The 72,089-nt window shown below is 41.1% G+C and overlaps 1 protein-coding gene and 3 pseudogenes across 1 annotated transcript; all 4 read right to left on the bottom strand.

Moving 5' to 3' along the window:
• Window positions 1-49,600: 49,600 nt before the first annotated feature.
• LOC147436657 (uncharacterized) lies at window positions 49,601-50,453 on the bottom strand (annotated as a pseudogene).
• A 30-nt stretch (window positions 50,454-50,483) lies between these two features.
• Window positions 50,484-50,955, bottom strand: LOC147436656 (uncharacterized; annotated as a pseudogene).
• Window positions 50,956-59,470: 8,515 nt separating this feature from the next.
• Window positions 59,471-60,323, bottom strand: LOC147436655 (uncharacterized; annotated as a pseudogene).
• Window positions 60,324-60,353: 30 nt separating this feature from the next.
• On the bottom strand, window positions 60,354-61,131 carry LOC147436654 (uncharacterized; the record flags this gene model as incomplete). The annotated part of the gene is made up of 2 exons (XM_086487883.1): window positions 60,633-61,131; window positions 60,354-60,484 (listed from the first exon to the last, which is right to left on the bottom strand). Coding segments are annotated over exons 1-2 (324 nt in total), but the record flags the coding sequence as incomplete, so codon positions are not given.
• Between the last annotated feature and the right edge of the window lie 10,958 nt (window positions 61,132-72,089).

Genomic DNA, 72,089 nt, shown 5'->3' with positions numbered 1-72,089 from the left:
AAAGGTCATGAAAAGCTAAAAATAGAGTGAAAAGCAATCAAAAAGCAGATTTTTATAAAATTGAACCATAGCTTCCCTGGAGCATGTAGATTAAGGATCCGACCTTTCTTTTTGCAATAAAGCACCTAAAAGCATGAAAAAACTAAAAATAGTGGATTTTTCCAAAACTGAACTAAACGTCCCTCTAACCTACTATAACATGAAAACAACCTTGCTTCTTACTCTAGAACCTTCCATTGTTGTCAATCAAGCGTCTTAAGTCAAAAATTTGGCAAAGTAGATATTGAAAGCTTTTTTTTTTTTTTTAGAGACCCAAAAATTGGGGATCTTACAGTGTTTGCCACGACTTTTGTGACAATCTATCTCCTGTTGAGGAGCTTCTTCTTGCAATTCCTCTTGGTTGTAAACATGCTTTGACCTAGCTAAGCCTCTATTGACAATGAACCGCAATGTCCTTTTGTCCATCTGATACCTTCTTTTTTTAGGTCAAAACGCAGAAGATGGAGGTTGTACTGGCCTCGCCATTCTATGTGTTTCTCTCATCTTCTATCGCTTTGAAGGTAAGTACATGCTTTTTTTGTTATTTTGTAGCCGGTACTAGACCTTGTTTATTGGAGGCTTCCATCATTTGCGTGTATCTCATGTCTATAGGTAATCTAGCACCTAGTAGTGGAGGTTGTTGTCCTAGATAAGATGTGGCCTTGAAACTCCTACTAGACTTGGCACATTCTCCATAGTGTATCTATGTGGAGGAGGTTCTACTGGAATAGGTTATATATACCTCTCCTTAGCATATTCCATGCTATAGTAGCACTCTTCTCTCATATGGTTTGTCCATTTTCTCTCAATTTTGCACCACTTAAGCTCCCTTTGATCAGAATTTACAAGAGGACCTAACCTCTTGACCATTTCGTTACCATTTCGTTGAATAGCCTCCTACTTTTGGGAAAACACTCCAGTCTTTTCTAAAAACATGGCACAGCTTTTGGTGGTGAACTCCCCCACTTACCATTCAATTTTTATAGTAAAATTGGCCATATGAGCAGTATCTGGCAAACTAAAACCGTAGCAAGACTATGTTGCACCATATCCCGACATAATTATGACTTTCTCGTACTGCCCCGGCGTATTTACGGTACCACTTTTTATAAAAATATTTCCCGTAAAAATCTCGTATGGTCCCGTTCTTGCTCCGGGTGATCATTTTTAGATCCGACAGAGATAAAAATTAATAATTTTAGGCTTAGGTCATCATGAACAGCACATTGCTTTTCAAAACGCCGAAAAGCACAAAAAGCTAAAAATAGCGTAAAAAGCAAAAAAAATTCTAAAATTGAACCACGGGTTCCCCTCGTCCCCACTGAAATAAGAATGCGGACTCGCTTTTCACTAAAAAGCAGTAAAGGTCATGAAAAGCTAAAAATAGAGTGAAAAGCACTCAAAAAGCAGATTTTTATAAAATTGAACCATAGCTTCCCTGGAGCATGTAGATTAAGGATCCGACCTTTCTTTTTGCAATAAAGCACCTAAAAGCATGAAAAAACTAAAAATAGTGGATTTTTCCAAAACTGAACTAAACGTCCCTCTAACGTACTATAACATGAAAACAACCTTGCTTCTTACTCTAGAACCTTCCATTGTTGTCAATCAAGCGTCTTAAGTCAAAAATTTGGCAAAGTAGATATTGAAAGCTTTTTTTTTTTTTTTAAAAACCCAAAAATTGGGGATCTTACAGTGGTTGCCACGACTTTTGTGACAATCTATCTCCTGTTGAGGAGCTTCTTCTTGCAATTCCTCTTGGTTGTAAACATGCTTTGACCTAGCTAAGCCTCTATTGACAATGAACCGCAATGTCCTTTTGTCTATCTGATACCTTCTTTTTTTAGGTCAAAACGCAGAAGATGGAGGTTGTACTGGCCTCGCCATTCTATGTGTTTCTCTCATCTTCTATCGCTTTGAAGGTAAGTACATGGTTTTTTTGTGATTTTGTAGCCGGTACTAGACTTTGTTTATTGGAGGCTTCCATCATTTGCGTGTATCTCATGTCTATAGGTAATGTAGCACCTAGTAGTGGAGGTTGTTGTCCTAGATAAGATGTGGCCTTGAAACTCCTACTAGACCTGGCACATTCTCCATAGTGTATCTAAGTGGAGGAGGTTCTACTAGAATAGGTTATATATACCTCTCCTTAGCATATTCCATGCTATAGTAGCACTCTTCTCTCATATGGTTTGTCCATTTTCTCTCAATTTAGCACCACTTAAGCTCCCTTGGATCAGAATTTACAAGAGGAGCTAACCTCTTGACCATTTCGTTACCATTTCGTTGAATAGCCTCCTACTTTTGGGAAAACACTCTAGTCTTTTCTAAAAACATGGCACAGCTTTTGGTGGTGAACTCCCCCACTTACCATTCAATTTTTATAGTAAAATTGGCCATATGAGCAGTATCTGGCAAACTAAAACCGTAGCAAGACTATGTTGCACCATATCCCAACATAATTATGACTTTCTCGTACTGCCCCGGCGTATTTACGGTACCACTTTTTATAAAAATATTTCCCGTAAAAATCTCGTATGGTCCCGTTCTTGCTCCGGGTGATCATTTTTAGATCCGACAGAGATAAAAATTAATAATTTTAGGCTTAGGTCATCGTGAACAGCACATTGCTTTTCAAAACGCCGAAAAGCACAAAAAGCTAAAAATAGCGTAAAAAGCAAAAAAAATTCTAAAATTGAACCACGGGTTCCCCTTCGTCCCCACTGAAATCACAATGTGGACTCGCTTTTCACTAAAAAGCACTAAAGGTCATGAAAAGCTAAAAATAGAGTGAAAAGCACTCAAAAAGCAGATTTTTATAAAATTGAACCATAGCTTCCCTGGGGCATGTAGATTAAGGATCTGACCTTTCTTTTTGCAATAAAGCACCTAAAAGCATGAAAAAACTAAACATAGTGGATTTTTCCAAAACTGAACTAAACGTCCGTCTAACCTACTATAACATGAAAACCACCTTGCTTCTTACTCTAGAACCTTCCATTGTTGTCAATCAGGCGTCTTAAGTCAAAAATTTGGCAAAGTAGATATTGAAAGCTTTTTTTTTTTTTTTAGAGACCCAAAAACTGGGGATCTTACAGTGGTTGCCACGACTTTTGTGACAATCTATCTCTTGTTGAGGAGCTTCTTCTTGCAATTCCTCTTGGTTGTAAACATGCTTTGACCTAGCTAAGCCTCTATTGGCAATGAACCGCAATGTCCTTTTGTCCATCTGATACCTTCTTTTTTTAGGTCAAAACGCAGAAGATGGAGGTTGTACTGGCCTCGCCATTCTATGTGTTTCTCTCATCTTCTATCGCTTTGAAGGTAAGTGCATGCTTTTTTTGTTATTTTGTAGCCGGTACTAGACCTTGTTTATTGGAGGCTTCCATCATTTGCGTGTATCTCATGTCTATAGGTAATCTAGCACCTAGTAGTGGAGGTTGTTGTCCTAGATAAGATGTGGCCTTGAAACTCCTACTAGACCTGGCACATTCTCCATAGTGTATCTAAGTGGAGGAGGTTCTACTGGAATAGGTTATATATACCTCTCCTTAGCATATTCCATGCTATAGTAGCACTCTTCTCTCATATGGTTTGTCCATTTTCTCTCAATTTTGCACCACTTAAGCTCCCTTTGATCAGAATTTACAAGAGGAGCTAACCTCTTGACCATTTCGTTGAATAGCCTCCTACTTTTGGGAAAACACTCCAGTCTTTTCTAAAAACATGGCACAGCTTTTGGTGGTGAACTCCCCCACTTACCATTCAATTTTTATAGTAAAATTGGCCATATGAGCAGTATCTGGCAAACTAAAACCGTAGCAAGACTATGTTGCACCATATCCCAACATAATTATGACTTTCTCGTACTGCCCCGGCGTATTTACGGTACCACTTTTTATGAAAATATTTCCCGTAAAAATCTCGTATGGTCCCGTTCTTGCTCCGGGTGATCATTTTTAGATCCGACAGAGATAAAAATTAATAATTTTAGGCTTAGGTCATCATGAACAGCACATTGCTTTTCAAAACGCCGAAAAGCACAAAAAGCTAAAAATAGTGTAAAAAGCAAAAAACATTCTAAAATTGAACCACGGGTTCCCCTCGTCCCCACTGAAATAAGAATGCGGACTCGTTTTTCACTAAAAAGCAGTAAAGGTCATGAAATCCTAAAAATAGAGTGAAAAGCACTCAAAAAGTAGATTTTTATAAAATTGAACCATAGCTTCCCTGGAGCATGTAGATTAAGGATCTGACCTTTCTTTTTGCAATAAAGCACCTAAAAGCATAAAAAAACTAAAAATAGTGGATTTTTTCCAAAACTGAACTAAACGTCCCTCTAACCTACTATAACATGAAAACAACCTTGCTTCTCACTCTAGAACCTTCCATTGTTGTCAATCAAGCGTCTTAAGTCAAAAATTTGGCAAAGTAGATATTGAAAGCTTTTTTTTTTTTTTTAGAGACCCAAAAATTGGGGATCTTACAGTGGTTGCCACGACTTTTGTGACAATCTATCTCCTGTTGAGGAGCTTCTTCTTGCAATTCCTCTTGGTTGTAAACATGCTTTGACCTAGCTAAGCCTCTATTGACAATGAACCGCAATGTCCTTTTGTCCATCTCATACCTTCTTTTTTTAGGTCAAAACACAGAAGATGGAGGTTGTACTGGCCTCGCCATTCTATGTGTTTCTCTCATCTTCTATCGCTTTGAAGGTAAGTATATGCTTTTTTTGTTATTTTGTAGCCGGTACTAGACTTTGTTTTTTGGAGGCTTCCATCATTTGCGTGTATCTCATGTCTATAGGTAATCTAGCACCTAGTAGTGGAGGTTGTTGTCCTAGATAAGATGTGGCCTTGAAACTCCTACTAGACCTGGCACATTCTCCATAGTGTATCTAAGTGGAGGAGGTTCTACTGGAATGGGTTATATATACCTCTCCTTAGCATATTCCATGCTATAGTAGCACTCTTCTCTCATATGGTTTGTCCATTTTCTCTCAATTTTGCACCACTTAAGCTCCCTTGGATCAGAATTTACAAGAGGAGCTAACCTCTTGACCATTTCGTTACCATTTCGTTGAATAGTCTCCTACTTTTGGGAAAACACTCCAGTCTTTTCTAAAAACATGGCACAGCTTTTGGTGGTGAATTCCCCTACTTACCATTCAATTTTTTTAGTAAAATTAGCCATATGAGCAGTATCTGGCAAACTAAAACCGTAGCAAGACTATGTTGCACCATATCCCGACATAATTATGACTTTCTCGTACTGCCCCGGCGTATTTACGGTACCACTTTTTATAAAAATATTTCCCGTAAAAATCTCGTATGGTCCCGTTCTTGCTCCGGGTGATCATTTTTAGATCCGACAGAGATAAAAATTAATAATTTTAGGCTTAGGTCATCATGAACAGCACATTGCTTTTCAAAACGCCGAAAAGCACAAAAAGCTAAAAATAGCGTAAAAAGCAAAAAAAATTCTAAAATTGAACCACGGGTTCCCCTCGTCCCCACTGAAATAAGAATGCGGACTCGCTTTTCACTAAAAAGCACTAAAGGTCATGAAAAGCTAAAAATAGAGTGAAAAGCACTCAAAAAGCAGATTTTTATAAAATTGAACCATAGCTTCCCTGGAGCATGTAGATTAAGGATCCGACCTTTCTTTTTGCAATAAAGCACCTAAAAGCATGAAAAAACTAAAAATAGTGCATTTTTCCAAAACTAAACTAAACGTCCGTCTAACCTACTATAACATGAAAACCACCTTGCTTCTTACTCTAGAACCTTCCATTGTTGTCAATCAAGCGTCTTAAGTCAAAAATTTGGTAATGTAGATATTGAAAGCTTTTTTTTTTTTTTAGAGACCCAAAAATTGGGGATCTTACAGTGTTGCCACGACTTTTGTGACAATCTATCTCCTGTTGAGGAGCTTCTTCTTGCAATTCCTCTTGGTTGTAAACATGCTTTGACCTAGCTAAGCCTCTATTGACAATGAACCGCAATGTCCTTTTGTCTATCTGATACCTTCTTTTTTTAGGTCAAAACGCAGAAGATGGAGGTTGTACTGGCCTCGCCATTCTATGTGTTTCTCTCATCTTCTATCGCTTTGAAGGTAAGTACATGCTTTTTTTGTTATTTTGTAGCCGGTACTAGACTTTGTTTATTGGAGGCTTCCATCATTTGCGTGTATCTCATGTCTATAGGTAATCTAGCACCTAGTAGTGGAGGTTGTTGTCCTAGATAAGATGTGGCCTTGAAACTCCTACTAGACCTGGCACATTCTCCATAGTGTATCTAAGTGGAGGAGGTTCTACTGGAATAGGTTATATATACCTCTCCTTAGCATATTCCATGCTATAGTAGCACTCTTCTCTCATATGGTTTGTCCATTTTCTCTCAATTTTGCACCACTTAAGCTCCCTTTGATCAGAATTTACAAGAGGACCTAACCTCTTGACCATTTCGTTACCATTTCGTTGAATAGCCTCCTACTTTCCGGAAAACACTCCAGTCTTTCCTAAAAACATGGCACAGCTTTTGGTGGTGAACTCCCCCACTTACCATTCAATTTTTATAGTAAAATTGGCCATATGAGCAGTATCTGGCAAACTAAAACCGTAGCAAGACATTGTTGCACCATATCCCGACATAATTATGACTTTCTCGTACTGCCCCGGCGTATTTACGGTACCACTTTTTATGAAAATATTTCCCGTAAAAATCTCGTATGGTCCCGTTCTTGCTCCGGGTGATCATTTTTAGATCCGACAGAGATAAAAATTAATAATTTTAGGCTTAGGTCATCATGAACAGCACATTGCTTTTCAAAACGCCGAAAAGCACAAAAAGCTAAAAATAGTGTAAAAAGCAAAAAACATTCTAAAATTGAACCACGGGTTCCCCTCGTCCCCACTGAAATAAGAATGCGGACTCGCTTTTCACTAAAAAGCAGTAAATGTCATGAAATCCTAAAAATACAGTGAAAAGCACTCAAAAAGTAGATTTTTATAAAATTGAACCATAGCTTCCCTGGAGCATGTAGATTAAGGATCTGACCTTTCTTTTTGCAATAAAGCACCTAAAAGCATGAAAAAACTAAAAATAGTGGATTTTTTCCAAAACTGAACTAAACGTCCCTCTAACCTACTATAACATGAAAACAACCTTGCTTCTTACTCTAGAACCTTCCATTGTTGTCAATCAAGCGTCTTAAGTCAAAAATTTGGCAAAGTAGATATTGAAAGCTTTTTTTTTCTTTTAGAGACCCAAAAATTGGGGATCTTACAGTGGTTGCCACGACTTTTGTGACAATCTATCTCCTGTTGAGGAGCTTCTTCTTGCAATTCCTCTTGGTTGTAAACATGCTTTGACCTAGCTAAGCCTCTATTGACAATGAACCGCAATGTCCTTTTGTCCATCTGATACCTTCTTTTAGGTCAAAGCGCAGAAGATGGAGGTTGTACTGGCCTCGCCATTCTATGTGTTTCTCTCATCTTCTATCGCTTTGAAGGTAAGTATATGCTTTTTTTGTTATTTTGTAGCCGGTACTAGACTTTGTTTATTGGAGGCTTCCATCATTTGCGTGTATCTCATGTCTATAGGTAATCTAGCACCTAGTAGTGGAGGTTGTTGTCCTAGATAAGATGTGGCCTTGAAACTCCTACTAGACCTGGCACATTCTCCATAGTGTATCTAAGTGGAGGAGGTTCTACTGGAATAGGTTATATATACCTCTCCTTAACATATTCCATGCTATAGTAGCACTCTTCTCTCATATGGTTTGTCCATTTTCTCTCAATTTTGCACCACTTAAGCTCCCTTTGATCAGAATTTACAAGAGGAGCTAACCTCTTGACCATTTCGTTACCATTTCGTTGAATAGCCTCCTACTTTTGGGAAAATACTCTAGTCTTTTCTAAAAACATGGCACAGCTTTTGGTGGTGAACTCCCCCACTTACCATTCAATTTTTATAGTAAAATTGTCCATATGAGCAGTATCTGGCAAACTAAAACCGTAGCAAGACTATGTTGCACCATATCCCGACATAATTATGACTTTCTCGTACTGCCCCGACGTATTTACGGTACCACTTTTTATGAAAATATTTCCCGTAAAAATCTCGTATGGTCCCGTTCTTGCTCCGGGTGATCATTTTTAGATCTGACAGAGATAAAAATTAATAATTTTAGGCTTAGGTCATCATGAACAACACATTGCTTTTCAAAACGCCGAAAAGCACAAAAAGCTAAAAATAGCGTAAAAAGCAAAAAAAATTCTAAAATTGAACCACGGGTTCCCCTCGTCCCCACTGAAATAAGAATGCGGACTCGCTTTTCACTAAAAAGCACTAAAGGTCATGAAAAGCTAAAAATAGAGTGAAAAGCACTCAAAAAGCAGATTTTTATAAAATTGAACCATAGCTTCCCTGGAGCATGTAGATTAAGGATCCGACCTTTCTTTTTGCAATAAAGCACCTAAAAGCATGAAAAAACTAAAAATAGTGGATTTTTCCAAAACTGAACTAAACGTCCGTCTAACCTACTATAACATGAAAACAACCTTGCTTCTTACTCTAGAACCTTCCATTGTTGTCAATCAAGCGTCTTAAGTAAAAAATTTGGCAAAGTAGATATTGAAAGCTTTTTTTGTTTTTTTAGAGACCCAAAAATTGGGGATCTTACAATGGTTGCCACGAGTTTTGTGACAATCTATCTCCTGTTGAGGAGCTTCTTCTTGCAATTCCTCTTGGTTGTAAACATGCTTTGACCTAGCTAAGCCTCTATTGACAATGAACCGCAATGTTCTTTTGTCCATCTGATACCTTCTTTTTTTAGGTCAAAACGCAGAAGATGGAGGTTGTACTGGCCTCGCCATTCTATGTGTTTCTCTCATCTTTTATCGCTTTGAAGGTAAGTACATGATTTTTTTGTTATTTTGTAGCCGGTACTAGACTTTGTTTATTAGAGGCTTCCATCATTTGTGTGTATCTCATGTCTATAGGTAATCTAGCACCTAGTAGTGGAGGTTGTTGTCCTAGATAAGATGTGGCCTTGAAACTCCTACTAGACCTGGCACATTCTCCATAGTGTATCTAAGTGGAGGAGGTTCTACTGGAATAGGTTATATATACCTCTCCTTAGCATATTCCATGCTATAGTAGCACTCTTCTCTCATATGGTTTGTCCATTTTCTCTCAATTTTGCACCACTTAAGCTCCCTTGGATCAGAATTTACAAGAGGAGCTAACCTCTTGACCATTTCGTTGATAAAACTTTCTTGATCGATAGGTGTTGTTGGTTTTGCAATGGACTCACTCATTTGTGAATCACTGTATGGAGAGGATGTGTCGTCCTCTTAACTCTTACAATCATTTTCTTTACATTCCTTACAGTTATCCACCAGATTGATCAATTCATTTTGTGCCATGATCCTTATCATGTGCAGATCCTTCTGAAGACCCGCATGTGTCATTCCCTCGATAAAGATCAACATTAACCGTGCTTGCATAGGAAGTTCCTCTCTTGGACAGAACTTGATGTATCTCTTGAGCCGTAATGCTGCTTTGCATATTGACTCACCTTATTTTTGTTTGAATCTGTGACTTTGCAAATTGTATTGTGAGCTATGCCTTTCTATGAGAATTCTTCGATGAATTCCTCAAGCAACTCCTCTGGAGTGTCAAAATCACATCTTTCCATTGAGTTGAACCATTTACCCGCGTCATCTTCCAGAGTTAGTACAAATCTTGCAAACTGTGCCGCAAAATCTGAAACTTCCTCTACTCTAATTACTCTTCTGAGAGCTGCTATGTGATCTCTCGGATCTTTATCTTTGGTGTATTTTCTGTTTACCGATTTCTGGATCTGAGATGGTCTAACTTGCGGATTGTCTATAAGTCTAGCCATAGACTCTCCCAATCCTTCTCTTGCTTCAGGCATTCTACTATGCCTAGGTTCTTCGTCGAAGGGATTAGTCATTCTGTTGATGATTGGTCCTTTAGGCAGTTCGCTTGAGGAGGCATGTCTGTCATTTCTATGATCATTTTATCTCTTGTTACCGCTCTAGAAGGGAATCTAGGTGGCTCCCTTTTAGGAATTCTTATAGGAATCCTCATGTTTGGTGGAGATAACTATTGACTTCCATTGATAGTCGACTCTGTATGTGTAGACATATAAGAGCTTGTAATCTGTCATCTCTTTTGGGTTAGGGCTCTGAGAACCTATAAAGGTTGACCTCACTGTTGTCAATGTATCTATACAGTGCTTCACTCTCATGACTTGTCATCCAAACCCTTTCAACAAGATTGGTCTTTATATATTGCAAGTTTGAAAGATCCGTTGGGCTTAACTTCTCTAGCTTGATGTAAGTAGAATTGGATTGATGTGTTCAAGTGCTTTGGGTAGGGAAATCTTGAAACTATGTCCAAAACCACGATCATTTTCTCACAATTCTCTCAAATTGTCAGTTTTAAACACCCCTAGATTTCGGATGAGTTTTGAGGCCTTAAACAACGTTTTTCAAGCGGCGCTGACCAACAAAGAATAATTTGTGGGGGTCTTTGATAGTTATTCAGGGTGGACATTGAAAGTTGTAAAGCTACTCTACAGCTTCGTTTTGATTTGTGGGGGTCTTTGATAGTTGTTTAGGTTGGACATTGAAAGCTGTTTAGGGTGGACATTGAAAGCTGTAAAGCTACTCTACAACTTCGTTTTGATTTTAAAAAAAATTGAATCCGATACGGGAAGCTCAAGTTATGGCCAAAACTTTTTTTTTTACTCAACCTATGCCTGGAGACTTTATACGCGTAATATGTCTCCTGACTCATAATTGCTCCAAACTTAAATTGTAGACTCTCATTGATGTCCTCTACCTAGTGCAAGTCTCAGTTTGTGATTCTACCCTTTATTTTGACACTTGAGATATTATATGCATATAATGTCTTTTGTAGCAGAATGAGGTGGCTTTTATCCCAGTAATTCCTTATCACTCAAGAAACTCTCATCAAATTTCAGAATTTAATTTGGACATTTTTTGGGCAACTTATGATGAATACAAGCATGAATCTATCCAGATATGTCTTCTGGCCTTTACAAGCTCAAATGAGCTCCAAATGCAATGAAATTTTTGCTAGGGACTTCTTTTATGCTCTAGGACACTGAGGTATACTCAAATATTTGTTTTGACCCAGATCTGGTCACTAAGACATTATACGCATATAATGCCTTTTCGCTCAGGATGACATGAAATTTTGCAAACAGGCTTAAAAAATCATTTCCAACCCTCCTATGTGGTCAAAAGTGAAATTTGACTTTCAGATCTTGGCACGAGACATTATACGCATATAATGTCTATGTGCTCAGATTTGGACAAAATTTGGTTTGTGAGCTTGTCTTGTGGGGCTTAACACTGTGGTATGCTCAAATCTCCATTTTGGTCTCTAAAAGTGCCCTTTAAACATCATATGTGTATGATGTCTAACTAGTCAGAATGAAGTGAATTTCGCTCCAGCGGTTCCTCACTACACTGGCAACTCACAACAAGTTTCATGATTGAATTTTGACACTTTTTGTGCAAGTTATGGCCACTATAAGCAAACAATTTTCCTAGATCTATCTGTGGTCGTTACAAGCCCAAAATTGCTTCAATTTGATGAAATTTGGCCTATATGCTTCTAAATGTTGTAGATCACAAGGGTGCACTCAAATGCACCTTTTGACCCCAGATTTGGCCTCTAAGACATTATACGCATGTAATGTATTTTTGCTCAGATTTTAGTTTTGTTTCTACCAGAGGCGCCCCTTGGTGTGTACAACAAGAATATGTGCTCACAGCAATTTTGGATGTCAAAAATGCACAAAATCATCACTTCTGATGAGGAAATCCCCTGAAAGAGTAAAATCCTCCCAGTTTTCAATCTATAAGCCCAAATGATATGAAATTTGGTGTATGTGCTCAACACAACATGCAGAAGATGGGTATAATGTCAAAAGTTCATAATTATTGCCAAAATCACCCCTCAGACATCATACGCGTATGATGTCTATCGATGACCTTTTGGACAGAATTCATCCACAAGCATCCCCAAGTCTCTAGCACTAGCTTTCAAGAACTCCTACCAATTTTCATGCAGAAATGTGCTCATAATCCCAATTTTGAGTCTAGTTTCCATTTCAAACACTCTGTCTTTTTCCTTTTGGGTGTCAAGAGTTGGTCAAAACTCTAGTCTCAATGTGTACTAAGGGTAAAACCCGCCTTTTGAACACTCTGGAGTAGTCCATTTTTTAGATTTGGTCTCTAGATGCCCCTTGAGACATCATACCTGTATGATGCCCAAGTTTACAAAATTTCAGATTTTCTTCACGGACCCTTGCACATGCCCTTTTATATGCTCATCATCAACCAGTCATGAAAAAACATCCACAGAAGCTTTTTTATTGCATTTTTACCTTCAAAAGCAGACTTTTCTATGATTTTAAACGCAAACAATCACTTAGCAAATAGATCAATGATGAATAGCACTAGTTCAAAATCAGATTACTGACCTAAAGCTACTCTTACAAATCATATGGGATTTTTCATCTATGAGTATAAAAACGCTTCAATGCCACACGCAGACTAGCAAACGATTTTATCACCTCACAAACCACTCAACCACCAACAACTACTCTAATCTACAAATCCTAACTAAATCTAGCTAGTCGCAAGACCCTTGGCAAGACACACGCTTCCTAGCTATCCACTTGATATCGAAATAAACTCTTCCGGATCCACTTAACAAAAGTGCCTCTTTAGTCAAAACTAAAGCAAGAAACCATCACACAAGTGTTAGTAGGAATACCTACCTAAGTCCTTGTATCCCCGGCAGTGGCGCCAATGTTGTGGGAGCGAATCACACCACCCATAAAGTGCATGCAACACAACCTCGATCAACATAATGTCAATAGAGGTCACAAATGACATGATAGGCACACGAAGGAAATATCTTAAGCTTGTTAGGCTGAGACCATCCTACACATACAACACTTTGGAAGGCCAACTAAACCACAACCTACTAGAATCTCACTGCTCTCAACTACACCACCTACCCACATATACAAAACGGAAGGAAACTCACTAAACCATGCCAAAATTGTACAAAACGTAAGAAACACCATCCCCTCACTAGGATACACCTGTCCCAAAGCCTCTACACTCAAAAACCTATCTCTTTGGAACCCAAGGGCTTCTTATGCGCCAAGCCCAATGCCAGTACGTCTCCACATGTAGTCTCTAGGGCACCTTCACCCACGGTGCCTGCTCATTTGGGTGACTTGGTAACATTTTCTCAATCTATCGATCGATCTATTGCTGAGAATATGGATAACATGCCTGATAGAGAGCCTAGAAGTAAGGCATTACAAATAGCCAAGCTCACACAAAAATTTAGTGGAGATAGGGATGTGAGAAATCATATCAAAGTGTTTGAACAAATATGTGATTCTTTAGGAGAACACAATGACCTGCATAAGAGTAATGATTTAAGCCTGACCTTAAGTGGGAAGGCTGGGGAGGAAGAAAACCCTAAGGGAGGAAGAAAAAACAATTTACCCTACTCTTAGGAGACTATTCTTGAAAGAATACATATGAGACAGAGTGCTTTGGGGTGTAGCCTCTCAACTCGAAAAAGCCCAACGAGAGGAAGGAGAGTCGGTGAGAGACTTTATTAATCGCTTGAAGCATCTGAATTCTCGTTGTAATCCAAATGAGCGCTTCCATAATAATCAATTGCTTGATAGATTCATTAGAGGATTACGACATGACGATATCTACAATGGCCTAGTCATTAGAGGCAATCACCACCAATGCGATCCAATTGGAGGATAATTTAATGATTCAAGGAGAAAGAGTGTCTGTTGAGCCTTAGCTCGCAAGCATCGGGGCATCAAACAATGACCCTAAAGCGTATTGATAAGGAGCCAAAGATATTTGAGGTGACTTTAGCAGATCTCACCAAGGCCATTCAAGAGAGTCTTAGAGACAATTGTGCTCCACAAAACAATCATATGTATCTAAGAAGGGAGCAACAATGGCGGCTGAGTATGCTATGGTCCGCATAATACCAATGAATGCCCCACTTTTAGAATAAAATTCAATGGGAATTGCAATGCCTAAGGGAGGTATGGTCATCAAGCTAAGGATTGCATAGTATTTAAGCGTGCGATGGCCAATAGACCAACCTTAGCATGGATAGACACACCTCAAGTGCCTGCATTGATGCCGGCCCCACCTCTTGAACAAACATCAAACACAAACAACACATTTACCATCTTCAGTGCTAGGACCGCAACCACCACATCCGAGAATCACTTATGTGAATCAAGTGGGTTGTGAGTCATCAATTGCTTATTTGGAAGATTATAAGAAGATATAGACCATAATATTGCCTTTGGGATTGATGTGCTTGAAGAAAGTCCACAGTACTACATGGAGGACTATTGGGCACAAGTCAAACCTCTCTATCAAGTAGCTGCTCTTCCTGCAAGACGCCAAAATATCAATTACACTGCCAAGAGAGAACCTCTTTAATTCTATGAGTGAGAAAAGTCCAAAACCAAGTCAATCTCTTTTAGTAGGCCAATTTTTCCTTTTGAAGCATGTCAATCCGAGTTACAGGTCAAAAGTTACAGGGAAACCAGTGAAAAACCCTCTCACAACTACACTGCAAGAAGAGATGGTAAACAAGTGAATCAAGTGAAAAGAGGTAATCTTGGTCTTTTTCCATAAAATAAGATATTTGGAGGATAAAAGACATAAGCATGTGAATGTGACACCTCAAAGATGCCTTGAAGGACAAGACACACAAGTTGGGACCCCCTACTGGAGCCACACAGAAGATGCCTAGGTGGGGCCCATATACATCATGCACCCACATGGAGCCTCAAAGACCGAAAATGCTGAATTTCATCATATTATTGAGTCCTGATATAGCCCATTTTAAGAAATATCCAAAGAACATTTGATTTGGGCTAACTCTTTAGCCTAATCAAGTGATTATGTAAAACATGGCTCCCTCACCTATAAAAAGGGCAACCTTCTCTTCATTCGGGTAAGTTATGAGTGAGTGAGAATAGCTCAATTCTATAGTGACACACTCATCTTAGTGCCACACTTTCTCTTAAAGAAAGGATGAAGTCTTGCCTCATCTTCTCTCTCCATCAAGGTGGTGGCGATTGCTCTCATGTAAGATATATGTTGCTAGTTTTACTTTCATTTGCATATCTAGTCCAATACTTGTCTCTAACTCTATCTATATCTCTCATTATCTATCTTTAATACCACCACCACACTTAGATCTATCTCTAATTCTATCTTACTTCCCCTTTGATCTCTCTTGTTGTGTCCTAATTGTTTCATTTGAAGGTATTCAAGCAGCAACCTTGTCAATGCAATGAGTACAGCCTTCTTGCGGGAAAAAATTATGAGCACAAGGTTAGTAACCATATCTTCATCTTCCACAAGCATCTCTCTCTCTTAAGGTTCTCATTCTCTTCCACAAACTCTAGAATCTTCTTGCTATAGGTACTTCTCTCCCTGCAGTATCCTTATTGCCTAAGGGCAACAATAGGGCTTGGGAGAGAAACTCTCTTCTTCTTCTCCTTTCACTTCTTTCACACCTTTATCTTTGAACATACTAGGTATATCATTGATGAATAACCATAATCCACATAGAGGTAATTTATTTCAATTCCATTCAGTGCAATCTATTAGGGTCAACATTTGGATAAGTCGAAAGATTCACTTTCAAGAATGCATAGTGTTTCTATTTGGTCCTGAAAGGCTCAACGAAATGCTTCTCTCACCAGATCCCATCATACTACCTATTATTGACTATGACTTCTCTTTTGATGTGAATGTGGTTATTTTATTATGAATCAAGAGGATTTGTACTCACAACTAATCCCAATCGCTAGACAAAACATATACATTATAGTAAGCACAAAGCTACAGTTCCAAAGAGAAATCCGCAGCTTATTTGGACAGCAAAGATTAAATATCATTAACTCATCCATTAACCCTTTTATCCTACCCTTGATATGATATGATCGTAATCTCGATGTTTTCATTTTTGTTGTTCTGACTATCTTTCATAAGTTCTCTCCATCACGTGTGTGTTTGTAAGGAAAAGTGAGCGGCTTCTTTGGCTACATTTCTTCTTTAGCTCTAGAAGCTATGTTAGCTCTTTCTCATAATCCTTGAGCTTCCTCACAAACTCTCACAGCAAGAGGCCCGGTGCCTTCCTGGCAAGACCGCCAACTTCTTGACATATTTTTGGTGAACCCAACGCGAAACTGCCAGGATGAGAGTTTGTACGTAACCATGGGTGATCATGTTGAGAATCAGGGTATGCCTTTTGACCCATCAACAATGCAAATGTTTCAAGAATTTTCAATGTTCATGCAACAACAACATGCTTCTAAAAGAAGGGAGATTTTAGCAAACGAAGGCCATACAAGCGATCGTCAACAGAATGGATCAGTTCAATGGCAAAGATGTAACCAAGTACTTACGCGAGTATGTGAAAGAGATGGAGCTACATCGCATGTCAGAAGGTGAGATGATTCAAAGGTTTGAGCTAGTTGTTGCTCCAGAAATTAGGGAGCATGTTAGGGCAATTAAAGATGGGCATGGGAGAAATTAGGAAGAACTCAAAGTAGCTTTAAAGGAGGAATATTTCATGGAGGACTCGGAGAGAGTGACCAAAAGGACATTCTTAGAATGGGTAGTCAAGCCAAAGCAAGGACTATCAATAACAGAGCTACTTAGGGAATTTGAGTGGCGCTATGCACAACACACCAGGACAGAAAGGGCCACACTAGATGCAAAGAAGACAGATCTTTTCTTACAATCCGCAGGTAAAGAGTTTCAAGAAAATTTGGAGCTTCTCCTTGAAGATAAAGATGCTGAGCAAGGACTAAAGACCGACTGGAATGAAGTTGAAGGTGTTGTCTCGTTGCTTGCCAAACGACCAAGAAGAAGGGACAAGATGGTAGTAAACACTACAAGTCCTTCAACCTCAACTTCTGACAAAATGGTAAAGCCTACTTATATAGCTCCTAAGTTTGATGAGTCTATGCTAGATGAACTTGTGAAGGGAATGCGTGACTTGAAGGTGAAACTTGCAAAGCTTGAAGAAAAAGGCACACCATCAGGGTCACTTCTTAGGCAAAGACAACAGCCCAAAGAAGGGTTTGTTAATAGATGTATTTGGTGTGATAGCATAGACCATGTACGAAGGGATTGTGATAATTTTAGTGATGCTTTGTCAAAAGATGTTTTCTTTTTTAAGGATGGTAAAATCCATTTATGAGAGACAGGTCTACCCTTGAGAACTAACTTTGGGAAGGGGGGAATGCAAACCTTAGTTGAAGATATGTCAACTAAGCATGCCACCTCTTCAGTTGAGGCAGCTACTTATGGAGTAAAAATTGAGCATCTTAGTGATGAACATGTGAGTGACCATCATGGTCAAATTTGGCCAAATGTCTTGCAATTAGCTAAAAAGGGAAAGCTTACAAAAGAGATTCTACATGAAGCAGGTGATTGCATACATCTAGAAACAGGATGGAATGATGCAGTGGACTCATTGTCAGTGCATGTCTACATTACAAAATGCCAACAAAATGAGGCGATTGTAGAAGAGAATCGCAGACGTGAGAATGCTGATGAAGGACCATCAAAAAGAGCTTCTAGAAGTGGGGGAAGAAGTGACTCAATGCCTTCTCAAACACCCTCAACACAAGGAGCATCTCCACCTGAAGTACTCATGGAGGATTCTACAACAAGAAAGAAGAAAGTAAGACAAAAGGCCCAACTTATAAACTACAATCTGATATTGAGGTTGCTACACATTTAAAGAAAGTCTTGGAGGAAAGGATCTTGAATAGAAAGATTAAGTTTACTCTGGGAGAAGTTCTTGGCATTGCAAAGCGTGAATTCCATGAGGAGATCATTGACATCATCAAGAGGAAGAGGCAAACCCTTGCTGAATTTTCTCGTCCACAGGTTGAAGGGCAAACCTCGAAGACACAAGGGATGCATCTGCAAAATAAGGAGGATGATGGAGCTGTGGTAGGATGCTACCAATCTAGTGGGAGAGTGAAGAAAGTGCATTTCTCAAATGATGATGAAGAAGTTGAAGATATTTCTAGGAGTTACTATTCACGAAGTCATTGGACAAGGGCTACTACAGAAACTTTGGTCAAGGTAGGTGATCTTGAAGAGCCATTTTTTGCCTTGATTGACCATGGTTTAGAAATAAACATAATGTCAAAGAGTCTCTACGACAAGTGCAAATGGCCGATGGACCCAGATCATGGCTGGATGGTAAAAGTGGCAAACAATTCATCCGGTGAATTGTATGCAACATGTCCAGGTGTGAAGGTGACAATAGGTGATGTAAAGATTGACCAAAACTTCTTTGTACAGGATACATCTTCATATCATCTCATCCTTGGACAACCCTACATTGTGGGAGTTTGAATGGAAACAAAGGTAATGGATGATGGTTCAGCATATGCTAGGATACGTAGCAAAGATGGTAAACAAGCTGTCCAATTTCTCACAGTTTGTGTAAACCATGAAAGAAATCATGACAACCTCAGAGAACATCCTCTACCAAAGGTGAGCAAAGAGTTTCATGATCATAAAGAAATGATGGGTTTTGGCCAAGTACCATTGTAAAGCGAGATTGCAGTGGTACACAAAGAAAAAGGGTCTCGCCTGATCCAAAAATAGGTGAAACTTTTTCAACGGGCTCCTTGGTAACAAGGAATGGATCACTATGTTTTACAAAACTTGAAGATTTGAAGAGATGTGAGAGGCAATATGTGAATAATGTACAAATAGGCATGAAAAAGAGTGGGTTGCTAGAGCCTACTGAAAATGTTTTGGGTTTGTGTGAACAAGTTTCTTTTGTAGATACTATGGGTGAGCTTGATGCTATAATGGGGTCTAATTTGCATCTTGAAAATGAAGTTGTTGAATTTTGCTCTATGGAAATCTATCAAGTAATAGAAGCTTTTAAAGAAAGACAAACAGTTGGCCCAGAAGTCCATGTTGAAACTAAACACAAGAGTGTAGCAAAGAAGTTGAAACCAATAGCTTCACCCTTACCACCCAACAACAGGGAAAAGATTGAGCAGGCTTCTTTACAACCACGTTTGAGGAATTCTAAAAAGATTGGGCATACCTTCACAAAGGAGTCTTTTCAAGAGTTGCAGATTGGTTGCGAAGAGTTTCTAACATAGCAGGAGACAAATTTCTTCAAAGAAATGCTTTCAAAGCATGGTAAGGCTTTTGCATTTGAGCCACATGAGATAGGATGTGTTGATCCTTCTATTGTAGCTCCAATGGTAATTTTCACAATACTTCATGTGCCTTGGAATATGCGGCCTATTTTGGTTCCAAAGGCTCATTTGCCAAAGTTATTAGAGCTACTGAATGAGAAAATCAAAATGGGAATCTTGGAGCCTTCTTGTGCTCCATACTCAAACAGGTGGTTCACAGTTCCAAAGAAGAATGGTTCTCTACGCTTCATCCAAGATATGTAACCAGTGAAAAAGGTGACAATTAGAAATGTAGGTACAGGTCCAATTGTAGATGAGTTTGTAGAGGCGTTTGCAGGGAGGGCAATCTACTCAATGGGGGATCTCTACTCAGGGTATGATCAATTTCAGCTTGCAATCGAAAGTAGAGACTTGACAACCATGAGGACACCTTTGGGTTTGGTAAGGATGTGTACCTTGCCACAGGGAGCAACCAACTCGGTTGCACATATGATGAATGGGATGAATAAGGTCTTACGTGACTTTATTCCTCAAATCACAATGCCTTTCATTGATGATTTGCCTATCAAAGGATGTGAAGAAAGTGACAAAGATGAAGCTTTGGATCTCAAGGGATGTCACAGGTTTGTGGTAAATCACATAAATGATTGTGATAAAATTTTGTCTAAGCTGGAAGAAGTGAATCTTACATTGTCAGGGAAAAAGTCTATGTTTGGTGTCAATGAAGTGCTCATTGTGGGGCACATGTGCGGGCCATATGGTAGGAAACCTTGTCCAACAAAGGCAGATGCCATCCAAAGAATGAAAGAAACATGCACTAGCATCACTGAGGTTAGACGGTTTCTGGGAGCATGTGTCTTCTATGTTATTTGGATTCCACATTATGCACATGTAGCTGATCCTCTTTATCAGCTGCTTAGAAAGAATCAAAAGTTTAAATGGACAGAAGTAGATGTAAAATCCATGAAAACGCTAAAGGAGTTGCTCTAGTCAGCAACGACTTTGAGAAAGGTAGACTATGAGTGTCAAAGGCTAGTAATTGTGACAGTAGACACCAGTCCTACAGGGATTGGATGGGCAATAGGGAAAAATGACAAAGAAGGACACAGGTATGTGGTAAGATTTGGAGCAAAGGTACTAAGTGCTCGCCAAAGAAACTATCCACAGATAAAGAGAGAGTTATGGGCTATGGTTACAGCATTGAAAAGTGGGAAAGAGTACCTAATTGGTGCATGTGTGGTTGTAGAAACAGATTGTCTACCACTTCTTGGGATGATTACAAGTTTCTCAATGCCAGACATTGCTATGTTGCGGTGGATTGCCTACATAAAGTCCTTAAATCCCGAGTTCAAGCACATTGCAGGTAAAGACAATACAGTGGTAGATATGCTAGCTATCAAGGGCAAGGTATGAAGATGAGTCACATATGATTGATGAGGGAGAGGATGTGGGCACAAAGTTCTATTCCATCTCTCATGTCAAAGGTAACTATGTCTGCATGACTAATACACTTGAATTGTTCTTGAAAGATCTTTATGAAGGTGATTGGCTTCTTATTGGAAGCTATTTGAGTACTCTAGAAAAACACGATGATTGGTCTGAACAAGAATTCAGGAGGATACGCAGGAAAGCATATGGGTACTTTTTGAGGGATGGTTACTTGTGGAAGCATCCTAAACAAAAGGGTGCTACACCACAATGGGTTATATGTAAAAAAGAGACTCAAGTAAAGCTCATGCAAGAGTTTCATGAGAGTCTATGGGCTGGACATAGGGGTGTGTGGGCAACCTTCTCCAAGTTGAAAGAAAAATACTGGTGGAAGGGTATATATAAAGATGTATCTCAAGTTGTAGAGTCATGTGTAACTTGTCAAATGTATTCAAATGTCCGACATTGTGATGGATTGCACCCTACATATCCACTAGCCATGCACTATAAATGGGTTGTGGATCTAGTCACAATGCCTTTAGGACTCTGGCAGATGAGATACTTGGTTCTTGCACGAGAGGACCTAACTAATCAGGTTGAAGGAAAATCATTAAGAGCTAAAACCACAGAAGCTGTGTGCAAATTCCTTCTTGATGAGGTGATTTGCCGTTATGGTTGTGTGGGAAAGATCACTGCAGATAGAGGTGAGCTGGATGCTGAGGAAGCAAGGGAGTTCTTTACCAGATTAGGAATCAAGCTTTCTCTTACCACAGCTTACAACCCTGAAGGAAATGGAAAGAGTGAAAGAGGGCATCCTCCTATCATCAAAGATTTGGCCAAGGCTTGTGAAGGAAGAGTTGGTGAGTGGCCAACACTATTACCGTATTCTTTATGGGCTGATCGTACAACACATAGCTTAGTAACTGGCTACATGCCTGCGGAGCTAATGTGTGGTCAAAAGCCAGTGATGCCGATTGAAGATACAATTCCCACATGGAATGTACTACCTTGGCAAGAGTGGCTTAGCAGGGAAGATCTCCTTGCACCGCATATAAGGCAGCTAGAGAGAAGACCTAGAGACATTGAAGCTGCAAAAGAACGACTCAAAAATGCAAGGTTGAAAAACAAGGACTACTTTGATAAGCGACATCGACTCAGGAGCAAAGAAATTGACAAAGGTGACTGGGTTTTAGTGTATGATAGTAGCCTTGATAACCAGCACACAGTCATGCGTAAGTTCTCAAAAAGATGGTTTGGACTGTATGTTGTAAAGCATGTGCATGAAAATGCTACTTACAGCTTGTATGAACTAGATGGTATAGAAGTAAAGATTCCCATTGCAGGAAAAAGGGTCAAAATGTTTAAGAGAAGAGGAGACAATGATCTAGAAGATGTTGATGAGGAAGAAGAGCAAAACACAGGTGAAGATCAAAGTGAACATGAAGCTCTGGAATCATCTAGTAAAGAAGAAAGCAAGGAAGATGTACAAGAGGGCTGATCTTACAAAGAGACAATATGGCACATACCGGAGGATGTGCAGGTTTAGAGGGGGTGGATGTCGTGCTGTGGCATGTATATAGTGGGAACACGCATTAAACGATTTATCTTGTGACTTTTTGACGCATAAGTATACTTCATATAATACTCATATGCATAAATAAAAGCTTTCTACCATACCTTAGTATTTACCTTTGAAGTAATATAAATATACATTACTATTAGAAAGTACTGCAAGCAAGTATCAATGATTGTGTCTCTTTTTGTCTGGGGGAAAAGCATTTGTATATTTCTTCTAATATCTCAGCTATACCCTACCATATATAAATTATTTTCTTCTTTTCACATTTATCTAATAATATAACCCTTGAGTAATGCATACCTTCTTGGATACATACAAGAGGGAAGGGCCTACTAGAAGACTTTATGAAAAGGAAGATCCAAAGCTTCTTGGACCATCCCAATTTGAACATTCTGACCTAAGGGCGTGGAGAAAAGGCCAAAACCAAGTCAAGCTCTTTTAGTAGGCCAATTTTTCCTTTTGAAGCATGTCAATCCGAGTTACAGGTGAAAAGTTACAGGGAAACCAGTGAAAAACCCTCTCACAACTACACTGCAAGAAGAAATGGTAAACAAGTGAATCAAGTGAAAAGAGGTAATCTTGGTATTTTTCCATAAAATAAGATATTTGGAGGATAAAAGACATAAGCATGTGAATGTGACACCTCAAAGATGCCTTGAAGGACAAGACACACAAGTTGGGACCCCCTGCTGGAGCCACACAGAAGATGCCTAGGTGGGGCCCATATACATCATGAACCCACATGGAGTCTCAACAACCAAAAATGCTGAATTTCATCATGTTATTGAGTCCTAATATAGACCATTTTAAGAAATATCCAAAGAACATTTGATGTGGGCTAACTCTTTAGCCTAATCAAGTGATTATGTAAAACATGGCTCCCTCACCTATAAAAAGGGCAACCTTCTCTTCATTCGGGTAAGTTATGAGTGAGTGAGAATAGCTCAATTCTATAGTGACACACTCATCTTAGTGCCACACTTTCTCTTAAAGAAAGGCTGAAGTCTTGCCTCATCTTCTCTCTCCATTAAGGTGGTGGCGATTGCTCTCATGTAAGATATATGTTGCTAGTTTTACTTTCATTTTCATATCTAGTCCAATACTTGTCTCTAACTCTATCTCTATCTCTCATTATCTATCTTTAATACGTCCATCACCACACTTAGATCTATCTCTAATTCTATCTTACTTCCCCTTTGATCTCTCTTGTTGTGTCCTAATTGTTTCATTTGAAGGTATTCAAGCAGCAACCTTGTCAATGTAATGAGTACAGCCTTCTTGCGGGAAACAATTATGAGCACAAGGTTAGTAACCATATATTCATCTTCCACAAGCATCTCTCTCTCTTAAGGTTCTCATTCTCTTCCACAAAATCTAGAATCTCCTTGCTATAGGTACTTCTCTCCCCGCAGTATCCTTATTGCCTAAGGGCAACAATAGGGCTTGGGAGAGAAACTCTCTTCTTCTTCTCCTTTCACTTCTTTCACACCTTTATCTTTGAACATACTAGGTATATCATTGATGAATAACCATAATACACATAGAGGTAATTTATTTCAATTCCATTCAGCGAAATCTATTAGGGTCAACATTTGGAATAGTCGAAAGATTCACTTTCAGCAACGCATAGTGTTTCTATTTGGTCCTGAAAGGCTCAACGAAATACTCCTCTTACCAGATCCCATCATACTACCTATTATTGACTATGACTTCTCTTTTGATGTGAATGTGGTTATTTTATTATGAATCAAGAGGATTTGTACTCACAACTAATCCCAATCGCTAGACAAAACATATACATTATAGTAAGCACAAAGCTACAGTTCCAAAGAGCAATCCGCAACTTATTTGGACAACAAAGATTAAATATCATTAACTCATCCATTAATCCTTTTATCCTACCCATGATACGATATGATCGTAATCTCGATGTTTTCATTTTTGTTTTGTTCTGACTATCTTTCATAAGTTCTCTCCATCACGTGTGTGTTTGTAAGGAAAAGTGAGCGGCTTCTTTGGCTACATTTCTTCTTTAGCTCTAGAAGCTATGTTATCTACATCCTAGCTCTTTCTCATAATCCTTGAGCTTCCTCACAAACTCTAAAAGCAAGAGCCCCGGTGCCTTCCTGGCAAGACCGCCAACTTCTTGACAACGTGTCGATATTCTAGCTCTTGTTCCCGTTCATTATCCCATATTAAATGATTAATTTAATATGAGAAAATCATTTGGGTTAGTTAGATATTAGATTTTATGACAACCTGTTTACTAGCTTGAACTCTAGTGCTTGAGCTCCAGTGCTGCTACTCGAACTCCTTTTTTCATTTCTTCTTTGCCTGTTCATCTTCCTCCAAATAACTACTAACTTCATTAGCTAAATACGGTTTCACTTTGATGAAAAGTGGCAATCTCAACACATGCGATAGGATTGTTGCTATGGCTTGTACCAATCTACCATTGATTTTAGTAGCACCAGTGTTCGGGTCAAAAGTATCAATGACCTGCACAAACACAAGTGGCTATGCTTTACACATGGAATGTAAGAGTTGTTCACATGGGTTATTGACACATCACTTTTCTAGGTGGAAGAGGTTGTTCGCACAAGAGATGCAACAAAAGCCTGCATTCCAACAGTCCTCCCCTATGTGGGTTTTAGTTTCATATCAGTTACACGAGATTATCCTCCCCTCAAAACACACTAGGATAAGGCACAAAAAACACAATGTGAGGTCCCCACCCCGTCGTATCAAACAACGGATCTCATGGTAAACCTGGTGGCCACTAGATCTATAGCGGAAGCAAGAAAAATGGTTCAGGGTTCAACTAGCGGACGATCTCTCATCACAAAGTGAGTCGAGTTCGAGCCTACTAGCAACGTGATCTAGCTCCACCTCGCAGGGGAAGCGTACTTAACTATCTAGCGATCCTAAGACCCACCTTCCAAGAAGAGAGAAACCCCGAGTGCCTTTTTCCCCATGTTTCAGAGGCACGTACTCCCGAGGATTCGCCACTCTAGGGGCAATGAGTAATACCAATATCGAGTAAGCACTATGGGGACAGAGAGTTCCCGACCAATCGGGACCACCCATCTCGTAGGCATTGGAAACCTGAGCCAAGCCCCCACTTTCCACCCCCACACTCACACTTCCTTGTGTGACCTAATTACTACCACAAAGGTTGTTCAACATAAAGATTCCTTGTTTAATTCCGAATCACATTGTTCGTTAATACAACCCTTCAACCACTATTGCAAACAACACCAAGACAATATTCTAGTAAAAATTCTACTCAAATTTATTCATTAAAATTCCAATGTTCTGGAGGTACAACATCCCCCCCTCGAGCGAGAGTTCACTCCTCCCGTTGTCGCCTAGCTGCCCATACAACTAGGTATGTCCACCGCATAGAAAGCACGACATGGACATTCCCACTGCTTAGCCAGTAGACGTGGGTTCCCACCGCTTATCCAGCAATCGTGGGTATCCACCGCTTAACCAGCAGTCGTGGATTCAAGAGCCCTTAACCAGGAACGCTGTCCCTGTGATCAGGAGGGGGTTCATGACTAATTCAACATTGGAAATAGAATGAACATGCCGAGCTAAATTTTCCCTAGCAAACATTCTTTCCTCTTGCAAACAGCATACCCATCAATCATTTCTTTCCTACTTTATACTTAAATGTACTATGCTTTCAATGCCGAGGTTCTGTCGGATTTCTCCAACATGTTCGGGGATATGTTCATTCCTAACTAATCGTATGCAATGTTAATTAAACAACTTGAATAGAAATTGGGACCTACCACTTCCATTTCTTCGTCAATAGCCCGTGAGATGGCCGGTATTTGCTCGTCCATGGGAACCTTTCCTTTTCCGTTGACATTGCTTGTTCCCGCCTCGCGGTCGTGGGCTCCACCGAAGTGAGTTCTCTTAACCGGGGCCATTTTTCTCACTACTTAAATGATAGACTTGAAAAAAAAGAGCTAAGGTCCGAGATTAACATGACAACCCAATCGGCAGATTAGATTTATTAAAGACGCCTCCTTATGGACGAGGTTATATTTTCCCCTTTTTGCCCTAGCAATTTTAAGGGTAATTCTGTATCCACCTGTTGTGGGTTAGGTCAACACATGAACATCATACACAGCAAGAATAACCATCTACTCCACCATACTTCATTAACAACAATTCAGACACAGTAAACATGACTACTCAAAAATATCAGAGTAAGCAGAGACAATACACTGAATAGTTGCTGCACTGCACCATCATCATCACATTCATATCAGAGAATAGATACCTCTTGCGTAGATACATTCCCCACTTATATAGATAAATCCGACTTAACTACCCAGTCACAAGACATTCAGCAGACTGCAACTGAAAGACAATTACATCCGACTTAGCAAAATACAGCTCAGTAAATATCCAATAAGTCAAAATCCGACTTAGCTATTCAGAGTCAGTTTCTAACATGTGCCTCTCAACACATGGCACGCCCCGGTGGTAGATTTCGCAGAAATCTGACGCGGATTCACATATCCCTTGATCAGGAATCCACCCTCTGCTGCACAGCTTCTTCCTTACTATGGTCCTCAGCATTCACTTTATGATCCACCAGCTCTGCTTCCTTTACTGCATCTGATTCTGCTGCATCAGCTTTTCCCATTTCCACCTCTTGTGCTCTATCTACAATCACAGTATCAATCTGCTCTTCTGCCACTTTCTCCTCAGCTACATCCTGCATCAAAAAACTATTAGTAAAATTCTCCTCTTTCTTTTCTGACTCTGCAAGCTGCTGTCTCTTATTTTCTTCCATCTGCTGAACCTGCTGCTTCAAACAGTCTCTCTCCTTTTGCAATTCCTCCACTTCCTTCAACAATTGTGCTTCTACCTCATGCACTAACCCTGCCTTTAGCACCTCATATGGATACTTAATGACAAATCTCATTCTTTCCTTAGTCTTTTGCCACATCTCCTGTGCAACCAAAGCTATCTGCTGCTTGAGAATAGACACTTCTCCTTCTTTCATTAATACTGCACTCAAGCTAATTTCCTCCTGTGCCAACATCTGTTGCTCTAGTATCTGCAAAGGTTCCAATCTCAACCTCTGCATCTCCACAGTGACCTGTAACTCTACATTCCTCTTTGCCATGTCTTCCAATTCCAAAGCAACCGCTGCCTCCACTTTCTCAGTCCATTGCTTAAACTCCCCCAATGATCTCTTCACTTTTGCTAACTCCATCTTCTGTTTCCCCACTGTTTCCTCCATATCCTGCTCATACTTTACTTTCATCATAGCTATCTGCTCTTCAAACTCTTTCACCTGTGACACCTGTCCTTTAAACTCCATCAATTTTTCTGCATTCCTTTCAGCTTGCATACTCTGAACCTTCAGCATATTATTCTGCTGCCTCACAATTCTTGCACCTGCTGCAGCATCTGAACTACTTTATCACTGTCCAATTTCCCAGTATCTACTGATACTCCAGAGACTTCCTCAGCACTAAAGTCTAATCTGGAAAACACTCTGCTGACTGGTTCAGACTTCTTCCTCTTGTTGGATAATGTGAAAGCCTTACCAAGCTTTATTGGTGTTTCCTCTGCTTTTACCTGCATTGGTGAATCAACATCCATGGTGCCAAATTCTGCAAACTGCATTTTTGCTGTGATTTCTTCAAAGGCCTCTCCTGGAGTATATTTGGCTTTCACCAAATCCTCATAAGCCTCCATATGCTTAGCATTAAACTTCACAAATCCTGTCTTTTCAGAATGCACCATGATGGGATGCTCAATCTGAACTGGCTACTGCTTCTCCTGCACCAGTTTTTCTGCTTTCACAGGCCACCTTGCTTCACCATTCTGTACTCTCTGTGCAAAAAAAAACAATGCTGACAAGTAACCACATAACCTACTATTTGCCTGTGTCTTCCTCTTGTCTGAAGAATGAATCTCTGCTGCCAACTTTTCATACACCCAGTGAGCCCAGCTCACTTCTCCTCCCTGCTCTGCATAGCTTAATGGTGCAAAGTTTTCTTTTGACATATAATCAAACTTCACAATAAAGCATAGCCTCTCCAAGTACCACTTAAGCTGCTCTCTCCTAGCATATGCCACATTCTTTAACATGTAATACTGCCTGCCTCCTTCTCTTGGACCAAACTCCTTTTTCAGTGCTTCCTCTGAACACTTTGGAATAGGTGTATTAGGATGCAAAGGCAGCTTGAACACCTCAGACACCAACTCCACATTGAGTACCACATGCGGTGACACTCTCCCCTTAGTCTTCCTAAGTATTTCCAACTGAGACTTTGCATATACGTTGTTTCTACATTCTTCCCAAGGCAGAATGGCAAACTCATACAATCCTACCTGCTGCAACCATATGGCGTTGCGCTCTGCCTGACAATCTATGTCAACTTTGAAATCCATAAAAGGGTCCATTAATGCTTGCATCACCTTACCTTCTGACACAGGAGTCGGCGTTAGCGTTTCCTCTTCTGCAGAGTCACTGTTTTCGTCTGCACTGCTAACGTCAAGCCGCATAGGCAAAGCTTTGCTTCTCAAACGTCGCCCCGAACCTTCGGTCTGCTCCTCATCAGGCTGTGGTTGCATGGCCATCAATTGCTTTGCTTTCGGCATGGCAGGACTGAATAAAGCTTCTTCAAGCGAAAACCCGAATGCTCCGCGCTACTGCATGTGTACTGAACTTTTGTTGCATGTATGATTATACTCGCTGCACCATGCACACATATCTCCACCCAGTATCCTTGAAGTGCTACGAAACTTCTTTTCAGCACACTCCCCGAAGTTATTAATCCGGCCTAATAATTTCTTATTAAAAATTCCGACTTGGTCAGTTCCGACACAGGTACTCTTCCAACATCTACAATGTTGAATCGGATGTGCACTTTGGAACTGCCTACTTCCTCCAACCCGTGAATTATATGGGATACTATGAAAAGACCTCCTCAAATCCATGCAAACCAGCATTTTTCCTTTTCCTTTTGCTGATTCTGAATCTCCTGGCTGTAGGGGTATTACAGTCATACAAGCTACACTTGGCCAGTCCAAATGAGGTGGCTTTCCCTGAAATTTCTTCAGCCTGAAACCATTAACTGCCTTTTCCACTCTTGTACCAAACACATCAGCTATGATGAATGTCCCTTGTCCTTTATCCTGCACAATCTGATATGGTCCCTGATATCTCAATGATAATTTACCAGGATGTGGTCCCAGCTTAGAGTTGTACAACATAACCCAATCTCCAACCTGAAAGATCTTGAACTTCACATTCTTGGTCACCCATGCTTGTCTTCTTCTTTGTATGACTTCAGTAATGTAAGAGCTTACCAACCTATCCTCCTCCAGCTGCATCAGATACTTGTTCCTGTGTAGTACTGACAACTTTGGAGACTGCTTCTCTGCTGAGACTCTTAAACTTGGTACCACAAACTCCATAGGCACCACAGCTTCCAGCCCATACACCAGCTTGAATGGTGTCATACCAGTAGTGACTTTGAAAGCTGTTCTAAAGGACCATAAGGCAAAATCCAACTTATCATCCCAATCCTTCTGATTCTCTGTCACAATCTTTTTCAAAATCCTTACCAGTGTTTTGTTGGAGCTCTCAGCCTGACCATTAGCCTGTGGATGATATGCTGTAGACTTCTTGTGCATAATCATATGTGTCCTTGTTAGCTCTGAAATTACTTCATTCAGAAAATGAGTTCCTCTGTCACTTACCAGCTCCACTGGACACCCAAACCTGGTCATAATGTTATGATAAAGAAATCTGGCCACACTTGAAGCTTTATTATCCTTCAATGCTACTGCTTCTACCCACTTAGTGCAATAATCTGTAGCCACTAAAATGTATCTGCATCCCCTCTTGGAAGTTGGTTTGACAGGTCCTACAAAGTCCAAACCCCACTTTTGAAAAGGTTCCAAAGGCAAAATAGGATGATCCCCCATCCTATCCCTGTTTGAATCAGGTTGACCTGTTTTCTGACAAATTACACATCTTTTGGCATAATCATGTGCATCCTTTAAAACTGTGGGCCACCATAATCCAGCCTGCAAAATCTTCTTCCCTGTAATATCTCCCGAGAAATGCCCCCCTGCTGTGCCTGAATGTGCTTCCTGCAAGACTGCACTTTGCTCAAATTCTGGCACACATCTTCTTATCACTTGATCAATGCCTTTCTTATATAGTGCCCTTGCAATAACTAAATAGGGTCTGGTTTTCAGTGCAAATTTTCTTCTCTGATCAGCATTGAACTCCCTTGGTATAGTTCCATCAGTCAAAAACATCAGCAACTGATCATACCAAGAATCAGTCACAGCAGTCTGCACATCAAACAGCTGAGCATCAGGAAGTGCATCATCTACCCCAGTAGGTGCTTCACTTGTTTCAATCCTGCTTAGATAATCTGCAATTACATGCTCCTTCCCAGGAGTATGCTCAATCTGAAAGTCAAACTCCTGCAACAACAACATCCATCTTGCAAGCCTTCCAGTAAGAAGTGGCTTCTTGATCAAATACAACAAAGCCTGATGATCAACATGAAAAACTATCTTGTTCCCCAACAAGTAATGCCTGAACTTATTCAATGCATATACCATCCCTAAAGCTTCTCTTTCTGTCACAGGATAGTTTCTTTCTGCACCTGTGAGAACCCTGCTTGCATAGTACACAGGTCTGAACCATCCCTTCTCCTTCTCCTGCATCAGTACAGCTCCTATTGCTATATCCGAGGCATCAACAAACACATGAAAAGGCAATGACCAATCAGGTGGCTGCAAAATTGGTGCTACTGATATCATTTTCTTCAACATCTGAAATGATTTCTGTTGAGGCTCATCCCATACAAATGCCACATCCTTCTTTGTTAATTGAGTTAATGGCAAGCATACATTAGACAAATACCTCAAATATCTGGAGTGCCACTTTGTCTGTCCAACAAACCTCATTAATTCTTTAACATTGGTAGGAACTGGTGCTGCTTGAATGGCTTCTATTTTCTTGACATCTATGGCCATTCCTGCTTCTGACACCACATGTCCTAAAAGTATTCCACTCCTCACAGCAATTACACTTTTATAAGGATTCAGAGCCATCCTGAATTGTCTGCATCTTTCAAAACAGAGCTTCAGATGTAGCAGATGTTTATCCTTCTTTCCAAACACTGAGAAATCATCCACAAAGACTCTCATAAAGTCCTGTAAGTAAGGTTCAAACACCTTATGAGCAACAAAATTAAATGAAGGTGGTCCATTGGTTAACCCAAAACTCATCACTGTGTATGCAAAGGCTCCCCATTCAGTTATAAAAGCTGTTTTATGCTGATCCGACTCAGCAACACTAATCTGATTATAACCAGAAAAACCATCCAAAAAGCTGTACATTTCATGACCAGCTACTGCATCCAACACAGCATCACAAAATGGCATAGGAAAGGGATCAGTAATGGTTGCTGCATTCAATTTTCTATAATCCACACATACTCTTAAAGCTCCATTTTTCTTTGGCACAACCAGTATAGGAGACAACCATGATACTTCATGTACAGGTTTAATGAACCCTACTGCCAGGAGCTTATCAAGCTCCTCCTTCACCTGTTTGGCAAAGTTAGGATTCATTCTATATCTTTGCTGCACAATTGGTTTTGCACCCTCTTTCAAATTAATCCTATGCTGATGTAGTGCTGGGTCAATGCCTCTCACCTGAGAATAATCCCAAGCAAACACATCCTTATAATCAACCAATAATTGCAACAGCTGTGCCAGAAATTCCCCTTGAATGTGTGCACTCACTCTGACCATTCTTGGTTCTGCCTCTGTTCCGAAATTCAGCTCCTGAAGCTCCTCCTTTTCTACCCTGCTTGATGCCCCAAACTTCTTTTCATAAATTTTCTCAGCCATATCCCTGGCCTCCTTTTCTTCCTGCTGAATCTGTTCCTTATCAGACATAGCATATTTCTGGTCCACCAACTGTAACAGTTCCTTACCCTACGCTGTCTGTCCTGGTGCTAAACCTGTATCTGGCTCATCCTGTTGAAGATGATGAAACAGGAAACAGAAGGAAGACAGCAACTCAGAGTAGGAAGAAGATGGAGAAGGAGAAGACACAGAGCTTGTGTAATTGTTGAAGATGATGAAACAGGAAACAGAAGGAAGACAGCAACTCAGAGTAGGAAGAAGATGGAGAAGGAGAAGACACAGAGCTTGTGTACGAGATCTCTGTAGTCTCTCTCTCTGTATTGGAATAATAATTGTGTATAAACTCAGAGCTACAAAGCTTATATGAAACCCTAAGAGATAAGGTGTCCTTTCACACCAGATGTCCAGGGGGAAAAACCCAGTGGGAGAAAAGTGCCCCTGGTGAAGCGCGTATACACACTAACACTACTACATGTCTACAAATCCCCCCTGTAGTGATAGTGTGAATCCGTACAAGGTAGCAGATCATCATGTGTATGAGAGTAAGCCCAAAGCTTTTCGGAAAGCTTCAAACTTTTCTCGTGATAACGCCTTCGTAAATAGATCTGCAATGTTATCCTGTGTAGGACAGTAAGTTAGTGTGATCTCCCCTGCATGTAGCCTTTCCCTGACATAGTGGTAGTGAACCTCTATGTGCTTTGTTCTTGCATGAAATACTGGATTCCTTGCAACTGCCATAGCACTCTGACTGTCAGTGAAAATGGTAGTGGGTGCCTGTTGACACTCACAAAGATCTGCCAATAACCTGCGTATCCATACACAATCAATTGTTGCCATGAAAGCTGCCCTGTACTCAGCTTCACAAGTTGATGTAGCCACTGTGGGTTGCTTCTTGCTTAGCCAAGATATACATGCATTTCCCAAGAAAAAACAATTGCCACTTGTGGAATGTCGTGTGTCAAAATCACCAGCCCAATCTGAATCGCTGTAACCAAGAAGCTGCATAGAACTGTGCTTTCCATACATATCCCCCCTTGGAAAGAACATGGCAAGATTAGGGGTACCTGAAAGGTAACGAAGTATGCGCTTCACAGCTTGCCAATGATGCATACCTGGGCTGTGCATAAATCTGCTTGCTTGTGAAACCCCAAATTGAATGTCTGGACGAGTGTTGCCTGCCAAATATATCAAGCAACCAACCGCTGCTGCATAAGTATGTACATCAAAAGGTTCTCCAGCATCATGCATGCTCAACTTTGATCCAGTTTCTACGGGTGTAGAGATTGGCTTACAATTTTGCATACCAAACTTGTCCAAAATTTTATGCAAATATTTTGCCTGAAACATGTATATGCCATCCTCTGATTGCACAAACTGAATACCCAAGTAATAATGTAGCAAACCAAGATCAGACATCTCAAAGGTTTTTCTCAAAGCATCTTTAAACGCTTCAATTTCATCTGCAGTATTGCCTGTAAGAAGCATATCATCCACATAAAGTGTTAGCATAATGAGAACTCCATCTCTCTTTTTGACATACAAAGTACTTTCTGTTGGACTATTCTGAAATCCCTGGCCAATCAAATAAGTATGTATCTTCTCATACCATGCTCTTGGAGCCTGTTTGAGACCATACAAAGCTTTACGCAATCTACATACCTTTTGCTCTTGACCTTTTACAACAAAACCACTTGGTTGACTTACATAAACTTCTTCCTGCAAATCACCATTCAAAAAAGCAGTTTTGATATCCAACTGATGCACTTTCCAACCATGATGAGCAGCAATTGCAACTAGTGATCTAACTGTGGACGCACGAGAAGTAGGAGCAAAGGTTTCATCATAATCTATACCTTTCTGTTGCGCATAGCCTTTTGCCACAAGCCTTGCTTTGTACCTGTCAACAGTACCATCTTGTTGCCTTTTTACCTTAAAAACCCACTTTGTACCAATAGGCTTTTTACCTGTAGGCAAGTCCACTAGATCCCATGTATGATTCTTATGAATAGAATCAATTTCTTGCTGCATAGCATCTTTCCACTGAACACACTCTAAAGCTTGTTCAAATGAATCAGGCTCATCTGCATCACAAAGAGTACTAAAGCAAGCCAAATCTACTTGCTCTCTGCCAAAAGTAGTACCAGCACGTGTTTTTCGTGGCAACGGTGCATCCAACTTGCTATCCTGCAAAGTTTTCTGAACCCATTTAGGCAAGGTTCTTTCTTCCCTGAGAACTTCTTGCTCTTCACGCACAATTTCCTCTACATCATGAGGTGTCACATGCTGATCAAAAGATTGATCAAGATTATCAACCTGTTGTGATTCTTGATTCTCCACAAAAGAAGGAAGCAAACCTTCAAATACATCATGTGTCTGCATATGAGGTACATCAAAAGCAACTATAGGTTGAGCAGTAGTTTCTGCAAAAATTACATCACGACTTTCAAAAATCTTGTTTGTAGCAGGATTGTAAAGTCTATAACCTTTACTTCCACTACTGTACCCCACAAATATACATTTGATTGCCTTATCATCAAGCTTCCCACGTAACTGCTGAGGGATGTGAGCATAAGCAAGACAACCAAAAACACGAAGATAACTGACTGAAGGTTTTTTGTCATACCAAGCTTCATATGCAGTAATGGTCTTCAAGGCACGAGTAGGACACCTGTTCAAAACATGTGCTGCACAAGCAATTGCCTCCATCCATAGCTTATGAGGCAAACTCTTAGCCTTGAGCATACATCTAGCTGTCTCCATTAAAGACGTGTTCTTCCTTTCTGCAACACCATTCTGTTGTGGTGTGTATGGCATAGTGCATTGGTGTTTAATGCCTTTCTTTCCCAAAAAATCCTTAAATGCACCTGACATGTATTCACCTCCTCGATCGGTACGAAGAGTCTGTACTTTGCAACCTGTTTCATTTTCAACCATGGCGACATAATGTTGAAAAACTGCAAACACATCTGACTTTGCTTTGAGTGGATACACCCAACAAAACCTGGAAAAGTCATCAATGAAGGTCACAAAATAAAGGCTGTTTCCCAAAGATGGCGTCCTCATAGGACCACATACATCACTGTGTACAAGCTGCAACTTTCGTGTCTCTCTAACTGAACCATCCTGCGAAAATGCAAATCTGTGCATCTTTCCAAGAACGCAACCTTCACATACATGTCTTGGTGGCATCTCCAATAAAGACAAATCATGCACCATATTATGACGTTGTAAAGTCATCAAACTGCCATAACCAACATGCCCAAATCTAGCATGCCACAACTCAGCATCCTGCATGGCCTGAGTCTTTGTTTTTGCAATACATACCTGAATCTGCTTTTCATAACGATCTAGCACAAATAGTCCATTGTCCAGCGTACCTGTAGTGATAAGAGAATAACCATTCTCTCGATCTCGTACAACACATCTGTCATCCTCAAAAATGACCCGAAGACCATTTTTTGCAAGAGAGGATACAGACAACAAATTCTTCTTGATCCCTGGAACATATAAGACATCTGGCAAGCATAAATCTGAACCATCTGAAATGGTAATCAAAATCTTACCAACGCCTTTGATTGGATAAGAAGCATTATTTGCACATGTCACCTTCTTTCCTGCTGGAGCTGCATCCAATGAACAAAACAAATCCTTCCTTGAAGTAATATGCCTGGATGCACCACTATCAAAGTACCAAATCATTTGTGTCTTGTCAACACTGTAAGCAGAAAAATCTGAACATACTACAAAAGCATAAGAATCCTGCACAAAGTTTGCAGACTCTTCTTTAGCTGTAGAAGAATCACCAGAAGCTGAAACAACCAAACTTGACTCTTTCTTCTTTTCTTTAGCAATTCGCTTTTTACACTCACTAATGTAGTGACCAGGTTTCTTGCAGTAGTGACATTTACCTTTCTTCTTGGACTTGTCGGACTCACCTTTAGACTTCTCTGAAGATTGTCCTGCACTAGACTTGGAGTGATGAGCACTCTCTTTACCCCTGTTTTTGTTCTGTAAAACAAGAGCATGATCCATACCATCCACCTGTAAAGACTTGTTCTTACGTGATTGATCCTCCTGCAATAGCAAAGCCACTAACTCTTCAAAATGAAGAGGGTCAGGATTAGCTCGCAAAGACAGAGTCAAAGAAGTCTGAAAAGTCAAATAAGATGGTGGTAGTGAATTGAGTGTTTTGGAAACCAAGTCCTTCTCTGGAATCACTTCATCAATGCTAAGCAATTGCTCTTTAAGATCCCTGATTTTTGTAAGATGCTCGACAATATCGTCACCTTCGTCCATCTGTATTTTGTCAAGTTGTTTCTTCAAAAACTCTATTCTGGCAGCGTTTCTTCCTCCAAACATAGCTTGCAGAGTGTTCCAAGCATCCTCAGAAGTTCTGCAAGATCTGATATGTGGTGTGATTGTCCTCTTTATGGTTAAGGCAATCACAGCCATAGCCTGTGCATCTTTAGTATCCCATCTCTTTTGCTCTGGAGTGACTTGTGAGGGTCCTGCACCAACAGCTGCACCACGACCAGGCGTGGCAGGTGCAATGCTACCTGGACGAACTTCATCTCCAGATACATAATCCCACAATCCTTTACCAACCAAAACATTTTTGGCCATAAAAGACCAAAGAGAATAGTTGGTACCATCCAATTTGTCTTCGGATGTAAACGCACCAAAAATCTCTTTCTCCGTAGATTGAGCCATACTGTAGATGCAAACAAGAGAGCAAAAGAACCTCCAAGAGATTCAAAAATCTCCTCTCCAATCCAAGCAAAACTCTACACAAAATCTCAGCACAAAGCTAAAACAAGCTGCTTCCCAAAAGAACTGTTTACCTGAAGAAAATCTGTCAAAAAGCACACCCTCTTGATCTAAACGCCTCGGAAAAGTAACTTCTGCTACGCTGCTCAGAACGAAATTCTGAGGGCTCGAACGGCTTCGAAAGGGGGGTAAAACCCCAGATCGCCTGCTCAGAATACTCCCGGAACGTCGAGGATGCTCCCACGAACAAATTTTCCGAAAACTGCCTGAAAACTGCGATTGCGCGCGCGGACGCGAAAACGCAAGTAGAGGCTCTGGAAATCACCTTGCTCTGATACCAATTGTTGAAGATGATGAAACAGGAAACAGAAGGAAGACAGCAACTCAGAGTAGGAAGAAGATGGAGAAGGAGAAGACACAGAGCTTGTGTACGAGATCTCTGTAGTCTCTCTCTCTGTATTGGAATAATAATTGTGTATAAACTCAGAGCTACAAAGCTTATATGAAACCCTAAGAGATAAGGTGTCCTTTCACACCAGATGTCCAGGGGGAAAAACCCAGTGGGAGAAAAGTGCCCCTGGTGAAGCGCGTATACACACTAACACTACTACATGTCTACACATCCTGTTCCTTACCTTGCTGTAACATGCTTTCCACATCTACTTCAAACACAGGTACAACAGTTGGATTGGCCTTCAAGAACTCTTCCTCTTGGTCATCTGTGACCTCATCAGCAAAATTAATAGTCTGAGCAAACAATGGTTTCTCACTTAATGGAACCATCTTCCTTCCCCTCATAGGTATGGTTACTTTCTTTTTCCCTTTTTTCAATATGACAACATTTTCTCCCCAGTCCTGTCTTACTTTAGCCAATCTGAACCAAGGCCTTCCTAATAGCATTTCATATGCAGCTACTGAGTCTGACATTCTGAGTACCACAAAATTAACAAAAAAGGATAATCCTGACACCTGAATTTCCTGTGCTTTGAGAATTCCCAAAGGTTGTACCCTAGATTGGTCTGCCATTTTCACCTGAAAAGGTGCTGGAGCCATAACTTCCAACTCCATTCTTTTGTACACTGCCTCTGGTAAAATATTCACCCCAGAGCCTCCATCCAATAACACATCATCAAAATTTTCTCCAAGAAAGTGTACTTTAATAACTGGTACCACAAAGTCCACATCTGCTGGATCAATTCTATTTGCTGCTGCTGGAGAAAACTGCCTGTCCATTGTGCCAAGTCCATTCAGGTTCTGCAGCTTTCTGAACGATCTGTCTTTGAAAGCTGGAACCAGTTGCAACAACTGATCCAAGGATAATTGAAGAGGTGAGCTAATAAGTATTTCAAACCAATCCTTATCCTGTTTATTTTCCACCTCCTTACTCCCTTTATTCTGCTCTTCCTTTTCTTTTGGGTCATCCTCAATATCCACCTGCTTTACCTGGTGTTTGGCAATCCTTTTTGTAACCTGGTCTCTTACCCCTTTTTGCTCCTTCCAATCCAAAGGTGCTTTATCCTTAGACCTAGTCACTGCTAGAACTTCAACATGATCCTCCTGCACACATTGGTTGCAGTCACAAGCCCATTGATGTTCCTCTTCATTCCCTTGCTGCTCCTGTTCTTGGTCAGTATCTTGCATCTGCTTATCCTGAGAAAACACATCAAACAAGATGACATTTGCCTGAGCTGCTGGCTGATTTTGCTGCTGCTGCTGTTGCTGATTTTCAGGTTGATTGGGCTGATTATATCTCACAATGGGCATTCCACTTTCTTCCCTATGCTTCACCCATAAAGCACAATTGGGACCTACCCAGTGATCTGGTGCACCACAGTACACACAGGGTCTCCTATTATTATTGTTCTCCTGCTCTCTCCAAGGAGGTCTAGGAGGTCTTTTCCTCTGAAATGGTGGTCTTCCCCTAAATGGTACTGCTTGATTTGCTCCAATTTCTGGTCTTCCTCTTCCTATGTTAGGTGCTGTCTGCCCTCTATTCTTTGGATTATACCAACAGCTAGCAGTACTATGTCCATCCCTTTCACAAATGTGACAATACACTTTTTCTTTAGGTGCTACAATAGAATAACCAAACTTTTTAAGTTTGCCTACCAAATCTTGCTCAATACTCTGCTTTTGCTTGACTTTCTTCTTCTTACTGCTCTGTTTCTTCTTTCTTTTTTCTGTTTCCTCATCACTGTCTGATGGTGAGTCTGAATCTGAGTTCCCACTGGAATCTGTGTCTTCAGATGCTTCTTCTGAATCTGAGTCACTGTCTTCTTTTCGTTTTGCTTTGGTCATGCCAAGTCTCTTCTCCACCCTTGCAGCAGCAGTAACAAGGTCATCCAGACCTCCAGCAATATCAATGCTAGCTACTGCTCCCTTTAAGCTGCTTCTCAATCCTTTCAAAAAATAACCTGCTAACATTTCATTAGTGGGTCTTTCATTCCCCTGCAATCTTTCTACTAAAATTCTGAACTTCTGTGCATAGTCTTCAACCAGCATCTTATTTTGCTTAATGTCTCTGAGTTTTCTCAGGACATCAGTCGGAGTCTTCTCCTTTCTAAATCTCTGCAGAAATGCCTGCTTCAAAGCATTATAAGTAGCAAAATGTGCAATGCCATATTGGCTGAACCAACTCATGGCCTTTCCTTCCAATGTGGCAGCAAAATGTTCCATCTTAACTCCATCAGCATACATCACCTGATAGCCACTTGCCTGCCACTTAGTTTCAAATTGTGCCACATGACAGTCAGCATCTTCCTTACTCCCTGCTCTAAACATGGCTGCCTTGACCTTTGGGTTGGGTGGTGGTTGAGCCATTGGAATGGGTTGTGGTGGTCTCCTAGGTCTTTGCCTGGTAGCCCCCTGAAGTGGGTCAAACTGGATCCTTCTCCTGGTGGTTCTTCTTGCCAGGAATAAAGCTCCAATAAATTGCCTCACTCTCTCTTCTCCTGCTGCTCCTGATCCTACCCCTCCTTGGTCTACAGGTTGCTGCCCCTGAGCATCGGGTGATTGCTGATTGTCATGATCATAGTTAAATGGATCAATGTTTCCAGCCTGTGCTTGAGCCCTTGTGTAGTACACTCTTCCTACTCTCCTGTCTCCCTCTGACATGCATCATTACTTGAAAATAAACGTTAACCCAGCGGATCGCCAAATGTGTTGTGGGTTAGGTCAACACATGAACATCATACACAGCAAGAATAACCATCTACTCCACCATACTTCATTAACAACAATTCAGACACAGTAAACATGACTACTCAAAAATATCAGAGTAAGCAGAGACAATACACTGAATAGTTGCTGCACTGCACCATCATCATCACATTCATATCAGAGAACAGATACCTCTTGCGCAGATACATTCCCCACTTATATAGATAAATCCGACTTAACTACCCAGTCACAAGACATTCAGCAGACTGCAACTGAAAGACAGTTACATCCGACTTAGCAAAATACATCTCAGTAAATATCCAATAAGTCAAAATCCGACTTAGCTATTCAGAGTCAGTTTCTAACATGTGCCTCTCAACACCACCCTATGGGGAACGACTCTAAGGTTAATTACTTGGCTTAGATGATTAAGAAATTCAGAGTTTTTCTAATTGATTCACGAAAGATATGAAGTAAGCAAGCCCATTCATTTTCCTAGAGCAATATGAAGGTGCAGGGTGACCGCAGGCATGTGCGATGAAAAAACCTTCTTCTTATTGGACTAATGACGGATTAATTTTCAGCCTTAATCGCATCTAAATGTGGGAGAAGATTAAGTATAATTTAATTACAACTCTATTGACTAGTGAAAGATTGAATTCTGTCAAATCTACACTATTACTACGTGACAATTTATTGACTATACCGCCTAGAGAGAGAATCTTTCCTAATCATGCATTAATCCTTGATTAAGGATGATGAATGGCTGAATAAATTAACTAAATGAATGATAATTATGTAATGAAGTATAGCTATGAAAACTTAGAGAGCAGCTATAGAGAATTATAGCTAAAAGTAGGCATAGTAGACAAAAATTATGAGTGGGTAATGATGATATTAAGAAGAGAAGTAATTAAACCATAATTACCGTGATTAGGGGCTAAGAATCCTCTTAAATTTCTGATGCAATGAATCCTTAATATGGGAATTTCGGTAGCACCTCCTTCCTTGCTTCTCCTTCAAAAGCTGTGTGTGTGTCGGCAGCACCTTCCCAGTGTGTAGGTGTGTGAGTATGCAATGTGTGTGTGTGAGCATATATGTGTGTGTGTGTGTGTGTGTGTGTGTGTGTGTGCAGGTCTTTAAATAGGCCTTCTCAAGCTGAAAATCGATCTGGGTTGCTAAATGCATCTGGGAGCTTCTCCAGTTAAGCATGGCAAGTCCAGTTCCCTGCCCACCAAGTGTCCAGTTGGCTCAGTAAACTGACTCTCACACTGAGTTGCAGGCTTGGCAGCTTCCCTAAGACTCCCACAAAGCAAGAGGGTGCCCCCTAGCTGCTAAAGATGATCTGGTGTGTCCTGGGACGTGTTCCCACACAGTCCCGGGCTCCCAGTACCTCCCCGGACAATTTTTAGGAAATTTGGTTCTAGGCTAAAACGGGTCATACGAATCGGATTTTGATGCCGTAAATTTCCATACAAAGCTCTAAATAAGGCGTACTGGCCCGAGTTCCTGCCATATTTAGCAGCCCCTCGGGTCCGAAAATGCATTTTTTTCAAATTCGGGGTACGGGTGCAGATTTTCGAGACGGTCGAGACTGAACGGGTCGGGTGACCAAAAACTTACTATATTTGGAAAATTTTCACAAAAAATATTTTAATTCACATTTAGAAGCTTTATGACATTTTAAACATCGTGACACTGACACAATTCGGAAAACTGCTAAAAATAGTAACTTTTTTTCCATTATGATCATTTCATGGTACAAGGGTGCTCTTTTTGGTTGGGGTCAGAGACCTTACAACCTCCCCAACGTGAAAAATTTGAGAGGTCCTCATCTCAAGAATACATCTGGGTAAATTTTACGCTAACTACTTAGGTACATATATCCTTTGTCTAAAGAAAAGATATCCTTTGATAATAGAGTAGTCTTTAGCTTTATGCGTCTTATTCTGTTGAACTTTGATGAGGTTCTGGTGCTTGATTTATTGCTCACTAGGATGAGCAGTTGCATCATACATTGCTGGTCTCTCATCAGCTTCATCACCCACAGTTGGTTGTCTCACTGCGGCATTAGCGAAAGCCCTACTTCCTTGTCCTATGTTTCCCCTTCCTCGGCCTCCTCTTCCGTTTGGTTGACCTCACCCGTTGACGTTCAGAGGTACATTATTAGCATCGGATGTTTGGGAAATTCTTTTTGGACATCGAATTTTGTAATGTCCATACTCCTGGCACTCAAAGCATCTTATATTGGGAAACTCGGTAGCTGTCGTGGTAGCTACTACCGGACGATGGTTGTATGCAGGGTTGATTGGTCTGTTACTCCAGTTGTCTGTCCTGGCCCTCTTTGACAAATAGTATTCACTATCTTGGGTAGTCCTCTGAATCTCTTTAGTTAACGGTTTGGCCCTTAGCAAGGCATCTTACAAAGTTACTGGCCTGAGAGCTTCCAGTCGGTTGTTCAGGGGGTCGATAGTCCTTGGCAGAACCGTGCTACCTGTTGTTCCAATGTCATCTTAGGAGCATATCTCCCAAGAGTGACAAAATTTGAATAATATTCTTCGACAGATGAAGTCAGCTGCCAAAGGGAAAAGAACTCGTTCATCTTCAAGGTTTTATAGGCGGGTGGTAAGTAACGCTCCATCACAGCAGCCTTGATGTCTTCCCATGACTGGGAAGATCCCTTGATATCCAAGTCCCTGCAATGTTGTTTCCACCAGATCTTGGCATCACCAGACAAGAGGAACATTGCAAGCATGGTTTGGTTCTCGGGTTGAGTTCTCGCAGCTTCGAAATAGTCGTCCATAGTCTCCATCCATACTTCTGCATCTCTTTCCACATTTTCCCCTTCGCCTTTAAAGGTTGGAGGCTGAACTTGTTTAAGGAGGAGCTTCTTCTCTTGCGCTTCCGAGTAGAGAGCAGCAGGCGGTGCCTCTCCAATGGTATAAAACTCATTACTATAGCACTCTTCTCAAATGAACCTAAGCTTTTCCATACTCAAGAAGAAATTTAACTCTTGGGCTTAACCAACCTACTTAATCTGTACATCTATCACAAAGGATTTTAACCATTCCACCATTTAAATTCCATTGACTACATCCAAAATTGTCCGATAAATAATGGTAAAAACTTTACTCGAGAGCTTTGATCCATACTTATAACTTTATGTGCATCAACAGGCTACCTGCCCGCAGCACTAGTCGCACCAACGACTTCTAAGAAAAAAAAACACCATGTGGAACCCACTGAATCCCGACAAGCTCAACGAGTAAAACTCTTTAGCATCACTCAGGAGACAATCCACTAGACAAATCCAATGTCATTATTTTGGGAAACATCATGCTCAAGCTTTGAGTACGAGCTATCCTACAATACCTTAGTTTTCAAACAACATCATTTTCCAGTTCGTAAACCTATAGCTCTGATACCAGGTGTGAGGTCCCCACCCCGTCGTATCAAACAACGGATCTGATGGTAAACCTGGTGGCCATTAGATCTATAGAGGAAGCAAGCAAAATGGTTCAGGGTTCAACTAGCGGACGATCTCTCATCACAAAGTGAGTCGAGTTCGAGCCTACTAGCAACGAGATCTAGCTCCACCTCGCACGGGAAGCGTACTTAACTATCTAGCGATCCTAAGACCCACCTTCCAAGAGGAGAGAAACCCCGAGTGCCTTTTTCCCCATGTTTCAGAGGCACGTACTCTCGAGGATTCACCGCTCCAGGGGCAATGAGTAATACCAATATCGAGTTAGCACTATGGGGACAGAGAGTTCCCGACCAATCGGGACCACCCATCTTGTAGGCATTGGAAACCTGAGCCAAGCCCCCACTTTCCACCCCCACACTCACACTTCCTTGTGTGACCTAATTACTACCACAAAGGTTGTTCAACATAAAGATTCCTTGTTTAATTTCGAATCACATTGTTCGTTAATACAACCCTTCAACCAGTATTGCAAACAACACCAAGACAATATTCTAGTAAAAATTCTACTCAAATTTATTCATTAAAATTCCAATGTTCTGGAGGTACAACACCCCCCCCTCCAGCGAGAGTTCACTCCTCCCGTTGTCGCCTAGCTGCCCATACAACTAGGTATGTCCACCGCATAGAAAGCACGACATGGACATTCCCACCGCTTAACCAGCAGACGTGGGTTCCCACCGCTTATCCAGCAGTCGTGGGTATCCACCGCTTAACCAGCAGTCGTGGATTCAAGAGCCCTTAACCAGGAACTCTGCCCCTATGATCAGGAGGGGGTTCATGACTAATTCAACATTGGAAATAGAATGAACATGCCGAGCTAAATTTTCCCTAGCAAACATTCTTTCCTCTTGCAAACAGTATACCCATCAATCATTTCTTTCCTACTTTATACTTAAATGTACTATGCTTTCAATGCCGAGGTTCTGTCTGATTTCTCCAACATGTTCGGGGATATGTTCATTCCTAACTAATCATATGCAATGTGAATTAAACAACTTGAATAGAAATTGGGACCTACCTCTTCCATTTCTTCGTCAATAGCCCGTGAGATGGCCGTTATTTGCTCATCCATGGGAACCTTTCCTTTTCCGTTGACATTGCTTGTTCCTGCCTCGCGGTCGTGGGCTCCACCGAAGCGAGTTCTCTTAACCGGGGCCACTTTTCTCACTACTTAAATGATAGACTTGAAAAAAAAAGAGCTAAGGTCCGAGATTAACATGACAACCCAATCGGCAGATTAGATTTATTAAAGACTCCTCCTTATGCACGAGGTTAGATTTTTTCCTTTTTGCCCTAGCAATTTTAAGGGTAATTCTGTATCCACCCTATGGGGAACGACTCTAAGGTTAATTATTTGGCTTAGATGATTAAGAAATTCAGAGTTTTTCTAATTGATTCACGAAAGATATGAAGTAAGAAAGCTCATTCATTTTCCTAGAGCAATATGAAGGTGCAGGGTGACCGCAGGCATGTGCGATGAAAAAACCTTCTTCTTATTGGACTAATGACGGATTAATTTTCAGCCTTAATCGCATCTAAATGTGGGAGAAGATTAAGTATAATTTAATTACAACTCTATTGAGTAGTGAAAGATTGAATTCTGACAAATCTACACTATTACTAGCTGACAATTTATTGACTATACCGCCTAGAGAGAGAATCTTTCCTAATCATGCATTAATCCTTGATTAAGGATGATGAATGGCTGAATAAATTAACTAAATGAATGATAATTATGTAATGAAGTATAGCTATGAAAACTTAGAGAATAGCTATAGAGAATTATAGCTAAAAGTAGGTATAGTAGACAAAAATTATGAGTGGGTAATGATGATATTAAGAAGAGCAGTAATTAAACCATAATTACCGTGATTAGGGGCTAAGAATCCTCTTAAATTTCTGATGCAATGAATCCTCAATATGGGAATTTCGGTAGCACCTCCTTCCTTGCTTCTCCTTCAAAAGCGGTGTGTGTGTCGGCAGCACCTTCCCAGTGTGTAGGTGTGTGAGTATGCAATGTGTGTGTGTGAGCATATATGTGTGTGTGTGTGTGTGTGTGTGTGTGTGTGCAGGTCTTTAAATAGGCCTTCTCAAGCTGAAAATCGATCTGGGTTGCTAAATGCATCTGGGAGCTTCTCCAGTTAAGCAAATTATCTCTGCCGGTGAAGTCATTTCAGACAGTTCCCTTCTGTAGATTGTTCTTGATGCCTTACCAGATTCTTACCAAACTTTTGCTAGTACTTGGAGACTTGTGACCCAAGAAAATCTTGAAGTTGTAAGTTTGATGCATTATGCACATTGCTGTTGCAAGTCACTTTCCAAAAAAATAGGACTAGGTAGTGTGCAGTTGAACAGGCTTTTATTGCTTCTCAAAGAAAGGGTGGTAATAGCAATGCAACCACTTCTTATGGTCTACTGCGAGTGGTGAAAATTATGTTCCTAATGCTTCAGCTGGAAGCAATTCGTCTGGAAGTTTTGGTGATAAGGGCAAAAAGAAGATGTGTTGCCATTATTGTAAAGCTAATGGTCACTTGATCAAGCAGTGTCCTAAGTTGAAGGCCAAAGAGGCTAAGAAGAAAGAGTGTGGTTCCACTACACATATTGGTTCCACTACAAATGCATCCATTGTTGACTCTTCTATGAAAGGAGATTGTGATGCTGATATTGATGCAGAATGGGCTTTTAGTGTAGAGTGTACTGACAATCATATTCTCCATGATGCATGCATGTCAGTTGCTACAGATTCACATGTGTGGTATCTCAACAGTGGTGCTACAAAGCACATTACCTCACATCGTGCATTGTTCACCTTTCTCGAGTCTGTCCCTCATGGGAATTCAGTACTTGTGCTAATAATGCCTCTTCTCCGATTCAGGGGGTTGGAAAGATTGTGCTTACTGCTGCAAATGGCAGTTCTTTCACACTTGTTGATGCACTTTATGTACCTAGAATCAAGAAGAATCTTTTGTCTATATCTGCACTTGCTAGACTTGGACTTGTAGTCAGATTTGTGGATGGCAGATATACAGTTCATGATCTCAGTTTTGGTGATGATATTGTTGTATCTTGCCTTTTGTGTCGTGGGCTATATAAGCTCACTTTGTATGACAAGTTTGGACAAAATTTTGCAAATGCAGTTGCAGATACAAGGGCTTTTTCAGATGCAAAACTGTGGCATGCACGTTTTAGGCATCTAAATTTTGTCAGTTTGCCGCATTTTCAGAAATCTAATATGGTTGCTTCTTTGTCGCTTCTTGAAGCACCTGTCAAACATGTTTGTGAAGGTTGTATCATTGGGTAAGATGTAGCGTTCTAAGATTCCTAAGGATGGTTCAGTTACGGCCACATGCAGGTTGCAGCTTGTGCATAATGATGTTTGTGGGCCCATGCAAACTCCGTCCTTCGACAATTACCTTTACTTTGTGACTTTCATTGATGATTACTCCAGGCGTGCATGGGTATTTTCGATTAAAGCGAAGTTCGAAGTTTTTATGTGCTTCAAACAATTTCTGGCTATGACTGAAAATGTATCGAAATGTACTATGGACACCCTCCATTCCGATCGAGGAGAGGAGTATATGTGTCATGCATTTAATGCATTTATGGCTAGTTGTGGGATGAAACACCAATGTACAGTGCCTTATACGCCTCAACAAAATGGTGTTGTTGAAAGAAAAAGAAGGTCACTTACGAAAATGGTACGGTGTATGCTCAAAAGTCAAGCTTTGCCAGAGTCTTTTTGGCTTGAGGCCATCATGTGTGTCACTTATGTACTAAACAGGTGTCTATTACTCCATATGAAGCATGGCATGATAGAAAGCCTTCTATTGAGCACATGCGTGTTTTTGATTGTTTGGCATGTGCTTTGGTGCCACAAACACAACGCAAAAAATTGGATGATAAGGCTGTCAAATATTTTTTTGTTGGTTATAGTGCTGAAAGCAAAGGTTATAGGATGTATCCGCAAAGCGTATTTTGGTTTCACGGGATGTTGTGTTTGTGGAAGATTTTGTTCAACCCTTGCTGTCATGTACTAGAGACATTAATGGAAGCTCACATGACATTTATGACACTTTGTTGCCACTTTTCAGTGGTGGAAGTTTGAATGTAAATTCCAATAAGACAAATGTACAGCCTATCGGGGTTGCTGAAAATGTTACAGATCAACCTATTACTGATGCAAATATACATGATGTAATTGATGAGGAAAGGGCTGAAAATGAGCAGTCTAGAGGCATGCCAAAATGGTTGGTGCAGACATTGCATGATAGTAAATTGGATGTACCTTTGTTAGGCATACTCGTTCAGGCTCTGGCCATGCCTCTGATGCATCAGATTGTTATGCTTTGGCTATGTCTAGCTTACATGATGTTAAGGAACCTCTGTCTTTTGATGAAGCATAGAATTTAGAAAATTGGATGGCTATTGTGCAATCAGAATATGGTGCTCTTATAGAAAATGACACATGGACTTTATGTGATTTGCCTCCTGGCAAAAAGGCCATTGGTACAAAGTGGGTTTATAACTTAAAACGCAAGCGAGATGGTGAGATCGATCGCCATAAGGCTCGACTTGTTGCAAAAGAGTTATGCACAATAAAAAGGCATAGATTATGAAAAGACTTTTTCTTCCAGTTGTTGTATGAACTGTGCATTTTCTATGTGCATTAGCAGCTCATTTTGGTTGGGATGTACATCAATCACACATTGTTACTACTTTCTTGAATGGTGACATATTTGAGGAAGTTTATGTAACGCAGCCTCGCGGTTTTGTCAAGAAAGGACAAGAGGACAAAGTGTGCAAATGTAACAAGGCTTTGTATGGGTTGAAGCAATCTCTTCGTGCTTGGTATGAGAAAGCTGACACTCATTTCGTCAAACAAGGCTTTCATAATAGCCCAACAGAAAGCACATTGTATGTAAAGCGTGAGGGTGATGTACTTCTCATTGTGGTTCTTTATGTAGATGATTTGCTGATCACTGGACCAAATGAGAGTCATATTGCTCAATTTAAGGCTGATTTGAATGCTACTTTCAAGATGAAAGATTTGGGGTTGTTCCATCATTATTTAGGCATACAGTTTAAGCAGTGTGATGGTGGTATTGCGGGTTGTGTCAGAACAGTTACATAGAGACATTGATATGTAAGTTTGGACTTGAGGATTGTAAACCTATTGCCACTCCCATGGAAACATGTTTAAAATTGAGTCTTCATGATGTTCGTGATCCTGCAGATGTCACTCTTTACCAAACTGTTGTTGGATGCCTCATTTATGTATGCAACACGAGGCTGGATATTCAATTTGCAATCTCACACGTTAGGAGATTTATGCATAGCCCAGGGTCTAAGCATTGGCAGATGTCAAGAGGATTTTCCGCTACCTTAGTGGCACTTTACATCTTGGCTTGTTTTATCCCAAGGAGGGATCATTGCCGCCAGACTTACATGTTTTTTCGAACTCAGATTGGGTTGGTTGTTTTGACACGCGAGTGTCCACAAGTGGTTTTTGTTTTATGCTTGACAGTTCATGTATGTCATGGTCGAGCAAGAAGCAACCTACTCTCAACAAATCAGTGAAGCAGTAATTAATTGACAGAGAAACACATCGGAAATTCAGATTGAATATACACGGATTTTATACCAGTTTTGGATCTTTCAATGATCCTGCAGCATCAAAGCCCTACGAGTAGTCCAAAATTATGTGAGACGAGATGTCTTCAGTTGCGCAGTTACAGGTAGTACGTTTAACAGCCGGTATTCATAGTACCGCTGCACCAAATGTTAAAAGCTTCAATATATTGTTTCTCTCACCTTCTGTAGAATGCACCAGTTCAAAAATATCAGCCCTATCTGATTAGCTCCTGCTTCAGTTAATGCTAGCAGATGCAAGGAGGTGCTCCATAGGTATAATTTCTAGTGGTGGGTATGTGGCCTGCTGGCCTTTTTTGATGAGCCTCCACGACTCGCCAATGCTGCTGATGGCACTTGAACTCGTTGTCGCTTTACCCTTGTAAACCTGGGAAACTCATCGTCCACCTCATCGTCGTTTGCAATGCTACTACTGTTTCCCGGCATACATGAGATAGAGATATTCTGCCCCACTGCTACTGCTGGTGTGATGCTGCCGAGAGGCATGGCGTTCATGGTGGAAGTTGGAGATCCTACTGCTGGCCGCGCCGCGCATGTATGAATATGGTTTGTAGTGCTGGAGACTACAGCTGGCTCTTTCTTTACAATGGGTTGCGCAACTTGAGCCGATGCAGGTCGATGCCCAGATGTCCTCCTCGCGGTGTGCACACCTGCATTTCGCATACTAGTGCTCTTCTCAACAATATTGTGGTTTAGGGTACCAGGAATTACAGGTTCTTTCTTCAATGCCTTGGGCTGCACAGCTACGTCAGCTGCTTGAGCTGATACAGAACAGCCAGCAGGAGTGTGAATTTTGCTGCCAGCGTTTGGAGTAGGGCTCTTCTCGACGACATGGCTCAGGGTCTTCTGGCCACAGTTCGAGACGTTGAGGATAACCCAGGGATGATGCAAGACTTGCTGGAGGGTGATGCGATGTTGGGGGTCCTTGCAAAGCAGGCCTCTGAGGAGGTCCTGAGCTGAGGCAGCAAGGTCGATGGACCCATCCAGAGAGAGCTTGTTGGAGAGGATGGCAGCATGGATGTCTTTGTCGGAGGCATCGTGAGCAAGGTGCTGGATGAAGGGCATGGTGTCAGTGAGCATGAGGTAGAGGAGGACCCCGAGGCTCCAGATATCTATGCGATGGTCGTAGCGTCCTTGGATGAGCTCTGGCGCACGGAAGGTCGAGGTTCCAACATGGGGGTCATCAAGCCTCTGCCAGGGATTCTCCTCATGTAGCTCTAATGAATATAGTCCTGGTGCACCAGCAGCACCTCATGTAGCTCTAATGAATATAGTCCTGGTGCACCTGCAGCAGCTAGTTTAGTACTAATTATAGAATTACTCTGCAAACTAGAATTCATGTATTCTTGTGCACTTATACTCTGCATTTGCATTTTGGTGGCCTCATACCTGCGAAAAAGCACATTCCTAGGATTAATGTCACGGTGGACGGTGCCCCGAGCATGGCACGAGATGAGGGCTCGGACCAAGCTCGCCACAACGTGGGCAGCCTCCCTTTCATGGAGGATCGGGCATGCATCGAGTCTATCGAGGAGGTCACCAGCGTCGCAGAAGGGGGTAAATAAATGGACGCACCCGTCATCGCCCTCGACCTTTGTGATGAGGGACAAGATACCAGGCAAGCCACGAAGGTGGTGAAGAAGCCCTGCCTCCCGCAGCAAGTTTGCGTTCTCATATTTATATGCAATCAACTGTAGAAATTGTTGTTTTGGGCAAAATGCACTGGTCCATCAACTGTGGAGGCTTGTAGTGACCAAGGGATGAGAAAAATTACAAGTTTCTGATTTTTTGCATATGTACTAGTTATTAAACTATAAGCTCATGAAAGGATTTTTCAAAATGAGTGGATCTACGATGGTTTTGGAAATTTTTCCCAAAACCCTGAAAGGACACTTTTATGTCCTGTTAGGTTACCATTCTAGTGTTAAAGAGAAGCTTATCTCTCAGCCTATGCTTACACTGTCTGATCTCTCAAAACCATTTGAGGTCCAATGCGACACTTGTGGTGATTGACTTAGAGCTATTTTGCTCTAAGAAGGGCACGCCATAGCCTATGAAAGTTGATGACGCGATCAACCTTATTGACCAAGCTCTATGCATATATAAGAAGGAACTCTTAGCAGTTCTACATGCTCTAGACTCGTCGAAGCGCTATTTTTGGGGACTCCTTTCATTCTGCGGACGGATCACCAAAGCCTTAAGTAATTCATGATGCAGATCAAGCTCTCTGACAAACAAATGAGGTGGGAAATTTTCCTTTTGCAATTTCATTTTCATATCACTCACATTGTTGGCAAGCATAATCAAGTAGCCGATGCACTCTCAAGACGACCAAAAGTGAATGCAATTTACATAGCAGCTCACAATGATCTATCTTCTATGATAGATGAGTACCCTATTGATACCAATTTTAGAGATGTGATTTCATCCCTTGCACTAGTGAAGAAAGAAGAACCATTTACCTTACAAGATGGTTATCTTCTCTATGGCAATAGACTATGCATTACTAACTCAATACGTGAAAAAGTAATGTATGAATCGCATGCTCCTCTTGTGCGGCATAATGGGATTCAATCTACCCTAAAATGGATAGAAACATATTTCTATTGCCTTTCCATGAAAGAAAATATACAAGAGTATGTTTCAGAATGTGTGGTATGCTAAAAGACAAAGTTTGATAGAGGGAAGCAACCTGGATTGCTTCAACCTTTGCCAATCTCTAATTCACAGTGTGAGAGCATATGCATGGATTTTATCTTTGGATTAACCAAGTCTATCCATGGGAATACAGGAATATGGACAAAAGAGGACAGGTTTAGCAAACAAGCACATCTCATACCTGTCAAAAATACTTTCAAATCCCATCAAATGGCAACCCTCTTTATATCACAAATCTTCAAGTACCCTGACTTGCTAATGTACATAGTGTGAGGTAGAGATCCTAGAATGACCAGTAATTTTTGGAACGGTCTCTTTGATAATTTAGGTGGGATTTAGGTACAAGTCTAAACTTCTCTTTGAACTATCATCCCCAAACGAATGGCCAAAGTGAAATAGCTACCCTAACCGTTCTTTATCTACTAAAATCTTATGTCACAGAAGTAAATCAAAAGTCCCAATGGGAGAACTACTTACCCTTTGTGGAGTATGCTTACAATAACATTGTACATACTTCCATGGGAAAAGCACCTATTGAGGTGATAGAGGAAGATCAAAAAGTCCCTTGCTACTCAAAGTACATGGGAAGATCTTCGTTGCAGATGAATATAGCCGAGACCTACAAGAATCTTTCCAAAAGATTAAGGATGCTATCATTTTTCAGCAAAGGCAAAAGGCTATTGCTGATAAGCACATAAGAGCCCTAGCCTTTAAACAAAATGTAAGACTATTTGATGATATCTTATCAAGTTTAAAAATTATTCTTTTAAAGATGCTAGATGGATGCAAGGCATACACTTAAAGGATAACCTAAACCTTGTCAATACTTACAATAATTCCGTAGAGTAAGCAAATGTAGATATGTATAAATGAACAAAGTTTTTGTCTTATAAGACTCTCTTTTTCTTTATTGTGTATAAATTTTAATAAGTATGCATGACTAGGATCATGTTTGTGGAGACAACGTCTCCCGAACACCAAGTAGAGCTTATCACTCTACTATGGAAGATTGATACCGACTAATGTGCAAACATGCTTGCAACGGCAGCTAACGCTCTCAAGCACCAAATCCACTTGTCATCAGTTCTAAGACGATGTCGTAGGGTAAAATAGGGGTCCTCTACCCGCTAGCAAATGGACTAATGATGACTAGGCTTTATCTTCTCTACCTCATAGTGGAGGATGACTATGATTTCAAGAGAGAGGTATTGTCATAAAGATTAATATCTAATACTACCAAATGATTTTCTCATGCTAAAATGATCATTTAATACGGGGAAGCACTAGGGGAGTAAAAGCTAGAATATTGGTAAGGCTGTCAGACTGGTCTCTGTCAAGGATCCAAAGGAGAGAAAATAGGAATCCAAAGGGGGACAACCTGGAAAAGAGCAATGTGCTTGAATGGGGCTTAAAAGACCTAAGATTCAGCTCCATTAAGACTTCCATAGGCTAAGGTTACAAAAATTAAATCTTGTATCCAATGGCCAAATAATGTATCCAAAAGGATATGTATATATGTTGGGAGGGAGTTTTAAGTATAAATAAATAAAAATGATTTTTTTTTAAAAAAGTCAAATTTTGACTCTTTTTGACCCACGGAATTGCTGATGTGGACACACCCCTATGCTTCCTTCACTTTAAAAAAAGCTAGAGAGAGAAAGCAACCCTTTAGGTCCACATCCTACATTTGTCTAAAAAAAAGGCTAGAAAAGCCTACTCAAAACTACCTTCTTCAATGCCCTTGCCCCCTAAACCCCACACAACATTAGCCTTAATCCCTAAAAATTAGGATTCCTTACAAGGCCCATGCAAGGTTCATATTTCTCCTAATGTGACGGGCAATCCTTCACTTCATTCAACACAAAGAACACTACCCACACACTTGACGGTGCATCCTCTTGATCTTGAGAGAGAGAGAGAGAGAGAGAGAGAGAGAGAGAGAGAAGGGCGACAAGAAGGACAAGGACTTCTAAACAAATAGGCACTCTCTTGTGTGCAATTTTGTGAGTTCAGACTTTGTATAGGGCCATGTACAAGTAGGTGGGCTTGCTAGCGTCTTGTGCCTTGGGTGTGGAAGGACTCAAGGTTGCCTCACATTGTTGGGTTGTGTATACAATTTGGATTATCATGATATCATGGCTCTTTTCCATGTTTCAAAGAAAAGAGAGAGAGAGAGAGAGAGAGAGAGAGAGAGAGAGAGAGAGAGAGAGCTTCCGACTAGGATTTGGTTTCAGAAACTCTTGGTATAATCTTTGTGCATGTGTCAACAACCTACAAATACCACCAACTACCAATCCTCTAGATAGGTACCGAGACTAGACTTTTCCACACGCAGCAACCAATTGGTGAAACTCTCAAACATCCCAGTTTTACATGTATTTGCTTCATGAGCATGATCCTTCTTCTAGATGTAACAAACACTGGTCTATTCCGTTTGGTGGAATAATATATTTTCTCAGTTGTGGGTATCTTGGATACCATTCAAGTTCAAAGTGCATCTGTGGATCGGAGAACCCTAACTGGTTCATTGCCTACCTCTTCTATGCTCCATCGAAAAGGATATGGTACCAATAATTGCTTTCGATGTGGTAAACCTGAGACAATGAGGCGCTTGTTTTGGGAGGGTAAAGAAGTTATAGACTGATGGGCTTGAGCTACATACTGGTGGAATGCATCACGAAGTGCACTAAATTCACCTTGACCTTTGGATTATTCTCTACTACAAATAAGTCCAAGGTATTTGGTTTGTATGTCTTCGTCTAGTGACTGGTTTATATGGTCTGTGTGGTATCTGAGAAATGTGAGGATCTTTGACGGTCAGCGCCTGTGAAAAACTACCATTCCCACTTTAGTTCTCAGAGCTAAAATGTTGGAGGATGTATTTACTATATGTTACCATATACATGTGGTAGTGATGTGTGTGGACACACTATACTAGGACCGTCTGGGCATTTTTTCCATCTTTAGGAGGTGTTTTCCCCCGTGCATTGTATATACGCCCATCACTCTAGGGCTATCCATCTTTCCATTGCACACTAAGTAACACACTCTCTATTGTGTGCCTTGAGATTTCTTCATCTTCTCCAAGCTGTGTGTGTTTTCCTGCAACCCTAATTCCAACAATTGGTATCAGAGCAAGTTGCATCCTCCCGGGCTTAGTTGCCAGCAGCTCCAGCATATGCCTGCTCACTTTCTCCGATTTCGATGAGCTTTGGGGAGAGTTTTCAGGTCGACAAAGTTTTTGGGAGAGCTCGTAGAGTGTAGTCTGCTCAGATTTCTGATTCGGGCTCATTTCGGCCTCCGTTTCCACTACAGTCAGGTCTGCGCAAGCAATTTCGTCATTTTGTGCAAAATTTTTATTAGTGCCAACTACTGCATAACATGTCCCATATAGTCTATTGCGGGTTATGATTTACAGCATGTGCGGGTCTCACTCAGCTACTCCTCATTTTAGGCAGTTTTCACATCAGGTGCAAGCATTTTCCATGGCTGACAACAACACAGATGTGTTCAAGATGTTTACTACTGAGGACAGATTGGACGGGGACAATTACCCTATGTGGGCTTACATGATGCAACATGTCCTTGTGTCAAAAGGGCATCTGCAATATTGTGCAGGGCATTGATGTACTTCCTGGTTCTAAGAATGTAGGCAATGTTGAGGATGTTGCAGGACTTGTTGCAAGGATTGCTGCTATTAGAGTTGTTTTGCCTATGACAGAACAAGCTCGTTGGGTTGTAAAGGATGCGCATGCTCATGCGTTGATTGTGTTGTGTGTGAAGCTCACCATTACTCCTCACATTCGTTCACTGAAATCTGCAAAACAGGCTTGGGATATTCTAGCCGGTCTTTATGCAAGCCGCGATGAGGCTAAAATTGCTTTGCTACATAAAGAGCTAGAATTGAAGATTATGCATGAGGAAGATGATGTGGACACTTTCCTTGTTGGTGTCAAGGATATCAATGAGCAAATTATCTCTACAGGTGAAGTCATTTCAGACAGTTCCCTTGTGCAGACTGTTCTTGATGCCTTACCAGATTATTACCAAACTTTTGCTAGTACTTGGAGACTTGTGACCCAAGAAAATATTGAAGTTGTAAGTTTGATGCATTATGCACATTGCTGTTGCAAGAGTCACTTTCCAAAAGAATAGGACTAGGCAGTGTGCAGTTGAACAGGCTTCTATTGCTTCTCAAAGAAAGGGTGGTAATAGCAATGCAACCACTTCTTATGGTCTGCTGCGAGTGGTGAAAATTATGTTCCTAATGCTTCAGCTGGAAGCAATTCGTTTGGAAATTTTGGTGATAAGGGCAAAAAGAAGATGTGCTGCCATTATTGTAAAGCTAATGGTCACTTGATCAAGCAGTGTCCTAAGTTGAAGGCCAAAGAGGCTAAGAAGAAAGAGTGTGGTTCCACTACAAATATTGCTTCCACTACAAATGCAGCCATTGTTGACTCTTCTGTGAAAGGAGATTGTGATGCTGATATTGATGCAGAATGGGCTTTTAGTGTAGAGTGTACTGACAATCATATTACTTGCTAGACTTGGACTTGTAGTCAAATTTGTGGATGACAGATATACAATTCATGATCTCAGTTTTGGTGATGATATTGTTGTATCTGGCCTTTTGTGTCGTGGGCTATATAAGCTCACTTTGTATGACAAGTGTGGACAAAATTTTGCAAATGCAGTTGCAGATACAAGGGCTTTTCCAGATGCAAAACTATGGCATGCACGTTTTAGGCATCTAAAAATTTTGTCAGTTTGCCGCATTTTCAGAAATCTAATATGGTTGCTTCTTTGTCGCTTCTTGAAGCACCTGTCAAACATGTTTGTGAAGGTTGTATCATTGGGTAAGATGTAGCGTTCTAAGATTCCTAAGGATGGTTCAGTTACGGCCACATGCAGGTTGCAGCTTGTGCATAATGATGTTTGTGGGCCCATGCAAACTCCGTCCTTCGACAATTACCTTTACTTTGTGACTTTCATTGATGATTACTCCAGGCGTGCATGGGTATTTTCGATTAAAGCGAAGTTCGAAGTTTTTATGTGCTTCAAACAATTTCTGGCTATGACTGAAAATGTATCGAAATGTACTATGGACACCCTCCATTCCGATCGAGGAGAGGAGTATATGTGTCATGCATTTAATGCATTTATGGCTAGTTGTGGGATGAAACACCAATGTACAGTGCCTTATACGCCTCAACAAAATGGTGTTGTTGAAAGAAAAAGAAGGTCACTTACGAAAATGGTACGGTGTATGCTCAAAAGTCAAGCTTTGCCAGAGTCTTTTTGGCTTGAGGCCATCATGTGTGTCACTTATGTACTAAACAGATGTCTATTACTCCATATGAAGCATGGCATGATAGAAAGCCTTCTATTGAGCACATGCGTGTTTTTGATTGTTTGGCATGTGCTTTGGTGCCACAAACACAACGCAAAAAATTGGATGATAAAGCTGTCAAATATTTTTTTGTTGGTTATAGTGCTGAAAGCAAAGGTTATAGGATGTATCCACAAAGCGTATTTTGGTTTCACGGGATGTTGTGTTTGTGGAAGATTTTGTTCAACCCTTGCTGTCATGTACTAGAGACATTAATGGAAGCTCACATGACATTTATGACACTTTGTTTCCACTTTTCAGTGGTGGAAGTTTGAATGTAAATTCCAATAAGACAAATGTACAGCCTATCGGGGTTGTTGAAAATGTTAGAGATCAACCTATTACTGATGCAGATATACATGATGTACTTGATGAGGAAAGGGATGAAAATGAGCAGTCTAGAGGCATGCCAAAATGGTTGGTGTAGACATTGCATGATAGTAAATTGGATGTACCTTTGTTAGGCATACCCGTTCAGGCTCTGGCCATGCCTCTGATGCATCAGATTGTTATGCTTTGGCTATGTCTAGCTTACATGATGTTAAGGAACCTCTGCATGTCTTTTGATGAAGCATAGAATTTAGAAAATTGGATGGCTATTGTGCAATCAGAATATGATGCTCTTATAGAAAATGACACATGGACTTTATGTGATTTGCCTCATGGCAAAAAGGCCATTGGTACAAAGTGGGTTTATAACTTGAAACGCAAGCGAGATGGTGAGATCGATCGCCATAAGGCTCGACTTGTTGCAAAAGAGTTATGCACAATAAAAAGGCATAGATTATGAAAAGACTTTTTCTTCCAGTTGTTGTATGAACTGTACATTTTCTATGTGCATTAGCATCTCATTTTGGTTGGGATGTACATCAATCACACATTGTTACTACTTTCTTGAATGGTGACATATTTGAGGAAGTTTATGTAACCCAGCCTCGCGGTTTTGTCAAGAAAGGACAAGAGGACAAAGTGTTCAAATGTAACAAGGCTTTGTATGGGTTGAAGCAATCTCTTCGTGCTTGGTATGAGAAAGCTGACACTCATTTGGTCAAACAAGGCTTTCGTAATAGCCCAACAAAAAGCACATTGTATGTAAAGCGCGAGGGTGATGTACTTCTCATTGTGGTTCTTTATGTAGATGATTTGCTGATCACTGGACCAAATGAGAGTCATATTGCTCAATTGAAGGCTGATTTGAATGCTACTTTCAAGATGAAAGATTTGGGGTTGCTCCATCATTATTTAGGCATACAGTTTAAGCAGTGTGATGGTGGTATTGCGGGTTGTGTCAGAACAGTTACATAGAGACATTGATATGTAAGTTTGGACTTGAGGATTGTAAACCTATTGCCACTACCATGGAAACATGTTTAAAATTGAGTCTTCATGATGTTCGTGATCCTACAGATGTCACTCTTTACCAAACTGTTGTTGGATGCCTCATTTATGTATGCAACACGAGGCCGGATATTCAATTTGCAATCTCACACGTTAGGAGATTTATGCATAGCCCAAGGTCTAAGCATTGGCAACTGTCAAGAGGATTTTCCGCTACCTTAGTGGCACTTTACATCTTGGCTTGTTTTATCCCAAGGAGGGATCATTGCCGCCAGACTTACATGTTTTTTCGAACTCAGATTGGGTTGGTTGTTTTGACACGCGAGTGTCCACAAGTGGTTTTTGTTTCATGCTTGGCAGTTCATGTATGTCATGGTTGAGCAAGAAGCAACCTACTCTCAACAAATCAATGAATCAGTAATTAATTGACAGAGAAACACATCGGAAAGTCAGATTGAATGTACACGGATTTTATACCAGTTTTGGATCTTTCAATGATCCTGCAGCATCAAAGCCCTACGAGTAGTCCAAAATTATCTGAGACGAGATGTCTTCAGTTGCGCAGTTACAGGAAGTACGTTTAACAGACGGTATTCGTAGTACCGCTGCACCAAATGTTAAAAGCTTCAATATATTGTTTCTCTCACCTTCTGTAGAATGCACCAGTTCAAAAATATCAGCCCTATCTGATTAGCTCCTGCTTCAGTTAATGCTAGCAGATGCAAGGAGGTGCTCCATAGGTATAATTTCTGGTGGTGGGTATGTGGCCTGCTGGCCTTTTTTGATGAGCCTCCACAACTCGCCAATGCTGCTGATGGCACTTGAACTCGTTGTCGCTTTACCCTTGTAAACCTGGGAAACTCATCGTCCACCTCATCGTCGTTTGCACTGCTACTACTGTTTCCCGGCATACATGAGATAGAGATATTCTGCCCCACTGCTACTGCTGGTGTGATGCTGCCGAGAGGCATGGCGTTCATGGTGGAAGTTGGAGATCCTACTGCTGACCGCGCCGCGCATGTATGAATATGGTTTGTAGTGCTGGAGACTACAGCTGGCTCTTTCTTTACAATGGGTTGCGCAACTTGAGCCGATGCAGGTCGATGCCCAGATGTCCTCCTCGCGGTGTGCACACCTGCATTTCGCATACTAGTGCTCTTCTCAACAATATTGTGGTTTAGGGTACCAGGAATTACAGGTTCTTTCTTCAATGCCTTGGGCTGCACAGCTACGTCAGCTGCTTGAGCTGATACAGAACAGCCAGCAGGAGTGTGAATTTTGCTGCCAGCGTTTGGAGTAGGGCTCTTCTCGACGACATGGCTCAGGGTCTTCTGGCCACAGTTCGAGACGTTGAGGACAACCCAGGGATGATGCAAGACTTGCTGGAGGGTGATGCGATGTTGGGGGTCCTTGCAAAGCATGCCTCTGAGGAGGTCCTGAGCTGAGGCAGCAAGGTCGATGGACCCATCCAGAGAGAGCTTGTTGGAGAGGATGGCAGCATGGATGTCTTTGTCGGAGGCATCGTGAGCAAGGTGCTGAATGAAGGGCATGGTGTCAGTGAGCATGAGGTAGAGGAGGACCCCGAGGCTCCAGATATCTATGCGATGGTCGTAGCGTCCTTGGATGAGCTCTGGCGCACGGAAGGTCGAGGTTCCAACATGGGGGTCATCAAGCCTCTGCCAGGGATTCTCCTCATGTAGCTCTAATGAATATAGTCCTGGTGCACCTGCAGCACCTCATGTAGCTCTAATGAATATAGTCCTGGTGCACCTGCAGCAGCTAGTTTAGTACTAATTATAGAATTACTCTGCAAACTAGAATTCATGTATTCTTGTGCACTTATACTCTGCATTTGCATTTTGGTGGCCTCGTACCTGCGAAAAAGCACGTTCCCAGGCTTAATGTCACGGTGGACGGTGCCCCGAGCATGGCACGAGATGAGGGCTCAGGCCAAGCTCGCCACAACGTGGGCAGCCTCCCTTTCATGGAGGATCGGGCATGCATTGACTCTATCGAGGAGGTCACCCGCGTCGCAGAAGGGGGTAAAGAAATGGACGCACCCGTCATCGCCCTCGACCTTTGTGATGAGGGGCAGGATACCAGGCTCTGCCTCCCGCAGCAAGTTTGATAAGCTTACTTGGGCCTCATCTTTATAAGCTTCCTCTTTTCAGACTTCTTCGGCAAAGTCGATGATGATGACGACGATCACGATGGGAGGCCAGCACCTTGCAAGCGAAGCGATTGCCAGACGCAGAGTCGCGGCAGAGTAAAACCAAACCCTGCCCTCCCCAACCGAGCTGCTTCACGGTCTCCAGCCCTAAGTCCTGCTTCACCATCTCGCAGCACGCCCGCTCTTCTGGATCACCAGATGTGCCCATGGCAAGTACGAGCTTGGAACGCATCGTCTGCTAGGCCTTTTCTGTTTGTTGAGGAAATGAAGAAATGCACGCGAAAAGAGATCAAAGAAATGCACGCGAAAAGAGATCAAAGATCAAAGAGATCCTAAAATTTCTCAAAGATGGAAAAAATTGTAGCCCACAAGAAGATTGATTGTCTATCAATACAAGATGCTGAAACTAGAAGTTGAGTTGGTATGTAGGCTTTGGGATGAATTGCTTCATTAATTTTAGGCATAATTGTTTTTTTTGCGAGGTAATTTGTTGCAAATTACCTGCTAAGCACTCCAAAACGAATTTAAATTGTCAAAAAGGAATAGAGATTAGAAAATCTTGAACAATCCACCCAAAGGGAATTTTTGAAATTTGAGGGGTATTTGAGTGTTGAGTGGGGATCGAGATAACGTATTGCACCTAATTCACCCCTAACCCCACTGTGGACGGAGGCAGAGGCAATCCGCTTGCCTACAAATTCTGCTGCCCTGCTCGTTTTCACACAATGTGGTAGCTATTAGCTGTAACTCAGCCTTTGAAGCTTCGCTCACTTTTCATGCAAGCAAGAAGGCGGACAAACTCCATTGCCTGACGAGGGGGGGAAGGGGGTCGCCAAGGCTTTTTGTGGGTCCGGAGAGGTGTTCTGCTTTTTCATCCAAGATTTTCTTGCCGCTCTAGCTGAACACCCCTCTTTCTTTCTTTGCCGCCGTGCCATCTGAACCCGACCACATTAAAGGTTTTACTTTGTTAGAGCAATGGTTTGCTCATATAAGGGTCGGTCGAACCCCCGTGAGTAAGGCGTACAAGGGGGGGAGATGAGAAAAGGTCACACCTCCATTTGAAAATAGGGAGAAGAGAAAATCAGCAGAATACTATTGTAGAAGCTACCCTTTTTTGTTATGAAAATCGACCTGTGAATGTACACAATGAAGGCAAGGCGTTGCTTATATAGCAACCTCAGTAAATTGCCTACCCATACTTTGACAAATAAGTAAAATAAATACCTGAAAGAACAACAAAATAATGAGATCACATTGGCCAGTTCACTTGAGATGCCAAAACCCTAAGTGACCCTCTTTGCAACTCATAGTGGACATCAATAGTGACACCAAGTCGATGAAGGAACTACCATGGACACCCTAGTATCAGGCCTTGGACTACTAGATACACCTTAGTTTTGCTACCCCTAACATTTTACCCAAGAATGATGCCATCTTGAGCATCAATTGCCTTTGTAAAAAATTTGATTGTAGACCACACTATGTCCAAGAATCCCCATTTGTGAACGGTGAACACATCACATCCAAAATATAATATTCCCAGAGAATGAAACTTGAAACACATCCTATCCATGATCCGACCAACAACATTGGATTGGTGCACTCATCCATGGTGTTTTAGATACGTTTGATTGGTTCCCTCCTAGATGCATGTGCCTTGAACTCGGACCTACGGGTCCAAACATCGATAACTTGAATTCCAACACAAGGGTCCAAACTATTTATAGGGAGCATTGTTTGCCCCTCTGCCACTCACAAGCCTCTCTCTGGCTGAAGCTAGTGGCGGCACTTGCGTTTTGACTAGAAATCTGACATCGAGCTAGGTGACTGCCGCCACATGTGCCATGTTGATCTCCATTGTCAAATCTTTATGATCGTAATCTCTATCTAGCTTGCCTTTATCTTTATCTTCATGTGAGTTCTTGCCTCAGGGGGGGTCACTATGTGTAATTTGTTTATATCAAGTGCATTCAAGGACTATTTTTAAAACTCCTTATCTGTGAATTTTTGACTAGTAACATGTTGAAGTTGAAAAATCTGGTAATCTGTTATCTTCTCACACTCCAAAACTATTGGCACTGAATCCCAAGATGCAAAATAATCTCCAATCTCCTCGCCTCTTATATTCCGCTCCAAAAACTCCTTCAATAACTCTTTCAAGTCGTTGTAGATGCCCCTCTCTTGGGCTCTAAGAGCCTTGCCTCCAAAGGCCGCACTAGTCCAAAGTCGATCTAAGTCTGTACCATCTCCCAAGCTCCTCCTTCACATGGTTTTCACACTTCCCATAGCCAATCAAGGACAAACCTTCCATCAACATTTTAAAATGCTGTAGCAGATTCAAGATGGAGCGATCGTGGAGAGGGGGGGATGTTGCTAGGAAGGGGAGTGCATTTCAGAACGCTACAATGGAATCTGTGCCAAGGAGGGGCCACTGTTTGCTGACTACATTTTAAAATGCAGAGCAGACAATGCTGTAGGGAGGAAATTGGTCGACATCAAAGGGTCTCCTAAGGGAAACGTTTTAAAATGTTCTTGATAGGGAGAGTAAGGGGCGTAGTGGACTGTCGACTTAGTGTCTCAAAACGCTAATGATAGAGAGGGGGAAACTGGCACAGACTAGTAGAGGGAAAGCTCCACAATGTTTTAAAATGTAGGAGGTAGTGAAAGGGGAGGATGACGTCGACAATAATGAAGATATCACTGGCTCTTCTTTGCGGCTATGCAACTTAGCCTCCACCAAGGCTCAGACTTACCATGTCAAAGTCGACGATGCGGAAGCGTAGAGAGAGAGAGAGAGAGAGAGAGAGAGAGAGAGAGAGAGAGAGAGAGAGAGAGAGAGAGAGAGAGAGAGAGAGAGAGAGAGAGAGAGAGAGTCTCATGAACCAATCAACCATGGAAATGAATAATTGAATTTGTATACAATAGGGGCAAGGGGTGAACGCTGCCTTCCAAGTCTTCTAATTGACGTTCAATTAGTCCAACGGTCCCCTATCTATCCTAAACATGCACTAATTTTCCATTCATTTACTACTCTAAAACCCATTTTAACAAGTTTATGATTGCATTCGTATTTCACTTATTTTGCTAAATTTTTTGAATTTCGTAGTCCAACATTTACTAACACTCTCTAACACCCAGTACGCCCTACGATCTACTAAAACTAAGTATAAAGGACATATGAATTCCCTGGAAATTCCACTTTTACAAGCATTTCTTTTTTACTCATACCAACAAAAATAACATATATTTTTATATTTCAATGTCTCATTTCAAAAGTACTTCTTTTTTACCATAACCAAAGACGCTTCTTTACAGATTTAAATTGACATATGAACTCGACCAATGATAAGATATTTTTACTTTTCACAATCAAACCTTAACTCTCAATTGCCCATACGCTTGCTCTTTACACAATACATTGGTGAAATATTGCAATATTTGTATTCAATTGATTTATTTTTTACAAATGTTCACTTTCTCCCCAATCTAAATGCTTCTAACGTGGAATATTTTCTAAATTTAACCTCTAGCAGACATTCACAATGATGCAGAATAAAAAGCATACATGGAAGTCCATTTTATATTCTCAGCTATGTATCAAATTCTTATGCTTAACATTCAAATTTATTATTTATTGTAGAATTGTATGTTTATATTTGTTTATATTGCAACTTGTAGACAAACCTTTCACTGCTTTGAATCGTCTTGATATGATTGCTTTGGACCAATAGCTTGGCTTCTATTCCCGACTTTTGTAGGATAGTCTTGATTCTTCAATCAATTTCCTTCATCTCTCTCTTCAGTTTGCAGGTAGTCACTCTCTGATCCTCTCAATTCTTCATACACACACACTCTCACACAAGCAAGCAGCATTCTAATTCTCTCTATTTCCCATCCTTTCTCTGTTTCTGCTTCTCTCTCTATTCGTTCTCTCTCCTATTCTCTTTCACTCTCACATTTTTTTAATTATCTCTCTACCTAAGCTTACTACACACACACACACACACACACACACACTCACTCACTCACATACAAGCAATCAGCCCCACACTAACACACACACTAACTCTCAAGGAAGAAGGCAAAGCTACATACCGGTGCTCAAAAAATACCTAGGTTTAGTGTAATCCCACCTACAAATTTTGAAATTTACCTCTAAATTTTATATTTAAAGGTGGGAAGATCTACAAAATTTTGAAAAAATTAGTGTAATTTGGTGTCTCAAGCCTGTCTCGCTCACTTACTTCAACTTGGTAGACAATTCATTTACTCTCGTGTCCACCAAATCAATCATCAAAAGAAATATTTTAACGTTGTAAGGACCATCCTAAAAGATCTTAAAGATCAATAGCGACAAGTCTTAAGGTCAAAACCTATCTCGTTCCCTTTTACGCTATAGATAGCAAACCTCTGCCATTGCCTTGCTCAAACTCTAGGGATGAGCGATTTTAACATCGTAAAAGACAATCATAGAGGACCTTAATTAGCTATTCCAACGAGTCGTGAGCTCAAAACCTCACTATGGTGATTGTTTAGGAAAAACGTTCACTACGAACATGTTTTCAAATAGTACAATAAATATATTTAAGTAGACTTAAAACTGACAAAAATAAAGTTAAACACATCATAATGCAGTTAATTTGTATGCAAATGCATCTAAAATGCCCATGCAGATCCCAAGTTACCCCAGTTTTGATACAAAAATAAAAAATATCTTGGTGTCTGCATTCCACCGCTACTGAAACTTGAAGTCATCCTCGACGAAAAAGAAAATATCTTCAACACTATGAAATCTTCTTGAACTGCTGCAACTCCCCAGCTTGACTGCTACACTTTAAAAAATAATTGGCTCCCCTCCTTAACTGTGAACGCCCTCATGAGCATAAAGACTGTAATACATTACACTAACACCAGTACTCTGCCCATTCTTACTTATTTTAAAACAAGAACTAGATTTGTTTCAACAATAAAACCGTTAATCAGTCAGCCAGTGACAACTCAGTGACAAATTAATAAACACTAGACATAGTAACATGTTAACCCTAGAAAACATATATACCCTCACTAACTAGCATTTATAAAGATTTAAAAATCACAAACCTAAACCTCACCAATAGCAACTAAAATTAATAATAAGGTGACTAGTTAATGGAATAACTATAAACTGCCCTAGGCAAGACAATAAATTTATTACTGTTTAATAGCAAGAAAAACCCCCCTCCATGGCGCTAGAGCTCTATAGAGGTAAACCAATTAACCCCTATATTATAAAAATTATGTACAGTATTCACATCTAAGTGGAAGTCATTCCCCTTAATTTAAGTTCCCTTGTTTTGAATTCACAAATTTTTAAAAGACTACAATTTTTGTTTATTTCATACATTATTTATTTTTAATATTATTTTTATTTTTATTTTTACAAGTCACGTCGGACTTGATTGTTTTTTCTTGCATGCATTCCACTCTCACTGTTGCGTCGAGCAGGAATTATTAGCACTTACACTTCCATCGCGTACAAATCGTGGCTACGGCTCGTGGCTCTGTCACTAGAGACAAAGTTGTAAAGTGTGAGCTTTGTCCTAAGGTGTGAGTCAAGGAGAGGAGAGTGGATTTATCCCACATACTGTGGAGCAAGGTTGTAGAGCTATTTAAAGCTCATTTCTTGAATCAATAAACAACAACTTCATTTGCACTACATGCTTGTCTATGGTGAGCTTGTGCTAAGCTAAGTCGATACTCAAGATTGTGTTTATGAGTCCAAGCTAATTCTATCTTGGAACCTAATTCACTTGAATGATAACCTTGCTTACACACACTCACACACTTGCACCATGTTTCTCTTTCATCCACCCTAGCTAGCTCAATCCAATTCCTAACATTTGGTATCAGAGCCATGGCATATTAGCTAGGGTTGATTTTGGCATTCATTAGACTCGGATTAGGGTTTAACATTTAGTTTCTTGATTACTTTGGGGATAGTCGTGTTCACTATGAGCCTACTACTGTCATAAGCTTTCTTGCTCGAACGCTACGTATAGCCCTTGCAACACTTTTCTCCTTGGCGATCCTTCTACGGATATTTTTTTGTTGTATGTGTGCGAGCATTTTGGTTGGTTTCTCATTTAGGCTTTTGGTCGAACAACTTGCTAGAAGACAAGGTGTGTGCTTTTCTAAAACTGTGTACGAGAGAGAGAGAGAGAGAGAGAGAGAGAGAGAGAGAGAGAGAGAGAGAGAGAGAGAGAGAGAGAGAGAGAGAGAGAGAGAGAGAGAGAGAGAGAGAGAGAGAGAGAGAGAGAAGGCTTGATATGCTGTGTGACCTCACACCATCAAATTGGAAGTTCTAGCTTCTTGAGGAGCTACAAAGAAGAGGCGTAGGTAGCGATTCAAGCTTCAGATGGCGACGACCAAGGCGATTAATCAAAAAACACTGTCGAAGAGCAATTATGGCTAATAAGCTCGTGCAGTCTCCCTCGCTCTTTGTCCTGCAAGCTTATAGAACCGAACCTTGAATCAACTTTTCTCTGAGCACAAGTCTGAGTCCCCTCCTGCCCTGCCTTTCCACCACCTCACACACAGTACCTTCCCCTTCCTCCTTGGAGGCTTGTGCCGTGTAGTGGTGATTTCTCTTGCCGAAGCTCCATCACGGCCCCCAACTCCTTTGAGCGTCCACCATAGCCTGCGGCATCAACCCTCTGGCTGTGCATCCTTGCCATCAAGCAGTGTGCCACATCTGCATTTCGTTGGAAACTACACAAAGCCCCTCGGGCCCTCGGCTATTATGACAGCCCAAAGCATTGCCGGTCCTGCCGCCCTGCTGCATGCCCGTCTCGTATACTCTACCATAGAGTCATCAGGCTTGGCGATCTCACCCCTACACCTGCTGGCCCCTCTCTCAACGGCTACCTGCTGCACAAGAGCATCAAGAGCATTAAGTTGCAGAGCATCAAGAGCATTGCCAGGCCAAAGGGGGGGTAATCGACAGAGGAGGCAAGCTCGAAAGGCACTGTTGCAAGGCTCATAAAGGATAGGGTGCCAAATACTGCAAAGCACATGGTCTCACCAACCCCACGACCTTTTCAAAACAGCTCACCACCCTTGACATTCTCCCTCCACCGCCCTCGCCTGCAAGTGGACAGTTGTTTTCGTTTTCTTTTTGCATTGAAAAAAAAAAAAAAAAGGTGAATTTGTTAGGCACCGGTTCCCACATTGGATTTAAAGTTAACAAGGCATTGTCTCACGGAAAAAATTAAAAAATGATTGGCCAAGAGCTGACCCAAAAGTATCCAAAGGCAACTTCAAATGCTCATTCCACTTATACCTCTTTGTGAAGAGGAACTTCACTATAGTGAAGAGGAGCTTCACAAAGATTTCAAGTCCATTTATTAAGATTGAAATAAAAGTCATTAAGTCTTTCGAACCCACATCTCTTGTATCTACCACTTGCAACGGGGTTTAGACACTGCCAGTGTAATTATGCACTTGGTAAGACCACCCTTTATATTTTGTATGTAAAATTTAGCTTCAAAAAGGCTCTCGTATGCATAGGATCTCATGGAACTAGACAAATAGGTAATGACTACAAAGCACATGACCGAATCAAATACTGCAAATCTAGCAAATTAAGTGACTCCAATGGAAAAATAAAAGGCATTGATCAACCAAGGGAGAATGACCAAAGAAAGATTGGCAGCATTAACATACGTATCAGTAGGTCTTTTACATCAGTATTTTTGCATTGTGTTCGTTTTTTCAGTAAAGCCTGATTGCACAACAAAAAGGGAGACAGAAGCACTCGTTCGAGGGGAGGATCCGAAGTCACACCATGAAGCAAGTCAGACCATGAAGCAGTTGAAAGCAACAACAGAAGCAACGAAGGCAAGAGACCTAACAGAGGATCAGCTCACATAGTAGAAGACAAAAAGGACGAAAACAAAGGCAGCATTTGGGAAGACCCATTTTGAAGATGCAGACTCTCTACTTGTAGGGGAGGACTTTTTCCTGTGTCACTACAAGAGGCTCTTCATATTAGCGACGCTCATAGCGACGCCAGCTGGGGTAAAAAAAATAACCGAGCGCGCCCAAAAACTCAGATCTCAGATCTGAGTTTTTCGGCGCCCTCAAGCAAAGAGCAGGTAACGGTTCTTCTCAACATGCAGGCAAAGTTTGGATGGAGTGACACTAGCGTCACAGCGCTTTTCAGGTGATCTATTACAATTAGTTTACTTTAATAGAACTCTAAATGTATAATGATCTGATAGATTTTTACACGACTGTATCATATTTTTATGTTGTGTAGATTGCTGAAAGAGCACATTCTACCAGCTGACAATGTGATGCCAGATTCCCGAGATGAAGCAAGAAAGATTTTGCGAAACTTGGGGATGGATTACAATTCTATCCACGCTTGTCCTAATGACTGCATTCTTTTCAGAGGGGAATACACAGACATGGAGAAGTGTCCGAAATGTGATTCCGAAAGATATCGAGTAGATCTCCACGGGACAAAAATTCCACAAAAGGTTTTGCGACATTTTCCTTTGCTTCCTCGCATCAAGCATTTCTTCGAATGTAAGTCCATGGCCGCCCTAGCATCATGGCATGAGGAGAATAAATCTTCGGATGGTGTGCTACGAATTCCTGCAGATTGCGCAGCCTGGAAACATATAGATGGAACATGGTCGGATTTTGCCAGGGAAGCTCGAAATTTGCGCTTAGGCCTGGCTATGGATGGCGTAAATCCATTTGGTCAAAGATCAACATCTTACAGTGTATGGCCCGTTGTCATCGTCAACTACAACATTCCCCCGTGGTTGACTACGAAGAAGGGGCACCTATGGCTAAGCTTGATTGTGCCAGGGCGATATAAAGTGGGGAATATGGATGTGTATCTTCGTCCACTATTGGAAGAGCTACAACAATTGTGGATTGGCATAGAGGTGGTGGATATGAGCCGACACACAGGACGACGGAATGCTTTGATCAGAGGTATTCTAATGTGGACCATGCATGACTATCCCGGGCTAACAGAATGCTCAGGTGATCTATTGACACTCCTCTCTCAGACACTGTAAATCTTGTTTTTCCCCATAGTTGATCTATTATCATGTGTATACATGCAGGGCTTCAAACAAGCGGATACAGAGCATGTGTCACATGTGGACCTAGACTGAATGCACGTAGGGCACCCTCACTGAAGAAGCAAATCTACGAAGGTCATCAAGCATATCTTCCGGAGAATCATGTGTTACGCGACGGCTTTTTGGGAAGAGAGCCACCAAGGATGTATGCACAAGCATGGTTAGAGCAGAAGGAGATGTGCGATGACGGATTGCCTCCAGGGATGAAGAGACTATCTCTATGGTACGAGTTACCATACTGCCCCCGACTTGTGATCAATCACTTGCTCGATCCAATGCACATATTCAAGAATGTGGGTAATCTACTATGGGACCATTTGACCGGCAAGAAAGATACTTTGGGAGCCAGAGTTGACCTTAGAAATGTGGATCGTATGGAGCAATATTGGCCGCAAACAGCGTCTGATGGATCGATAAAACTTCCTAAAGCACCATGGATTTTCACAGGAGCCCAAGAACGCAAAGTAAAAGAGGCCATTCGATCTTTGCGGACCCCCATTGGCGTAATGCACTCACTCCGAACGTGTTTTACTAAAGAAGGAAAGCTTACCGGTTTGAAGTCACACGATTGGCATAAAATGTGTCAGGTATGTTCATAGTGGACTTTAATATCATTGCATAAAATGTGGACTTTAATATCATTGCTGCACATACTTTACAGTTTATTTTACCGGTTGCCATTGAGGGATGTTTGTCTCTCGACATCCGTAACACAATCTACAAACTTGCAAAGCTGGTGCAATGGATATCACAAAAGGAGATCGACGTAGAATCATGGCAAAATTTGAACAGTCTAGTCGACGACGTTCCTCTGATGCAGATCCCGTGGTGGCGGAACTCACTTACTTCGGCACGCTGCAAGAGATTTTGAGGATCGATTACAGAGGATTTTTTGTCGACTTGTTCGACGTGCAATGGTTCAAGATAATCATGGAGGGTCGAAACGCTACTGTGCGTAGAGGAGAGTCTGGTTTTCTTGAGGTGGATTCTACTAAGAAATGGACTGACCTAAGAGACACTTTCGTACTACCCGAGCATTGTGAACAAGTAAGTATATAAATAGTTAACATCCCCCTTTTACAAGTTATGTGCTTGAAAGCTCTCATGTAAGTTATGTGGCTCTGGCAGGTAGTATTTCATCCTACAAAGTCTACATCAAACTGGTGGTACGTCATAGAGGTAGCCCCTTGTAGTGCAAGGACGTATGAAGGCTACCATGTGCCAATCACAACGACATCAATGGAGGAGATCAGAGAAGATGCTCAATCAGAAGCCGCTGCGGTGGTGCCAGACGAGCATCAAGATGCTACTACTCTATATGGGGTGCATGCAGAGGAGCTACAAAATGAAACAGAGGATATGTGTTTAAACGGAGAGCTCTATATAGATATAGGAAGTTATGCTGAGTTATGCGAGGATGAGAGAGAGATCTCTTAAAGCCACAAATATTGTATTTGAACAATTTTGCTCCGTGCTGTAAAAGCTCTAGCTCTCTAAGTAGCTTCCATGGTGTGTAACGCTCTTTTCTACTCGCGCTCACATCTTTTGATTGAAAATTCTGAGTTTTCGACTTGCCTCTTCTATCACTCGATTCATTGCGTCATTGTATTTATATGCGTCATTACGTCATTGTATTTAATGGTCTTTGCGTCATTGTCTACTCTATTCATTCAATATTAAGTTTAAATATTCGTGTGTTTAATGCAGGTATGGATGATGAGGAGTTTCTTTCTTCTTTGTCACCGCAGCAGAGACAGTGGTACGTGGAGCGTCATCGCTCTGGCGCATCATCGCGCGTTCCTACACCATCCGCATCTCCCTCTCTTTCGGAGCATTCGGCGCGCTCCGAAGCTTCGGCGTCGACGAGACGAGCGTCACACTCGTCTAGACACCGGCGCTCTAGTGGTGGCGGTGGCGGTTGTTGTGGGGATTCCGCCACCGATGCCTCCACACCGCCTCGTGTTCGACGAGGCTCTTTACCCTCCCCTTCTTTGCCCGCCCCCACACCAGCCACAGCATCGCCG

Source organism: Adiantum capillus-veneris, chromosome 18 (genome assembly GCF_014529385.1).
Source record: "Adiantum capillus-veneris isolate H3 chromosome 18, ASM1452938v2, whole genome shotgun sequence".
Classification (NCBI taxonomy): Eukaryota; Viridiplantae; Streptophyta; class Polypodiopsida; order Polypodiales; family Pteridaceae; genus Adiantum; species Adiantum capillus-veneris.
This window is presented reverse-complemented; position numbering and strand designations above follow the sequence as displayed.